The 70889-nt window shown below is 38.8% G+C and overlaps 7 protein-coding genes across 8 annotated transcripts; 2 read left to right on the plus strand and 5 right to left on the minus strand.

Annotated features, from left to right (window-relative positions):
• The first annotated feature begins 4133 nt into the window (after nt 1-4133).
• On the plus strand, nt 4134-11214 carry LOC122001918 (zinc finger protein ZAT5-like). The gene is made up of 2 exons (XM_042556911.1): nt 4134-4195; nt 10917-11214. The coding sequence occupies exons 1-2, from the start codon at nt 4134-4136 to the stop codon at nt 11212-11214; spliced, it is 360 nt and encodes a 119-aa protein (XP_042412845.1).
• A 404-nt stretch (nt 11215-11618) lies between these two features.
• LOC122000682 (ras-related protein RABE1c) lies at nt 11619-16089 on the minus strand. Its single transcript, XM_042555100.1, has 9 exons — nt 15933-16089; nt 15669-15816; nt 12912-12984; nt 12704-12804; nt 12525-12590; nt 12345-12442; nt 12192-12254; nt 12022-12114; nt 11619-11945 (listed from the first exon to the last, which is right to left on the minus strand). The coding sequence occupies exons 2-9, from the start codon at nt 15739-15741 to the stop codon at nt 11862-11864; spliced, it is 651 nt and encodes a 216-aa protein (XP_042411034.1). The 5' UTR covers nt 15742-15816; nt 15933-16089; the 3' UTR covers nt 11619-11861.
• A 684-nt stretch (nt 16090-16773) lies between these two features.
• LOC122000681 (syntaxin-52-like) lies at nt 16774-21796 on the minus strand. Of its 2 annotated transcripts, none has more exons than XM_042555098.1 (8): nt 21674-21796; nt 21268-21458; nt 20561-20793; nt 18247-18348; nt 18010-18113; nt 17831-17931; nt 17704-17748; nt 16774-17053 (listed from the first exon to the last, which is right to left on the minus strand). In XM_042555098.1, the coding sequence occupies exons 2-8, from the start codon at nt 21280-21282 to the stop codon at nt 16922-16924; spliced, it is 732 nt and encodes a 243-aa protein (XP_042411032.1). In that variant the 5' UTR covers nt 21283-21458; nt 21674-21796; the 3' UTR covers nt 16774-16921. The 2 variants fall into 2 exon arrangements, with proteins under 2 accessions (XP_042411032.1, XP_042411033.1); XM_042555099.1 differs by having other exon boundaries at nt 21643-21776.
• A 3150-nt stretch (nt 21797-24946) lies between these two features.
• Nucleotides 24947-30073, minus strand: LOC122000683 (ubiquitin-conjugating enzyme E2 13-like). Its single transcript, XM_042555101.1, has 6 exons — nt 29888-30073; nt 29674-29776; nt 28545-28642; nt 28377-28477; nt 27284-27361; nt 24947-25271 (listed from the first exon to the last, which is right to left on the minus strand). The coding sequence occupies exons 1-6, from the start codon at nt 29934-29936 to the stop codon at nt 25194-25196; spliced, it is 507 nt and encodes a 168-aa protein (XP_042411035.1). The 5' UTR covers nt 29937-30073; the 3' UTR covers nt 24947-25193.
• An 18093-nt stretch (nt 30074-48166) lies between these two features.
• On the plus strand, nt 48167-49853 carry LOC122000685 (dof zinc finger protein DOF2.4-like). Its single transcript, XM_042555102.1, has 2 exons — nt 48167-48427; nt 48585-49853. Exons 1-2 carry the CDS (start codon nt 48377-48379, stop codon nt 49632-49634), a joined length of 1101 nt encoding a protein of 366 aa, XP_042411036.1. The 5' UTR covers nt 48167-48376; the 3' UTR covers nt 49635-49853.
• A 7100-nt stretch (nt 49854-56953) lies between these two features.
• LOC122001921 (cyclin-dependent protein kinase inhibitor SMR12-like) lies at nt 56954-57325 on the minus strand. The gene has a single exon (XM_042556912.1). It carries the CDS (start codon nt 57323-57325, stop codon nt 56954-56956), a length of 372 nt encoding a protein of 123 aa, XP_042412846.1.
• A 317-nt stretch (nt 57326-57642) lies between these two features.
• On the minus strand, nt 57643-59985 carry LOC122000686 (probable protein phosphatase 2C 4). Its single transcript, XM_042555103.1, has 4 exons — nt 58558-59985; nt 58364-58477; nt 58024-58288; nt 57643-57930 (listed from the first exon to the last, which is right to left on the minus strand). Exons 1-4 carry the CDS (start codon nt 59863-59865, stop codon nt 57815-57817), a joined length of 1803 nt encoding a protein of 600 aa, XP_042411037.1. The 5' UTR covers nt 59866-59985; the 3' UTR covers nt 57643-57814.
• Nucleotides 59986-70889: the final 10904 nt, after the last annotated feature.

Raw genomic sequence — 70889 nt, forward strand, 5'->3', positions numbered from 1 at the left:
TGAGAAAGTATCATGGATCGTTATATGAGTGTCATATACTTTCTCATGTGGCTATTAGTATGACTATTAGTCCTTAGACCTGAAGTCACCATGGATCCCTACATAAGGAGTTATGTACTTTGGTTTTGTCAAACGTCACCCATAACTGGGTGGACTATAAAGGTGATTACTGGGTATGTAACGAATTATGCAGAGGGATGTGAGTGATGTAGATGAGATCTATCCCTCCTATATGACGGGAGTGACATCGATATTCTTGATAGAGTAAGACCACGAAGTGTATAGCCATACCCAAATGAGTCAATATGAGATATTGAGCTCATTTGATTGAGTGAGTCTACTTGGAGTTCAAGATTTAGATTGGTCAGAGGATGACACGGTCTATGCCTCACATTGATCAATCTAGATGTCTAGGATAGAAGGACACTTGTCATATATTGTGAGGAGTCACAATTAGTAGTCACAAGGTGATGTTGGATCTCAACATTTCTTGTAACTTGGGTAGCAATGATGTATTGCTAGATGCCGCTCATTGCTTATGTTTCTAAAGGAGTTTAGAAACATTGCCAACGTTACAAGAACCTATTGGGTCACACACAAAGAACAAGTGGATGAAGATTAGGTTCATATGATGAACAAATTGGATTAGGTTCATATGATGCACCAAAGATTGGATTCAAATTAGACTTATTGAGTTAGACTCGATTAGATTCAATTGTTGAATGAGTCTAATTTAAATTTGATTCATTGAGTCAATTTATATTAATGAATTGAGATTCATTAAATTGAAATTGACTTGAATCAAAGGTTGGATTTAACTCAACAAGGAAGAAATTGGTCAATTTTGACTTGACCAAATGGAAGTTGAAACATCAAGTTTGACTTGATGTATTATCACATCATAAGGATGACTCATCCTTGCCACATCACCTCCACCTCATGAGGCATGCCACCTCATGGGGGTTACACCCTCCCCTTGGTTTTAATGTGGCCGGCCACATTAATGAGGGGGTTACATTGTGTGGCCGGCCACACATTAGTGAGGTGGGGGTTTTGATTTGGTTGTAATTATGTGTGCATTCATTCTCTCATCTTCTTCCTTGCTTCTCCCCTCTCTTGGCTAGATGTTGCCGTGACTTTCATGGTGAGGAGAAGGTGGTTGAGTGAGTTAATCCAAGAAGTCCAAGAAGAAAGGTAATATTTTTAGAGGAGTGTATTGTATTCTCTTCTTTGTTTTCCTTTCTTTTTCCATTCCCATCCGAGAGCCCTAGAGAGAGTGCTAGCACACTTGGGGTCTTTCTTCTCCATCCTTGAGTGCTAGAGAGTACTCCTTGTTCGTGTGGATATCACTAGAGAAGTATCTATCTTGATACTTTGGAGATCCGACACGTACCTTGGACAAGCGGGATTTTGCGAGGGCACGCATCGAAGGTAAAATGTTTTCTTTGTAGATCTACTGTAGATCGTAGTTAATAACTCGTACTCGTGTTTTCGAAATTTTTCCTTGCACGGATCCTACGGCTTTGGGTGATTCGGGGTTTCCGCGACGCGAAAAACGGTTTTCGCGGCCCGAAAAACGGTTTTCGCGGCCCGGAAAACCCAACAGTCCGAACGCTGAATCAATGGATGCTGGGCACATGGCGCTCTCCGAACTGCTGACGTGGATCTTCGCCCGGTCGTACGGACCTCCGGCGAACCTGCAAGGAAGTCGGGCCGAGAAGGGGTTCCCGGCGACGACCCTCCGACGCTCAAGTCAGGCAAGTGGACAATAAAGAAGTGGCTCCGAATATCGTAGAATGCGTACCTCCGGTGAAGTGTGAGGCCCTTTATATAGAGATGGGAAGGGGTTCATGCACACATACCGAGGCAAATACGTGTCCTCAGTCATACCTCAATATGGGCTTGTCAGAAAAGTTTACCTGACCCCTTACTGCTACAGTCCGAGCACGTCTCTGATGGGACAGCGGACCCCTCTGTCATAAGATCCTGCGTATGGCTTGCTCATCGAATATATCCGCTGTCAGAAGATGTTCCCTTGTCCTTTTGTCTCCTTACTCCATGCCTAGTGTCCGGTTGGTCGGCAGTCCCCTTGCGTCCGGCCGGTCATATGTGCTGGTCCACTTGGGAGATTCCTGGTAGTGTGCTCTGTGGAGACTGTTCGCAGTATTGCTACTTTATGCCTTCGGCCGAGCGGGTCACCCGCTCGGCCATATGACCCTGTTCAACATGAGCACCGGAACCCCGACTCCTCGCCGGGTGCCTTTGACTCCTATGAGACCCCGGTCGGCCGGCCGGTCTCCCCTTTCCGGTCGACCGTTCGACCTTTTGACTCCCACGTGGCGTTGACTTCCCTTAGAGGGGGGGGGGTCCCTGTTCTTACCTCCGGATCAACAATGGAGAGCTTGATATTCACCTCCCCAATCAGAATGAAAAGAAAGTATTTTACGATTAAAATATCGTTCAACTTAATTTTGAAATTTACAGAATATATCTAATAAATTAGATTTTCTTTTCATAGGATAGAGCCAAGTATATTTACTAAAATGATCAATAAAGGTAACATAATATTGAAAACCTTGGTTAGATAAAACAGGTGCAGGGTCTCAAATATCAGAATGAATTAATTCAAGTGGGAAATTAGAAACATAATCGGATGAATAGAAAGGTAACTTATGACTTTTAGATTCCATGCAGACTCTACATGAATAAGATGGAGAGGAGGTAATGGAAGTAGGTAAACCATACTTATTGACGATTGACTGGACAATATGAAGAGAAGGATGACCAAGTCGAGAATGCCAAGCTGGTTTATTTGTGCATTCACCAACAAAAGTTTTGATTGAAGAACTTTGAAGATAGTAGAGACCATTTTTGATTCTCCCATGAAACACAATAGCATTTGTTCCTTTATCTTTTATAAGATAATGATTATGATGAAACTCAAAAATGATATTGTTATCAAGACAGAACTGACGGGTAGAAAGTAAATTTTTAGTGATAGATGGAACATGAAAGACATTGCGCATGTGAAAAGTTCGATTAGATAAATGAATATATGTGTTTCCAAGATTAGCAATTTGCAAACCTGAGTCATCGCCTACTTGAACCGTATTTGAGCCATAATATGACATTACGTCTGTAAGGATATTATAATCCGATGTGACATGATGAGTTGCTCCAGTGTCAATATACCAATCAGTAGATGAAAACTCTGGGGTTTTACCGCAAGTAGGCACAGATGAGAGAGCTTTAGGATATGCTTGTGAAATAGACGGTTGTCTTGAGGCTGTAGAACCACCAATGAAATTTAAGGCAAATCTTTTAGGGCATAGATTTCCCGGATGACCAATGATGTGACAAATTTGACATTTTACCCGAGAGCAATCAAGTCTTTTAGGGCATAGATTTCCAGTATGACCAATGATGTGACAAATTTGACATCGGACTGAATTTTGTTTTTAGTCCCCTTGATAGTGTTGAGTATTTGACATCTAAAGTAAAATAACTTACCTTGTAGAGAGACTGATCGCCGGAAAGGGGGCCTTTCGCCCGGAGAAACTCTCCTTGGAGAAAATAGAAGCCTTGGCTGGAGCAACCACTTGTTGTCGACGTCGAGGTTTGGCCAGCGTTCGGTGGACAGTGGTGGTAGCACAAAAGGAGAAGCCCTTTTGTCGTCTTATTTTGCGGTTTCCAAAAAAAAAAAAAACTCCTCTTTTGTCTTGGCCGGCGACGGAAAAAGGAAGGGAAGAGGATTTGTGAGGGAGAGAGAAGAGAAACAGGAGAGAGGAAAAAAAAGATTAATTAAAAGAAAAATAATAATAATAAGATAATGAAAATAAAAACGTGATAATGTAAGCGATGAAAGGAGGCAGACACGGTTATGGTGGGAGAATTAAGAGAAAGAGAAGAAAGGAGGCAGACCGTAAGATCACCCCTAGCGATCAATTGTGACAAAGGTGAATGTGCTCGTCCCCAGTGTTCCCGTCAGCCCCCAACATCTCTTTGTTCCTGAAAAATTCTATCATTATGTTGCAGTTCAAGGAACAGTAAGAAGGAAGATAAGCTCCAACTTCTTTCTTTGAGCACACATTTTTTTTTTTTTTTTCTTGTCACTGCACAAGGTCAAAGCCGTCATGCATGCGGTTGTGCGCCGCCTGCCAGCCGTACGAGGCCGTTGTGGCGGGCTGTTCGCAAGGTAACGACTATCAGACAAGGTCGTGATCGCCATGCATGAGGGTGGGGATACCAGATGCTTTCGAAAGGTCCTACAGATTTTAGATTTTGTTTTTCTTTTCATATTAATTGTTGTATTTTATTTCTAATAATATTCTATATGCCCTTGATTTGATGAACTAAATAAATCTCTTCATTTTGAAAAGGAGTATATTTTACCAAATTGTATAGCTTCCATGAAAAAAATCCACGAAAAAAATTAATAAATAATCATTTTTGTAGAAAAAAGAAATAAGAACTTTGGCAGACCTGGATCAGCCCTTAGAGTAGACCAGACACTCCCATTCGTTACATCATTGAATTTATAGCCTCCACGCAGAATCACACTCCACATATATCACATGCGAATTAAAGTTTCCTCTTCAATGAGATCCTTAAGTTTGAGCTAGGGCTTGGGCTTCTGACGTCATCAGATGCACGGTGATCTGAAAAATTAGCATATCAATTATAGAGTTAAGCAAGCACAAGGATACATATACAGGGTAACTTTGCTGCAGACCATATAGTGAGTCTGTGCGTGACAGTGGTTCTGATGTCTATAATGAATCAAGACGCCTGAATTCATGTAGTAACTTTTTTTTTTTAATTTTAAGATATATTATATATATATTTAGGATTGAAGATTTTAGGATTTAGAAGTTGAGTTGAGTTATAATGAGTATGAGTCAATATAATTTTTTCTTAGGGTTCCAACTTCCTTCTTAGATTATAGTATTTAAGATTAAAAATTTTAGATACTCATGGGTTATATCATATGTATTTAGGATTTAAAATTTTAGAATTTAAGGGTTGAGTTATAATAGATTTAAGCTAATAAGATTTTCCCTCTATGGTTCAAGCTTCCCTCTTGGAAATAGTGTTTAAGATTAAAAATTTTAGATATTCATGGAGTATAGTGTTCCTCTTTAAGAAAATATTGACTTGAAAAAAAAGAAAAAATTGAATCTAGGCGCCTGGATTACTATAGCGTGCACGTGCGTGCAACATATAGTTCGTAGTAGAGCAGCTCTCTCTCTCTCTTTCAATATATATATATATATATATATATATAAAGGGTTGTAAATAAATCAAACGTTCATGAACAAATTTAGTATTTGACTTGGTAAGAGTTTGTTTATGTTTGTACAATATACACAAGTTAGAATAGCTCGTTAAACTAAATAAACAAACTTGAACACATATTCAGCTCATTAATGTTCGTGAACAATGTTGTGAACAACGCTCGTGAATAATGTTCATGAACAACGTTAGTGAGCAATGTTCGTGAACAATGTTCACAAACCATGTTCATTAATAAAACTCTTATCAATATGCTAAACAAATAAATAAAATAAAATAAACAGATAAGTTTAAATTATCAAGTTCAATAATTAATTAAACAAGTAAAAGTTTCAAACAATCAAAATAGTTTGAATTGAGAGCTTGATAACATCTAATGAACCAAGCTCGAACCAAGCTTAAGCCAAACTTGAATTGAGAGCTTAATAATATCTAAACGAACTAAGCTCAAGCCAAGTTTCAGACAAACTCAAGCTCATAAAAAGCAAACCAAGCCAAGCTTGAACAATTATTTCAAAGGTTTTGTTCATTTTAAGCTCAGCTTGGTTACCTTATCAAATAAGCTTAAACACCCCAAATCTCGGTTCAACTCGTTTACAACCCTACATATGTATAGACCAATAGATGTAGAAAATTATATATATATATATATATATATAGATGGTCGGCTAAAGGGGATGAATAGCCTTGCACAAAAATAAAAGAAACAAAAAACTCTTCTCGAACTTTATAACTTTATTAAACTAACACTTACATAAAAAGTAATTAACAAACTGATTAGAAAAAAAGAAGGGGCACAGAGAGGTTACTTGGTTTGCAATCAGATGATTGTTAATCCAAGGCAATTACATCTTGTTGGAATGTATACTAAAAGTCTAGTTTTTTGTATAAATATTTACTTAGAAATAAGAATCATATTGGTCAAATATCTACATTTATAAGTTAAGTGTAGTTGTTCGATTAATTTATATTGTAGATAACATGGTGTGTGGTGTCACACATAGAAGATCATGTTATCAATTCCTTATAAATTATAAACAGTAGCTCACGATTGAGATGGAAATGAACTAGCCATTGGAATAGTCGTAGTGTAATTAGGTATTAGTTTATCTTGACTGATAAATTACACTAGTACACTTTGAGTGTATTGAGCAGGATCATTTAAGGTAAGTTCTTTTTATACTGACTTAATAAAAGAACAAGACCTTAGTTATTATGGAAGTGTGTGCTCTTAATCCTAATATAATAACAAGTATATATATTTAGTATTTATTTCTTTGACTTATCAAAGGGTGAGATTTAGCTCGATAAATCAATAGGTCCGATAAGTTGGGAAATGATATTACTTATAGTGTGTGTTGTTGATTATAGAAGGAAACTGTATCCTAATAATCTAGGTTGATAATGTCCCCAAGAGGAGCTCATAAGGATTGTCATGTTAAACCCTACAGGTGGACTTAGTCCGACACGATAATAAGGTTGAGTGGTACTACTCTTGGCTAAGATATTAATTAAAGTGAGTTGTCAGTAACTCAATTAATTAATGAGCATCCGACATCTTAAACATAGGGAGATTAACACACTCATAATAAGAAGGAGCCAAAAAGTAATTTGGGATTAGTGCGGTAGTTTAATAATAATTCTTTAGTAGTATGAATTATTATTGAAATTAAGTTAGGTGTTCGGGGCGAACACGGGAAGCTTAATTTCATCGGGAGACCAAAACCAGTTCCTCCTCTCGGTCCGTATCGTAGCCTCTTGTATATAGAGAATTATATCCACCTATACCCACCTTCCTACCTATCCTAATGGGGCCGACCAAGCTAGCTTGGAGCCCAAGCTAGGGCCGGCCAAGACCAATAGGATGAGCCAAGTAGGTGGCCGGCCAATGCTTGGAGCCCAAGCATAAGTGGCTGACCCTAATCAAATTTAAAGGGTTTTAATTTTTTTTAAAAAAATTTATGTGGATTCCATGATTTTAAAAGAGAGTTTAAAATTTAAATCTTTCCTTTTTATAGCTTTTTGCAAAAGATTAAGAAAAGATATGATATCTTTCCTTATTTGTAGATTGAAAGGAAGATTTTAATTTTGAGAAAACTTTCTTTTTTTGTAACCATGTTTATGATTTAAAAAGAGTTTTAAAATTATAAATTTTTCCTTTTATAAGTTTCTACAAAGGATTAAGAAAAGATTTGATATCTTTCCTTATTCGTAGATTGAAAGGAGATTTTAATTTTAAAGATAACTTTCCTTTTGAAAATCATCCACATGTTTAAAAGAAAGATTTTAATTTATAAAATTTCCTTTTATAACCAACTATGAAGGGAAAAATTAATAGAGAAATTTTTATTTAAAATTTCCGGAAACAAATTAGGAAGTTTTAATTCTTGTGTTATTAAAACTTTCCTTGTTTGGAGCTGAGGTGGCCGACCATTATAATTAAGAAAAGGAAATTGGTTTTAATCAATTAAATTTTCCTTTTCATGGCAAAGAAAATAAGGAAGGTTTTATTTAAATTTTCCTTATTTGCCAAGACCAAGGATTATAAAAGAAGGGGTAGGGGTGCCTTCATGGGGAGAACTCTATTCTATTCTCCTCCTCTCTTCCTTGGTGTGGCCAGCCCTTCTTGTTCTCTCTTCTTCTTTTTCTTTCTTCTCCTTGGCCGAACCTCTTCATCCTTGGGAGCTTGGAAGGTGGTCGGATCTTGCTTAGAGAAGAAGTAGAGAAAGGAGGCTTTGTTTCTAGTATCCCTTGGAGCTTGGTGGTGGTGGTCGAACCTCACACTCTTGGAGTTTTTGGTGGTGGCCGAAACTAGCTTGGAGAAGAAGGAGCTTGGGTGGTTCTCGTCTCGGTAGATCGTCGCCCACACGACGTCCGAGATAAGAAGAGGAATACGATAGAAGATCAAGAGGTCATTGTATACAAAGAAAGGTATAACTAGTAATTATTTTCCACATCATGCTAGTTTTTCTTTGTATGAACTCCAAACACAAGAGGCATATGATTCTAGATTTTCGGATTAGATATTCGAAGTTATGTTTTTTTTTTATTTTTTCAATCTTGTGATTCGATTGTTCTTTTTGGTTAAACCTAATGTTATTTTAGGAAATTAAATATTAAATTTCATTAAGAGGCTTTGTCGAGGCAGTGGTGGATGCTCTTATACCCAAGAAGGTCATGTGCCTCACCATGTTTGACCTGGGAGCCAATTTCTAAATAAATATTTAATTGAATTTGTAACATAGGTAGATTTGAATCAATAGTGTTAAGTTCCGCTTGCGATCTAAGTCTAAACTATTAAGAATAAATAAGTTAAATTTGGAATCAATAATGTTAAGTTCCGTTTGCGATTCCGAATTTAATTTCTAAAGAACACAATAGGTTATTAGGAAAGGTTCGACACTTGTACAAAATTTTTGTACAATGAAACCGGTACGATCTTCCTGGGACCAACCAACACATCTCATTATTAAAGTCTCCTTCAGGTGGAAAAGTCTCTTACAACATTGACAGCTCATATAGTAGTAGAATAGATAAAGGAATTGATTACAAGTGAGCTACTGGGATCAGGTTATATTTATAGCTCTGATCAGGGCGCCTAGAAGAGTTCTAGGCGCATAGAGGGGGATAAAATTTTATCCCCATCGCAACAGATCGCGCCACATCGTGTTTCGATAAAGTTTCTGGTCTACGTGCCCGGAAGGGTTCTGGGGCTCGGACCGGGTCGACACAGCCCCCCTGGGCGAGGCGCCCAGGGGGGCGCCTAGGTGATCCAGGCTCCCAGACCCAAAAGTCAACCCCTAGTTGACTTTTGGATCTGGATATTCCTCTCTAGTTCCTCTTGCTTTGGTCTGAGTCTTCCGCTCTAGCTCCGCTCGCTTGGGTGATTTCGGTCATCCGGAATAGGGCTCACTCGAACCTATTTTCCAGCCTTCTCGAGCAACCTTCCTCTCCGGCTTCTCGTCCCTCGGAAATGTCGTGAGCCTCCTTCTCGTCCGCAGCACCTCGTTCCTCGAACGCACTGAGCCTGTCAACTTTCTCCCATGTCGTTCTTCTCGCTAGTTGTGTCTGTCGCTCGACTTTCTGTACTCCTAAGTTCCTACACACTTAGACACAAGGGTTAAAACACAACAGAACTTGACTTGATTGATCATATGATCATATCAAAACTACCACGGAGTACTTACACCTTATATGGGTGATCGTGGGTGATAGCAGACGTGGTGAGTTGACGCGTCCCTCTCTTCTACAATACTACATGCAATCTCTCTCCTATAATTTTTGTATGCATGACGTGGTGCTGTTTTTTTTCAAAACAACACCACGTTGAAAAAAAAAAAAATACCAACATGGCATTTTTTTAAACAGCACCACATAGTGTTGTTTTTAAAAAAAAACAGCATCACGTAGTGTTGTTTTAAAAAAACAACACTACGCGACACTAGTTTCATAAAAGCATTACCACTTTGAAAAAAAACACCAACATAACGCTGTTTTTTTTTTTAAAACAGCACCACGTGGTGTTGTTCTTTTTTTTTTAAACAGCATTACGTGACGTTGTTTTCATAAAAACAGCATTACGTTGAAAAAACAACACCACGCACGTAGTACTATTTTTTTAAAACAACACTACGTGGTGTTGTTTTAAATAAAATAATGTTATGTTGGTGCTATTTTCATAAAAACAGTATCATGTAGTGATGTTTTAAAATAAAATAGCACCATGTGGTGTTGGTACTTTTTTTTCAACGTGGTATTGTTTTCACGTAGTGATAAATAAAATAACACTATGTGGTATTATTTTTTTTAACGTGATGATGTTTTTATAAAAACAGCGTCACGTAGTGTTGTTTTTTTTTAAAAAAAATAGCACTACGTGTGTGGTGCTATTTTTTCAATGAGGCGTTGTTTTTATGAAAACAACATCATATAGTGTCGTTTAAAAAAAAAACAGTACTACGTGGCCACATGGTGTTATTTTTTTTTCAACGTGGTGTTATGGCGCTGTTTTAAAAAAAACAACATCACATTGGTGTTATTTTTTTAACATGATGTTTTTTTTTAAATAGTACTACATAGTATTTTTTTTTTTTTTTTCAAACCAGCATATGTCATACATGCATAATTATAGGAGAGAAATTACATGTAGAATTGCATAAGAAGAGGGATGTGTCAGCTCACCATGTCTGCTATCACTCACAATCGCTTATATATAAGTGTGCAGGCTAATATTGTTTTGTGTGTGTATATATATAACTTTTAAATCGTAAAAGTAAATTCATAAATGACATGACCGTAAGCTTAAACAAAATTTAAAAAAAAAAAAAAAAAAAAAAAAACTTGAGATGCACAATCGCGCACTCCGACCACTCAGACGCCTACGAGGCTACGAGTGTCCCGCATGAGGCATCGCTCAGGAGATCACTCCTAAAAATGTCGGGTTAATAACCTATTCATTGAAAGTATTTTTTTAATTTATTCTGAAAATACTTTTGAATTTATTCTGGTTATGGATATAAAACTTTTGATGGATATGGATACTATTACTAAGTGCCAACTAAAAATAACTAAAGAATACATGAAGAGCATCCAGATGGCCAATGTTTTGATGTTTCTCTCTCAAGGCGGCGCCGGCGCGCCATCGTCGACATCGTCGTTGGTGCGGGGTGTTCGAGTGCAAAACGCGCGTGCAGCTGGCGGTTCCCCTCCTTCCAAGCGCTCGGCGGCCACCTCGCTAGCCTAAAGAAGCCGCGCTTGTCGGAGGCCGGCGGCCACCCCCACAGCCAAGATACCGCCGCCGCCTCTGCAAGCAAGCTGAGGGTGCATGAGTGCTCCATCTGCCGCTTCGAGTTCAACATCAGCCGGGCCTTGGGCGGCCATATGAGGCGGCATCACGGCGGAGAAGAATGCCGGCGACGTTGATCACCGGAGATGTTGCAGGACTTGAACCTGTCGCCATTGGAGAATGATCCCAAGCTCGAGTTTTGATTGGAAATTAATTCTTTCTGTAATGGATAAAACGATTCCTATAGACTAATTAAATTAATTATTTAATTAACTTTTTTTTGTTCCTAATTTAATTCTGGAAGAATATGGAAATTTATTCCACCAAAGGATTAATTTTTCCCCCCGTTTTCTTATTTTAAAAAATCATTAAATTCAACAATTATACTAGTGCCTATAATTAAAAACAAGCAAACTTTTCATTTAATTTTATAGAAAATTCTAAGATTTGCTAACTAAGCTTGGTGGAAATTGATCTTTAAAACTAGCTTGTAGATGCCATTCTCTCAGAAATAACAGGAAACTGATAAAACCATGCAGACTGATACCGTTTCACAAATCTATTAGAACAGGAATTGCAGGTTTGCGATCCCAAAGGGGGAAAAAGAATTGTCAGATAAGTTCACCAGTCAATTGCCCAATGTAGCAAAACAAGAAACAAGGATTGAAATTACAAGTACCCACCATGTGTCCATTATATTGATGATAAGCATCACTGTCCTGTAACATGCAAATTAGTTTATCTACTACATTCAAATTCATGAGCACTGGAACAATTGCTTCTCTCAAGACCCGCAGCATGCAGATCTCGTTGCCGCAGAGCCCTCAGCAGCTCCCTGGTCTGGTTTGTTGATCTTAATGGTCCGATCCTGCTCACGAATAACAACTGATTATAATCTTTGTTAAGTATACAGCACTAATTTAAACAGGAGAATTCCCTTCTACCTCAGCTTTGCTATCAGTTTCAGAAAGTCTTTGCTTAATGTCTCTCGCTATTGAAAAGAAAACCTGTTCTACATTCAGATTTGTCTTGGCACTCTGCAGAGCACAAACACCAAATTGCTAATGGAATGTAGAAGCTCAAATAAAATGGATGGATAAGCATTGCAACTTACAGTTTCAAAAAATTGTATTCCGTATTCATCAGCAAGTGCTTGTCCCTTGGCAGTCGGTACAGCCTGTGTGAACCACAAATTCAAATAGACTCATTCGAGGGAAGCCTAAGTAACTATGATAATTGGGAGGAAGCTTAGATTAAAGGAACGTACTCGTTTGCTTTCATCCATATCAGCCTTGTTGCCAACAAGAATCTTGTTCACATTGTCAGAAGCATGTTGTTCAATATTTCGGATCCAATTCCTTATGTCTGTAATCACAAGCACACGAGAAATCAGGGAAAGGAAACAACCTAAATAATTAGATATAAAAATCAAGTGTAAGGTGATTACTGTTAAAAGATGACTCATCAGTGACATCATAAACAAGCAGGATACCCATGGCACCTCGATAATAAGCTGGGAAAAGGGAAAAAAAAATGTAAACTCCAGAAAAAGCTTTAATATTTTTAAAGGTCACAAGAAATACCCTCAGAACAAAAACTCCCTAGGGAAAAACAATATAAATCTACCAGTTGTTATAGTTCGAAAGCGCTCTTGACCAGCTGTATCCCAAATTTGAAGTTTAATTCGCTTGCCATCCAATTCTATAGTTCTTATTTTAAAATCGATACTGCACAAAACATGGGCATCATAATAAACAAGTTGCAGAAGTTGGGGATTTGTAATGTAATCAAGTTAAAAACAGAAGGGCCTAATAGAGTTTCAAGCAGAACCCACCCAATTGTAGTAATGAAACTTGTTGTGAAGGAACCATCAGAGAACCGCAAGAGAAGACAACTCTTCCCGACACCTATAGACGAAAATCTATCATCAAAATAATGGCAACTCAATAACAAAGAAAATTGTGAATATGTGAGACTAATATTTATACAAACTAGGTCAGATTGTATTTTACTATATATGAATATATGAATCTTTGCATGAAAAAGTTGCATAAATAGATTAAACCTAATAGACTTGTATACAAGGATAACACAACTCTATACAGGAGTCATATGTTTCCAATCTTCAGAGTAACAGAACTAATAAGTCAATTTTGAAGAATTACATAGAGCTGAATTTTTCAAAAAACAATAAACAAGGAAAAGAGGGATGTAAAGACCATAAAGCCACAAAAAGACTCAACAAAATCTGACGCGAAGTAATTTTTTAAAAAAAGTTTTCAACAAGATTTCTACAAGGATGTTTCCATGAAGTCAAAAGCCTCAATCTCATAGATTTCCTTAAAGAAATAGACCCTAATGTTCATTTCCTCGATAAAATGCACATTGTTTCAAAATGCATCCACTCAGGTTGCATAGCTTATACAGTGAGGACCGCCTGCATAAGGATCAGTGGAGCCCAACTAATACTTAGTTTGCTAAGATCTAAGTCATATTGAAGTTATATAAATTAGATTAAACCAGTTTTGCAAACAGAAAATGAAGAAGCAAATATGAAGTTCTTAGCTTGATTGGTAATGGGTTGTGATGGTTGGTTAACATGTGTGCCCTGTGTTTATTGCATAGCAAATATTTACATACATTGTGGATAACTTAGGATGATAAATTAATCATTGTTGTAAATTTTATGAGCCATGGTTGCTTAAGTTGATTAAATTTATGTATTATATCATAGATGCAAACTCATACATTTTTGCGCATAAGGCATGGAATATTATTGTGATATAACTACATATTATTTTTCAAAGGAAAATGTACAGCATATGCGCTGTGCAGTAGCTTGAATGCATAGCTCCTGGATACTTTTTTTTTTTAAAACCTTGAAAATACAATGAAAGTTAAAGCTAAGAATATTGTAAAATACTCCAAGCATAATACCGACAGCAATGGCCACTATGGTTAGCCAAACGGAGAACACAAGTTACATGTTAAGGGAAAGAGAATAAGAAAACCTAGATCCTAATCAAACATCAATCCAACAGGATGTTAAACCTAGGCTAGTAAGTCAATGCTCCCCTACAAGCAAATAAGCATGGCATAAACTGAGTTCTATATGTGATGAAAGAAGTCAATTCAGTAGATCCATTTAATGTTCTGCATTATCAGACCTGCTTTCCCTTGACTCTACTTTCATTCTTATGGAATAATTTCCATTCACCAGATAATGGATTAGAGAATGGTAAAATATCATAGACTTCCTTAAATAAGAATTAGTAAATATATTATGAGGCAAATCCTTGCATGAATCCTAATTCACAATGAGAAATGAATAATGTCACGGATTACAGAAACTGAAAAGTTGTGATAATAATACCATACCTGTCACCAATATGTTGCTAAGTCTAAACATGACAAGAAGTATATAACCCAGGTAGTCAAATAACATGTCTGAAGAGTTAAAATATCATGGAAGTGTAATTGGATTATTTTGAAAGTACTAAGTTTAAGGAAAAATTGTCCCCCTCAATTCGATGATCTCACCACAGACAAGAAACCAGCAAATAAAATTTTGATATGCGCACAAAAGGAACAAAGCATGATGAGCCATGCAGAATAAAAGAAACATCGACTCTGGAGTCTTTTTCTTTTTCTGAAACAACAAGAAAGAAAAGTTTGTTATTGTTTTGGCAAGAGAATAACTAAAATTTATGTATGCCATTGTTTCTTTTCTCTTATTTATCTTCAAGCAAATTGGCCATCGACGACTCATCTCTCATTCCGATACATGCACGAGTTGCCTCAAAGTGGAATTAATACTGTTACCATACAAATTTGCAGTTTGTCCTCAGAGTCCGAGATCTTCTGCCTTAGGAAACCCATAAATTATTATAAAAGCCTTGGCTTTTAGGTTCCATTAATGGAGAAATAGAATAAGAACCAACTAGCAATAAAATTGGAAAACGAGTCATAATGGTCCCTTAAATTGTTTACAATAAGATATCAAGGACATACTATGCGTTACAACTTAGGAATTCCCAGTTAGAAACACAAAACCATAGCATACAGTCGCTGACACAGTCACAGACTGCGTAAGACATAAATAACATGTCCAAACTAGCCAAAAAAAAAATTAGAATGCGAACAATACCAGCCCTTTATAACCGCTTAAATTGTATGCTACTAGAAATCGGTGATCTTCCCAGAAAATCAACCATCCACGGAATAAAAAGGCAAAAGGACTAATACTTCCTTAAGAAATATCAGAAGAAAAGTCACTGCATTTTAAGGGAATATGATACATCAAATGGTTGGCTTTGGATTCGCGAAGAATCAAACTCATGAGATCAAATAAACTTAGCTCCAATATTACATTTTACAAAGTAGCATTTTTGTTCCAAATAGCAACCCTCCGATAGGTCTAAAAAAAAGTCTTCATGCAAATTCATCTCCTCCGTGCCGAAATACCATGTCTCATATCGTCCAAATAAAAAATAAAAAGGAAAGAAAGACCGAACATTCCAGATGCAATCAGATATAAAACCCACAAAAGTGACCAAATCAGTCTCTGTACGAGGGGAATGGGAGCCCTTACCACTGTCTCCGATCAGTAGAAGCTTGATCAAGTAATCGTAGTCGGCCCGTGCCCTAGCAGGTGGAGCAGCCATCGCAGCAACCAAAGATCAAGGAGTCAACAATCCCCTCTTAACTCGCCGCCACCGCAGATCCCCCTTCCCTCCCTCCTGTAGAAGAAAATCAGACTCCCAATCGATAAGGCGATACAAGCGCGGAAAACTACTGGAGCAACAGAATGGCTAATGGCGAAAAAGAGAGGAGGAAGAAAAAAGAAGGAGATTACGAGACCCCTCGAGGCTCGATCAGAAAAGAGGAGGAAGAAGACTTCCAGATCTCGAGATGTAGAGAAATGGAAGAGAAGGAGGCGAGGAGGCGTGTCGCTCTTGTGCCGTGTGGTCGTCCGTCGAAATAGGAGGAGAAACGGAGCGAAGAGGGAAAGAATGCGACGAGAGAGAGAAGATTATTATTTATTATTGCGCAAAAATAATGGATTTTTTTTTATTGTCGTCAAATCAATTGAGGCAAAAAGCGAATACACTCGTCCTAGCGCCCCCATCAACCGATCCCAAGACTAACACAGAGGAGCCAAGGCCAATACAGAGGAGATAAATCATGAACGGCTACTAGCCTTTGGAATAATGACTACCACATAAGGGAAATATTTACCAAGGCCAACACAAAAGAGATATTTACCAAGGTCAACACAAAAGAGATAAATCACAGACGACTACTAGCCTTTGGAATAATGACTAATACATAAGGAAAATATTTACCTTAACTTTATCGAGATTCGAACTTCAGATCTCATTATGATAACACCTTATGCGCAGTGCGCTAACTACTAGACACATCCGAGGAAACTATTGTCGTCAAATCAAGTTCATATTGCAGGATCGTGGGGGTAAAAATGATTTATCGATCTGTATAAGTTGAATGAAAGAGATGAATAATATTTACTCTAATATAATAATTCATACGCTTCCCTAAATCTTAGATCAATTCTCAACTGATATTATCTTTATCTTATAGTGAGATCTATGAATATACCTTTATAATTTATCTTTCTATACTTATCGACGATACTAGACTACTTGAAAAGAGCACAAACGAGAAACAAAAATCTCTGATAGTTGTTTATAATGGACTTAGATGATATATAGACCACTAGAAGGCAGTGTGCCATGACGATTAAAGATTAGGCTACATGAACCTTTCTGCTGTAAATATATATGATACAAATGCTGGTGACGAGTAATACCGTTTGATCCCAAGTTACAAGAATTTGATAAGAGTATAAACTAGGACGATCAAGATCACGATCGTCACGACTGAGAGAAGAAACCACCTGCAGGAACAGCTACCTTTTGTGCGTTTGTTGAGGATTGACAACGTCTTCTGCACCCTCTGCATGAAGCCGGTAAATAGTTGAGCAACTTTTATGAACAAGTATGGTGGATCAGCAGTTAGTTAAATTGGATAATACTACTTGGCGAGTAACATGGGCGTAGAAACAAGGAAAGAAAAATGGAGCATGGACGTTCCCAGAACAAAATGAGGAGATTCTTGCAAGAAGCACATTAGCGGTAAGTTAAGAATAAAAGGTTCACTAGATCCAGAGGAAGAAGTTCAGTGAATAATCAAAGTCTCGAACCCAAAGAAAGCATCTTTACACCATCTAATTTGGAGGATTCATAACTTCCCAAAAAAAAATCCTATTGCTTGGGAACTGAGGAAATCCAAACCCCTCGGAAGATGATAGGCACACAAACCAAGGATCAAATCGATTCCATAATTCACCAAAGTTATCCAGAATTTAAGTCAGCATATCCAGGTTGGCACATTTATCTCCATGCTTACTAATATACCCATTATCATATGACCTCAAATATGACACTCAAACTCAAAATTAAGTTATTAGTTGTAATGTGTAAGCTTGAATTAAATCAAAATACCACTCTCATTTGAGAAAGCAACTCAAATAAGAAATATCAAATCTGTTGAAGAAGGAAATATTTAGGAAATTGATTCAAACAAGAAAATGATATTATACTAACCTGTAGCGTCGAATCTGTTATCTCAACATGGTCGTCCAAATCATCCTGCAACAGGAAAAAAAAAACAGTAAATATTAGAAAAAGTCCTTGGAAATAAGATGTTATTGCAGGCAATGGTATCACATACAATTAGTCTTGTATGCAGATCTAATTCTTCATTAATAGACAATGCAATATGTTTGGTATTTAACAATGTCTCTCCCAACTTTTCAAGCCCCTCATCTTGCTCTGTGAAAAAACATAAAATATTATAAAGGTTAACGAGAACAAATTACTGAAGACCTAAGAGGAAGTATAGAAAAAAACCTTTCATGGTCTGCCTCTGTAAGCTAACGATACCCTGATTATCCAATGCAGGAGTTATGCTTATAACTTCTACAGACCTTTTGTTGTGTCCTAATAATTCTTCCCTATCAACATAACAGTAATTGGCATGCCAAAGTGATGAGAAACAATCACAAGTAGCACATTTGTTAAAAAAAAAACAAGATGTAAAAAAATGATATTGAAAAGGTAATCACAAATTCAGAGAGTTAATCAAACCTGTTAGCGAAGTTTGGCATGTCTATTGTACTTGACATCTGGTTTGCTTTAGATTTAAGATTTGACAGTAAATCATGGTGTTTATTTAACTCAAAGTCCTTACTGCAATAAAAAGGTAATTAAAACATGTTGAAAAAGGCTACTCAAATTCAAATTAATTCTGAAGCAACAAGCACACATTTCATGTAGCAGGAAAGAATTCTCAGGTAATATGGTAAAATGAGAGACAAAACAGAGATTTCACACAAAATTACAAAGCAACACAACACCTCATTGAATTGAATGCAGTCCATGCTAAAGCAAAGAAATTATATTGGGTAATAGAGTTAGTTGTCCCTATCATTCTACTAAATTTCCGAACTCGTCATCCTCCCCTAGAAGTGAAAAAATGACTACCACAAGTTGAACTGATGAATAGGGTTGGTTCAGTACGGCATACCGAACCCTAAACCGTATACAGTACCAAAAAGTTCAGTATTAAAAAATGACATAAATTGTATACCCTTTATACTAAAAGTTCAATATCGGTATGGTATATACCGAACCAAAATACTAAATCTCATACCAATACCGAAAAATTCAGTATGGTATTATACCATTCTGAAGTTTTCAATATGCCAATAATATCGGTATGGTTCATATATTTTGGTACGGTATGTGAGGTACACCAATTTTAGATATTTTTCCCCCACCCCTACTGATAATGCAAGCAGGCGTTGCCACTCGAGTATTTGCATGGTTATGATTTGAAGTGTAGAAGGATACATGCAGGACAGGAGACAGGTTTTGGCAAAGTAGAGAAAATAGGTCGGATAAGAAAGAGGAGGAAGACATATGAGGACAGGGCACAGAAGAAGATTGGTGAATGATGAGAAGAGAAAGGGTAAAAAGGTGTTTAATTGGTTGGAGAAGAAACACTAAAGAAATGTGGCAGATTCTTGCAATGTCGGTGTACCAAGTAGTCCATGGAGGAGAGCAGGATAGAAGAGGCAGCATGTTTCAGTTGACAACCTACCAACTAGCAGCCTATAGAGGCTTTTTATATGTGTGATGGTGGTAACTAACTGGTGGTCTACTGATCCATTCATATAATCATATGTAGGGATGGTGAAGCCTATGTGGTGAGGCAGGAAACTTTCCATGCGAGGTGAAAATAAACCAATTCTAATAGATGCCTAGATAAAACATGGAATAGCAATTGTAGAAGGAGAGAATTAAGAAGAAAAAGAAATAAAAGAAGAGGAGACAGAAAATTTATCAAGTAGAGACTCATTCGTATCCTTGATTTCTACCTTCACAGATTGGCATAGCTCAAAAACTGCTTGATCTAGCCATATATAATTCTCTAGCCACCCTCAAACCACTTAAAATGCTCAAGACTAGATCAGGTTGCTGATTGAGAGGATCGCTAGATTTTAGTAGCATTCAGCGCAATAGGACTATTGACACTGACATGAAATAAAACAAGTTTTAAATGGGAAAGAGAGATGGTTGAAACAAACTTAGAATTACTTCATCCAAGCCTGTGAAACATCAGACTTCAATATCAAAACTGATCCAAGCAAACTGTTGAACAAAGTGAATGATAGATAGAGTCAACAAGAGCTACTAGCTCAATTCTTTTCTTATTTCTATATCAATACACAAAAAATATAAGTCCAAAGAAAGGCATAGTAAACTGCTTGCTTACTATCTTGCTATTCAGCACTAACAAAACTAAAACGTGAGTAATCCAAATATTCAAGACTGTCAACCAAGCTAGTTAGTCATCAAGTTCATGGTTTAGTTAAGATACTGGTCACAAGCATGTGATTTGTCAATTTTCTGATTAGCATGATCATGATTGAACAGTTTTTAACTCCCAATAAAGTATTAGGAGATATGAGAATTTTAGTCATGGATTTTGGTGGCAACAATTGATCGATCAATATCACATCTATCAGTTTAAGCTCTCCTCAAGTCCCAGGTTAGCTACCGGGTTCCTATGACAAGTTATCTGGTACAGATTCATGTACAGGAGGCATGCATGACTTCATCTGCCATATACAAAGATTTTGGTTTAGATTTGCCATAGTGTGCCTATGAAAAGCTATCTTCACATATAGCATTTTTTTTGTTCAGATTTGCCATAGATAGAATTTTGTGCATGCGTATGAGTGTGCAGTATTGAACATGCTCAATGATCTGCTAGTGAAAAGCAATATCCTAATACTACAAGAAAATAGATGAGAAACCAACCAAATTACATAAGAGGCAAGGTACAAATATTAAGCGTAGGCATTAACAAAATTCTGATGGAAATGCAGAGACATACATTGACTGGTCACTAAGATACTTTGGAAGAAGAGACTCCAAGCTCTCAAGCCTATTCTTAAGAATTGTTCTCTTTCTCCTTATTGTACTTAAATGACGTTGGGTGTCTGGACCAGATGGAGGCAAAGATCCCATCTCAGAAACCATTTCAGCAATATCATCAAAGAGCTTTGAAGCTTCATTAAAATCCCTTGTCCAGGGATCAAAAGAAGTTGTCATTGCCACAGATAAACCCTATAAGATATACACTTTCCATTATGACAATGACAAAGATATGAAGCAGATATAGAAATATTGATACACGGAGGAGTTGAATGAGAACAAGCTATTAGTTTGATAATAAAAGCATGCAAAATTCTTGATGGTCAAATAGACTTATTTCTCTTGCAGGAGAAAAATGAATTAATCAGAGGTAACATCGACTTTCTGAAGTACATAAATTATTCAAGCAATTTTTGTCAGCATAAATCTAACAACAGTGCAAAAATCATGAGTGCCAAACTGCCAATTCAACTAGATTATGTAAGCAGAAGTTCACAAGATCATTGTTAGAAGTTACTCAAGGGAAAATCATGTTCACACTTTCAATATCCTTTTAACATTGGCCATTAAATAAGAAAGGAAGAACGTTCGTTAACTACTCTTTTTTGGTTAATTGCTTTCACAGAGTGCACCAAACACGAACTAAAAAATTCGCAGAGCATGTACCTGTTTCACCGACATTCTCCTCTATCCTCTCAAGAGAATACTTATAAGCCCTATTATATAAGGTCAAAAATCGCAGCTTTCTCCAATTTTACATCAAAACAACCCTGAACAACGAGAATAGCAGTACGATACTACTTATGGATCGCCGCCGCGGAAAACTTGCCCAGCGGAGAGCCTGCAATCCGACCTTCCTGAACCATAGAAAGGAGAAAACTGATGGATATGAAAGTAAATCGAAGAAGACATAGCATAGCAATCACACCAAAGAACTTTCATCCAGCACATAGAATCCGTAGCAAGACGTAAAAGAAACTCAACAAACTCCCAGAAAGAAAAAAAATAAAAAAAGAGAATTGATGAACAAAAAGAGGAAACCTATTGATCTGTGAGGAGACGATAAAGATACCTCCTCTTGATCTCTGCCTAGCTTCCCCCAATTCGTAGATGGAAATGTTTGCTACGGGGGCAGGACTTCGTAGCGTGCTGGAGATTGGAAAGGGCCGGCCGCCTATTGGTTTTGTTTATTAGTAGTTGGTTTTTAAGTACCGACAGCGACAGGCAACAAAGCTGCCACATCCGTTCATCACGAGGAAAGTAATTTAATTACGGTAAAAAAAATGCTTCATTTTACCAGACTAGTCAACACTAATATTACAATTTTAATTGAAACTACCTTAATATTAAATTAAGAGGATACTTAGTCGTTAGTAAAATTACTATAATCAATTGAATAAAAAAAGTAATTTTGAAAAAAACATGAAATGAAATGATTTTAAAATAATTTTTTAGCATAAAACTCAAAAACCTTTTAATTTTTAACCAATTGTTTTTAGTCATCAGTATGGTTTTTGTTTTTATCAATGCATCGAGTCCACGACATGTTTTCTAGAGAAGATAAAACTAAAATAAACATCGATAATAAGAAAAAAAATATATAGAAAATAAAAAGCCAAAGAAATCTAAAAAAAACAGAGAAACAATTATTAAAAAAAAGAAATAGAATAATAATTGGACAAAAGAACAAAGCCATATAAATTTATGGAAACGTTTGTAACAAAATCCTCAGGGGATATGCAGTACATGATCATGTCTGAAATATGTGAAGATGAATATTAGTTTCGATGAATGATGATGATATCTGATGAAGACGAACTCTGAAGATCTGAAGAAATTCCTCAACGTTCTTGCGCACAGTAAGACGAGTCAATAAAGCGTTAGTGACCTAAGACCAGAGTGGGGATCCCTGGCTAGGTCCTCCGACGTTCAAGTCAGTTCCTCTCACATATGGAAGAAGAAGAACAGTAACTAAAGTGAAATAGAGTTTAGATATTAGAACTTGCGTGTCTTATCAACGGAAAGAATCCCCCTTTTTATACTACCTCACGTGACCTCCGTAGTCGTGAGATGGTCCCCGGTTAGTTAGAGTTTGTTAGGAGATGAAGTCATCTTCTATACTTCGTGCAATAATCATTTAAGGAATCTTTTCTGTACACCAAATGTACTCATTTTGTCGTTTATGACTTATATTTATAATGGGGGCATGTCATTATGATTGAAGAAGTTTCTAGAAGATATTTCTCGCCAAATATTCTGTTAAACATGTCTTGCCCGATCATTCAAACCAGCCGTATATACTGTTAAGAATGCATTTTGTTGAATATGTCTCGGCCAGTTGTTCAAGTCAGTCGTATATACTGTTGAGAATGTTTTCTGTTAAATATGTCTCGACCGGTCGCTCAAGCCGGTCATATATACTGTTGAAATGCTTTCTGTTAAATATGCCTCGGCTGGTAATTCAAGTCGGTCGTATATACTGTTAAGAATGTTTTCTGTTAAATATGTCTCGGTCGGTCGTTCAAGTCGGCTGTATATATTGTTGAGAATGCTTTCTGTTAAATATGTCTCGATCGGTCATTCAAACCAGCTGTATATTAGGAACGTGTCATAAGGCGAAGTGACTTTATGCTCGGGTGGGTTCTGCAGCTCGGTCGAATATATACGAGCACGTGGGTGCTCGTTCGGCCTACGGTCGGCCGATAATAGGTTAGAAGTCACACCAAAGGTTTAAGTGCCTTTATTCTCGGGCGGACTTTGCCCAGCAAAGCATATATGGGCGTGCGCGCGCTTGCTCGGCCTGTGGTCGGCCGATAATATGCTGAAAATAATATGTAAGGCTAAATCTTTGCTCGACCGAGCATATATGAGCGCATGGACGCTCGCTCGGCCTACAATCGACCGACAATATGCTGAGAATCTTATATAAGGCTAAATGCCTTTATACTCAAGCGGACTTTGCATCCCGATCGAACATATATGAGCACGTGGGTGCTCGTTCGGCCTGCTGTCGACCGACAATATGCTGAGAGTTATATATAAGGCAAAATACCTTTACGCTCGGGCGGGCTTTGCAACCCAGTCGAACATATATGAGCATGTGGGTGCTTGCTCGCCCTGCGGTCGACCGATGATATGCTGAAAGCTATATATAAGGCAAAATGTTTTTACGCTCGAGCGGGCTTTGCAGCCCGATCGAGCATATATGAGCACGTGGGTGCTCTCTCGGCCTGGGGTCGGCTGGTGATATGCTGAGAGTTATATATAAGATAAAATACCTTTACGCTCGGACGGGCTTTGCATCCCAGTCGAGCATATATGAGCACGTGGGTGCTCGCTCGACCTGTGATTGACCGATGATATGCTAAAAGCTATATATAAGGCAAAATATCTTTAAGCTCGGGCAGGTTTTACAGCCCGATCAAGCATATATGAGCATGTGGGTGCTCGCTCGGCCTGCGATCGGTTGATGATATGCTGAGAGTTATATATAAGGCAAAATACCTTTACACTCGGACGAACTTTGAAGCCCAGTCGAGCATATATGAGCACGTGGGTGCTCGCTCGGTCTGCAGTCGGCCGGTGATATGCTGAAAGCTATATATAAGGCAAAATATCTTTACGCTCGGACGGACTTTGCAGCCCGATCGAGTATATATGAGTACGTGGGTGTTCGCTCGGCCTGCGGTTGGCCAATGATATGCTGAGAGCTATATATAAAGGCAAAATGTCTTTATGCTCGGGCGAGCTTTGCAGTCCGATCGAACATATATGAGCACGTGGATGCTCGCTCAACTTACGATCGACCGGTAATATGCTGAAAGCTATATATAAGGCAAAATGTCTTTACGCTCGGACGGACTTTGTAACTCGATCAAGCATATATGAACATGTGGGTGCTCACTCGGCCTACGGTCAACCGGTGATATGCTGAGAGCTATATATAAGACAAAATACCTTTACACTCGAACTGACTTTATAATCCGATCGAACATATATGAGCACGTGGATGCTCGCTCGATCTTTATTCGACCGACTATATACCTTTCCTATCTCTCTGGACTTAAACCCCTCCTTCCCTCGTTCGGCCAATCTATCATATCCCGTGTCAATATACAGCAAGGATCAATAATAGTAAGGATTTGAATCTCACACGAAACATTTTCGAATGCCTACGAAGTTGGAACCACGAGTGACACTAAGTAGGATCCCCTTGAGAAGTACTTAGATTTACTTAAAAGTTGGTTCGTGAGGCTAGATTGTCTACCTTCAAAATTAATTGGACCCAACGTCCATATACCTGAATTAATACAAAAAAAATGGAAACTGTCGTAACACCATCACATCATAAAAATGGATAGATAACATGACAATGCCATACAAATTCATGAAACCAGTTCAAGACTCAACACACTGACATTAACAAGAGCCACCTCTCGTCATATCTTCGAGGCCATTACCTCTAGAGAATGCCTGGGCTAGTCGTCAAACTCTCTGATCAGACTTTGCTAAACAGTTCAAATATGTTGACAACATAAATGATAGCTTGCTTACAGGAACTTGAACCCCTTTTAGTTGACTGCTTGCCAAACTCACATCATTTCTTGAGATCTTCGAACAATGCGGCCAACCTTCTTCTTGAACATGTCCCTGTTTTCCCTCCATTCCTTCTGCAATTTAAAAAGCCAAATTTAGCAAATCATATCATACAAAGACAGACTGAAAAAGGTGAGTCAGTGATTGAATAAGCAAAAGCACACCAACAAAAAAAAGAATAATTTATCAAGTCATGTACGGGATGTTAGTATGTTACTGAGATTAGAAAGAAGTGGACAATGAATAATTGAGCTACTAACGAATCAACATGGGATTGATATTAGTCTGGTTGTCAAAAACAGTTATTGTACTGAGATAAATAATACTGCAGAGTGAGATATGTTTATAAACAACTTAGGAATCTATCTTAGAAAATTATAATTTGACTAATTGAGAATTAGCTAATTAATAGATATATTATCTAACATATATAGATAATATGATAATTAATATATACAGAATACTCCCCTACAAGTTGGAGTTATAAAATTAATCATACCCAACTTGTTACAAAGAAAATCAATCCGAACCTTATTTAAAGCTCTCGTGAAGATGTCGCTGAGTTGTCCTACATCTTCACATATCCAGTAGAAATCAAATTTTGTTAAATTTTCTCACGAACTAAATGAAAATCAATTTCAATATGCTTAGTTCGCTCATGAAAAACAGGATTCGATGCAATATAGCTCAAATACACACCCAATATATAAAATTACAATATAGCTCAGATACACACCTAATATATAAAATTCGTCCCTTGCCTTTCCCCAAGAGACAATCCAAGAATAGCTTCATCAATATTATGTTAGGATGGAGCATAGCTATGAAACCCAAACCGGATCAGTCAGTTGGACCCAAAAAAAAAAAAAAATACAAAACTGAATCCCTCTGGGTTAGTTCAGGGATAGAGTGTAAAGAAAACTAGAAAAAAAACTTCTCATCCAACTGGCCAATTTTCACAAAACCATAAGGACCAAGCACTTCTCATAGCAGCTGTTTTACGGTTCGAACTATGCAAAATGGTCATTCACATTTTCAATCTGGGATGGTACATATTTTTACCTACCCTAATAGTATATAGTCCCAAAAAACCCAAACAGAGATTTTGTTTGTTTTATATGGAACAAATTAGCTATGTTTTAAATTAAAAGAACTTTGCTGAGAACAGAGAAGGTCAATGATTCACAATTGGACAAGTTTATTTCGACTTCTCCAACCAATTAGCATTATCAAGTTGATACTTTGGTTAATTCACACTTTGAACAATTGAACCACCACCTCATCTAGCGAACCAATTACCCGGAGCGCATCTAATTCAGTATAGATATGGGATGGAGCTTCTATGACTAATATTTGCTTGTCGTTGTTGGGTGATAACATGTGTTCTATAAGAGGTAGTGACAACATTGAACGTGAATCCAAAGCCTGCCAAAGACTAATGGACACTGTTAGAAAGAATGAAAGGAATCCTATCACAACTATGCTAAGATAGGAATGAATCACACATCAACCAATTCCATGTGAAACCAGCCCAAAACATACAAATATAAAGGGAATATACATATGGATTAAAAAGGGAGATGACAAAGCCATGATGTGAAATGTATTCTAGTAGTGAAAAAGTGGACCTGCAAGAAATACAGTGAAATGGATTGAATTTTCATGGATTTAGTCATGTGTGATCCTATCCAATTTCAGTCTCATTCTAGTGAGTCTTTAGACATGTTGTCTTTCCAGGCTTTTCCAATGAACTTTCAGCCAACATCAGAGTTTTTCAATTCCTTGGCAAAAGACATATCGATTATTACAGATCCTGAGTTGAATCAGCCGATTTTTGCAGACTGAGATAACTGTGCATATGGAAACATCCCCCTTGAGGCAGTGTATATAAATGAAGTATGCATGATGCTTGGGAAAAAAAAATCCAACACAGCTATTGTAGGCAAGTGTGCAATGCAATTCATACTCAACATAAATGTCACTGAAAGTGATATTGATTTCATAGAAGCTTTTGAATGAAAATACATCTAAAACTTGAAAACTTTTTTGGCTAAAAAACATGGTTAAATTTTATTGTTTAACTTACAGCAGCTTCAACATTTGCTGGAGATTCATCATTAGGACTTGAAAGCATTGAAATAATACTCAGAACTATACTCTCAACCTGAAGGTAAGAAAGAACTGTAATTACTTACTATGTTGATGCATATCCAATATTGCAAGTAAAATACGGACAGATACAGAAATGTTCACCAAATACAATTAGCAATATTCTGCGAAGAATTAGCTGCTGCATTAAAAGTTAAGATTATAAAAAATAATTATGGATATGATATGTAACAAAATCATTGCATAGTCCATGTGGTATGAATGCTTTAGCATTAAATATGCTCAAGTAGAAAATCTTCTCAAAGATTCATCAAAAAATCTAAACCTAGTACACAATAGGAAAATGAATTTCTAATAATCACAAAAAGTTGTGGATTTACTATGATATAGAGTTGTGCTAATAGTCAAGCCTTTAAAAAGTGTATCCAAACAATATGTGATGAAACCATTACATTATTCACACATACAATATAGAGCAGATGCATAAGAGGTAATTATAACAAATTATTAAACATTTTACTCAAACAATTTGTTAATATTTCCTGGAAACTTGCGCCTAGTAAATAATTTGAAACATACAAATAAGGTACATAAGAGGTTCAAGTCAACATTAACTGTGCCACATCTTTTTTTTAAAGAATTTTTTCTTTTAATTTCTGCAAGTTTACTGCCTTGGTGTGAGTCGTTGTTATGTAAATATCAAGGATTAATGACTAACAGCATCAAAATCAATCATTGCATGCAATATTAAACAATGTAAATTGTGTGCATTTGACTAAGACCAAATATGAACTAAGACAGAATTACTAGCTAGGTCAATGATAAAAAAGAGTCATCAGCTGAAAAGTTTTAGGCAACCTATGTGAATGTTCCTCTTGTTTAAGTTCACAAAAAATAAATCAGCAGGATGTATTACTCGAAATAACAGCAATTTTTTATGTGATCAAAATAAATATCAACCATATGCATATAGAAGATAGTCAATTTCATTTGCATGAATATCCAAGAAATATAAAATGTAACCTAAAATATATATATGGATAGAAACAGATCTATGGAAAAGATCATACTGTGTGTATTGGGGTCCATCGCTCACTTGGGAGTTCATAACCATTTGGATCTTCACCAGGTGGATGAAGAATTGATATGCAAACACGCCCATCCGGATAAACTGCAAATACATTCATTGCTAAAACACATAGTTGGAGGAAATGACACAATTTTGATAAAATGCTAACCATTTGGGTGCCACATTTCTGAAGTAAACCGCACTGATGGGGGACTGTTGGGATAGTTGGGTGGGAAGCTCATAATTGCATTGAAGAAACCACTATCACTGCGATGAGATTTATTCATAAGAATGAATATCACTCAAGATTTATCAATATTCTAAGAAATTTTTTTCACATGACTTTATGTAGTAGATTTGATTGCCATAACTATTTTCCCACAGGAATGTCAAAAGACAGGATTTTTATATGTGAAAAATAGTGATACAGGCAGAAAATAAGCTACCCCGCTGAGTTCCATCTTTTTAAGCTAAGAATACCAAAGTCCAATCAAATCAGCATTTATATACATGAAAATAGTGACACAAGCAGGAAAGTTTATTTGTGCCATCCATTGAATCAACGAATACCAGAGTCCAATCAATCATGTAACTTTTGCTTGAATATTTCTTATCCCGCATTGTTAGTACCCCCGATGAGGTCATCAACAACAATTTTATATTATACAAAGAAAGAAACCATGTTTCCAACAGAACTGAGATTCACAGGCTTTCTAGATCCATTCAAATCAAACTACAAGAAGTTCCAACTGGGAACAAAATCCTTCAAGTGTGTCTAGAGTCTAGATTCTAAGCATCACAAAAAGTTCATAAGATTTTTGTAGTGAAAAGAAGCTTTCGAAAGCTATCTTCCTCAGTCTAACAGTTGTTTCTTTCCCCACAGAGAGCATGCCCCCATTTCTTATTGGGGCTTTACAATGGTTTATACAAGCACTTCAAGTGTGGCAAATGCTATTTTCTATTGGAGATTGAATATTGAATTGCAAACTTGCGTTTTGGCACTCTCTGAAACATACAATCTCAAAGAAATGCATTAGAATAATATATAATTGTTAGTTTGATCAAGATTCTACAAATGGAACTTCTCAAGTATTCTCTCAGCGAAAACTATATCAATTTCATAAAAGCGTACATTTTTCATGAGTTGAAACCATTCTTGATTTTTTTTTTCAAAGAAAAAAAAAACAACGACGGACCAAACAAGGGGCGTAACAAAGCAAACCGATCCGATCGCAGATAAATGCTCCATAAAGGAAAACAAGCACTGGAATCACCCAATTCAAGTGTCAATGACTCACTATAGCGTATCAGGCGGCCCGATGATGGTCACGTTCCACTCGAAGACATTGCTATCGTCCACCAACCCAGCAGAGAATCCATCCACCGGATTCTTCATCAGATCTGATCCACGAACCACAAAAAAGAATAACAAACCAAGAATAATCGGGCAACAAGCCCTCGGCCGAAACCCTAGGCACGACCAATCTATGAAAGCAGCGAATCGTCCTATACCCCTGAGCTGCTTCTGTAACAGGAGGCACGCCGGGCTCGACGCCGCCATCGACCACCGCCGCTCCTCCAATCCCGTGCGTTCGGCGGCACGGCTGGTGAGAGGGCGAAGTGGTCGGGAAAAGAAAACGGATGCGAACGCGACGATGCCGCAATATATAGGGCAGCCGACACGGTGGAAAATGTTGGAAACTACTCAGCTCTTTCTTTTTTATCATTCACTCTGGCGTGCGTACCTTCGATCAGAGATAGTAAACCAAACCAAACCGAGCGCGAGCTGTGCATGCCCAGTACAACTCAATTCCATCCGGATTGGCCGAGTCACACGTGCTGGCGCGAGCATGGTACACATAACACAGTAAGCTTCGTCGCTGCACAAATCTCTGACAGGCCCAACGGGCCCAATCCACACCATAACACCCCGGAGGCGTCTAAAATTATGAAATTCTAAAAATACATACTTAATATTTAAATTTCCTAAAAAATACAGTTATTTTTTATCTTTCTTTGTTTCATCCATCATTGCGATCTATATTCATAAAACCAATATCAGTGGTATTAGTTTTCAAAATAAAACAGGGATTTATGCCATGTGATGCTATTTTTCAAAATCAACCCTAAAAAAATCATTTTTAATGACAGAAATTTTCGTCACTATTCAGTTACTATATGTCCGTAACTATGGAATAACGATAAAGTAATGGAATAATGACTGCTGTAAAAAATTATTTTTAAGCGATTTTTTCTGGCGAAATATGATATCCATCGAAATTTACGATAGGACTTCATTTTCATCAAAGACAATAATAATGGGATTGAAAACCCATTGTTAATACTAACAATGGAACATACAGTTCCATCGTTAACCAATGATAAAATTATTATTTCCGTCGTTATATTAACTATGGATTTTATGATGAGAAAATTATTCTGTCATTGTACCGGACGGAAAACATGATTCCATCGTTGATTATCATAATTAATTACGATGTAATATCACTAATTTTATGATGGAATAGTGTTAAATAAAAATAGAATGATGTTTTCCATTGGTAATTATCGATAGAATGATGTTTTCTATTGATAGTTATCATACCAAATCATTGTTCTATATCGATATTTAACAACGATTGAATTATGGTTTAATTTCTATCGTTAAATACTGATAAAATCATAATTCTGTCGCTAAATATTTAAAAAATATATTAAAAAAATCAAATTTTAAAATTATCTTGTTTATATTTTTCTATATCAAAATAAATTATCACAAATGATGACGATATAAACACAATCCATACACAAATTAATCCAATAGACAATCACAATCTATACAAACAATTATAATCATACAAACCTTCACAATCAATATACAAACAAACTAATTCCATAAACAACATTCATAATCTAAAATATGTTATTTAAACATCCACAATAAAATATCCAAAATCCAATAGATATACAAAAAAAAATCTAAATACCATGATAGAAATCCAAAGTATCCAAATCAACAATAAACATCCGTATTACAATCCTATGAGATAGTAATATCAAATTCTATCAAAAGTAAAAATTTGGTAGATTATTATTAGAATCATGCGCCCCGTAAAAATGTAATAAATTTATAACTAATTTTACATATAAAAAGAGTACATGGATCATATTTTGGATATCAATGATGATGACAAATATATCAATCATAGGGATAAAATCTTCCTAAAAAATGTAATATAATTAGAAATAACCAAATTATAATATCAAAATTGAATAAATATAATTTGCATGATTACGTGTGATAAAGAAAAAAACTAAGTTATAGTTACGTTGAACAGATCTCAGAATGAGCTAATCAACAATTCCTATGGATCTTGAATTTCCTGTGACTCAAGACAATGTTGTAATTTGATCTATTAAGCAATAACTACTCGCATCTCGACCAAGGCAACATCATCTCTCGCCGTCTAAGCAGCCATCATTTGCTCTAGTATGAACAGTCGATCCTTAGTTCTTGATTTTTTTTTTTTTATCTTAACGATTGCACCTCAGTAGAAGAAGCAGAATTAGGACAAGCCCTAGGAGTCCTTAAACGATCATAGACCACTTTAGCCTAGGAGTCAAGGCGGTAGAGAGTGAAGTTATTTGTCCTTCCATCGTTAACATCATAATAAATGTCATTTATAGTCTAGGTGGATAGAGGTTGTGACCCCCCCCCCCCTTTTTTAATGGTGATTGTGATGCTTTGGTCACTCTATTTGTCATTTGCTCTTGTGTGAAAAATATATATAATTAATATCTAATACGCAATTATTAAAGATAATCATTGTTAACGGTTAAATGTAATAAAGTTAATATTTTTATGTTTATGGCCCAGGATCGAGGATCGACAAATATGACATTTTTTTTTCTTGTGATCTTGTTAAATGCATCATGGTTTTGAGCAGTGATGGTGTTCGACATTTCTATGATCTAGCAAGGCTTCATTCGACAGACAGACAATCATTCATGAGATCTTCTTCTCTTCGTAGGGTATTTAAGATAGAAAACTTGAACTGCTTGTACCGTAAAAATGAAAGGTTCAAATTTGTTAAATTTTTTGCTTGCATTAAACTCAACTAAATTGTAATTTGCATATATTCGGGTACTTCTTTTTGTGGTCGGATCATACCATGAACATTTGAATAACACATAACTTTTTATAGGTAATGCAGAATATTCAACCTCTATGATTTCGTCAAGTCTACTATAGTAATCAAACTCAGTGTTACTATTGTTGATAGATCTTTTAACGTACATATCAAAATTATAGGTTAATCTCCATGAATCTCATTGTGCCACGTGGATTTTGAAGTCGTTAATATAGTAACCAAAGTACACCATTATTTTATGGATGGGTCTTGATGCAATATTCATTATCCTTTCATCTTGCATATTTGATATTTTATGTTTTTTCACCTATAAAAATAATTATGATATAAATTAGGATAGGACTTAATACACATGAACAATTTTTTTAAAAAAATTATGTAACTTATATAGATTTAAAATCATAATACAAATTTGACCTCTAACTTTTCATGCACTTCACTTACACTCATTGATGGATTCTATAATTGTAGTTGTTATTTATACAAGTTGTCATGGAAGATAGTTTTAAGATAATTGGGATAACAAATAAAAAAAGGGGATAAATATTTGATTAGAAAAGTCAACTTACTTTATATAGAATTTGACTTCATCGCATTTAAGAATATGTATATTCTTATAGTATGGTATTTTTGTACTATCTAGAAACATATGCATCCACTGGCTTACCAGAAAACTTGAAAATAGAAAGCATCTCTGGATCTATCGATTGAGTATCATCAAAATTTCTAGAACACTTGTGATGGTTGATTTTCACATTATCAGTAAAATAATATGAGTAGAAAGAAAATTTTTCTTCTACCAGATAAATATTACATATTGACCCCTCAACTCTTAATTTATTATGAACATTATTCTTTAATTTTCTAAAAAATCATTCATTTTATACATCAATCTACACTGTACAAGACCAACTATTCGTGTCTCGTAAGATAAATGTACTAGTAGATGTTCCATTAAATAAAAAAATTGGGAGACAATATATGCTCCTACTTATATAGTATGAGAGGAATGTTTATTTTTAGGTTTAGCTGAACCATATCGACCGTCATAATACACCTTTTGTCAAATCTCTGTAAAATAGAATTGCATAAATGTTTGCCTAACATTATTAGGAAATAAGTCACGGAAAGTTATTAAATAAGTCTTTGCATGAACATGTGACAATCATGACTCTTCATTCTAAACATCTTTAACATGTTCATATTCATATATTGAGCCATATTTGAGATGCACTCATATAGGAATTTAATTTCTTTCAACCAACTATATAAAACTTGTTTATCATCTTTGCCCAATGTATAACAAACCTTTAGAAATTTATTGGTTGTTTGATTCTGATGTAACATTGGTCTACTAACTAGTTCTTTTAATTCTTTACATAATTTATCAGTGTTTTTAGTTTTTCCAAGCACATTCATCACACTATTAAAATATTATCAAAGAATTTTTTTTGAATATGTATCACATTTAAATTATATCAAATAAGTAGATACTTCAATATGGCGGGGGTCAAATTAGGGTTCCAAGGGAATGAACAGGAAGACGTATCAACTGATCAAATACGATTATCATTCGAGTTCTAGGGGATGGGAGAGCTCTCTCCTCAACCATCTCGTGTCCCCTGCTCCAGGCTGTTAGAAGGTCTTTAGGGACTCGATTTTGGTTTATGAGGTAACTCTCCTTATCTGAATCCTGAGCTTTATTTTTCTTTCTTTCCCCCTTGAGGAGCGCTTCTGGCCTCCTCGATGATTTCAAGCTCAAAAATTAAATCTAGTATTGGATGAAGTGGATGGTCGATGAGCTTGACGACCTCAAGCGGTGAGGCATATTCTCCGATGAAGAGATTATTTGCCAGCATAGGGACTTTGAGCATCGCCTCAAGTGCCACTCCCCATAAAAGCAGGATTTTATAGCATATATTGAGTACAAGAAGCAACTTGACTCCCTCTATAGTCTCCAAAAGCGACAAGCTCGCTGACAAAGGTATTTTCTAAAAGAACAAGAAGAAGAAATCAAAGATATGGAAGAGGTCCTTGTTTGACATCGCAGGGGTCCTAATGATATTAGATATATACTGGATGGGACATCACGATGAGGTAAGGGGCGATTTGTATCTCTGGTTTAAATACCTCGAGTTTTGTAGAGACAAAAGACATGGATGGATGAAGCAGGTACAAAGATAAAGTTTTTCGAGTTTGTAGTCCCTCTTCTTTGTTTTTTATTTGTCTTTGAATTTGTTTGATTATGAGAGAATGATGCTTAAGTTGCATTCCTAGTCTGCACCAAAATTTCCTTGTATAAGTTGTTGGAACATTAATGAGTTATGGTAATTCTCTTTTTGAACTATATTTTTTATTTAATGATGTGACGATGGAGGGAAGCCTACCTGGCACAGGGTCAATTGCCACGGTGGAGGTCAAAGTCAAGGTGGTCAACACCCAAGCGTCAAAGGGCCGAACGGAGGATAATTACAGCAGCCGGTTGGGACAGTCAAGCCCCGACCAAAAGGATATGGGTCCGAGCTGACCCCCACTCAGGCTCGGGATGATATGCAAGACAGCTGATGCTCGATACGGAGCACATGGGACCTGGACAAGGATGCAACGGAGTCCCGACCAAGCGACTACCCCGCTCGACCAAGCAATAGGACCTGGCCAGGGACGCGAAGGAGTCCCGACTAAGCGGCCGCTCAACCCCGCAACGGGACCACTGAGTATCTCTCAACATCCTTTTAGGAGATAGTGCGCTGACACGAGACATGGTCGACAGGCGGATCATGTAGCGGAAGCTTCTACTGTTATGTCAGGGATATACATGCCTATTAAGGTATAGTGTCAAGGACACTTTCCTGACAAGGCCTTTTCATGGGAGATATGAGAGAGTGTGCCCATACCTTGAGAAGTGTGCATACTGCCCACCAAGGCTCTATATAAAGGGAGATCCTTCACCGACGGAGGTACACGTTAGTATTGAATTCTACTGTTGTTATTGTTGCTTTACTTCTCCACATTTTCCAGTGACTGACTTGAGCGCCGGAGGACCAACACCAGGGATCCCTTCCCTAGCCTAACACTGACGTCGTTTGTTTTGTAAAGTGGAGCGAAGTTCACATCCGGTCAGCGAAGTCGCCACCTCCCAACTTTCCAGCTTCACGATTTCAGACAGGATCATTTTGGCACCATCTGTGGGAATGCAACCTGTATCCGAATGGGAAGATGGAAGATGTTGATGCTTCACAACGGTGGCGTTGGCGCAAGAGGAACTCGACATATTGATACAAACCCGAGCGTCAAAGATAATGGAGGAATAACAACAACAAGCGTTGGCCGAGCATCAACAGGAGCTAGCCGAGCGCCAGGAGCAGGAGCCCGCAACAGTGGATCTTCACTTCAAAGGAGGTGGTCTGTTTATTAAGTCAAGCCAACTGTGATGCCTGCTCGACGCTCTTGCTTTTCTCCGCTTCAAGCTGCTCAGAGCTCTTATTCAGATCGGCTCTTAACTGAGCCATCTCAGCATTCATCTGCTCCAGTTGCACCTGAGAAGCAAATGATTGGGCGCTCAGAGCACGAAGTGTTAGGATGTATACTAAAAGTCTAAGCTTTTGATATAAACATTTATCTAGAAATAAAAATCACATTGGTCAAATATCTACATTTATGATAAATGTAGTTGTTCAATTAATTTATATTGTAGATAACATGGTGTGTGGTGTCACACACAGAGGATCATGTTATCAGTACCTTATAAATTATAAACAGTAGCTCACGATCAAGATGGAAAGGAACAAACCATTGGAAGATCGTAGTGTAATTAGGTATTAGTTTGTCTTAACTATATAATTACACTAGTACACTTAGAGTGTATTGAGTAGGACCATTAGAGGTCGTCTCTTTTATACTGACTTTATAAAGGGACAAAGACCTCAGTTATTATGGAAATGTGTGCTCTTAATCCTAATATAATAACAAACACATATATTTGATATTTATTTCTTTAATTTATCAATGGGTGAGATTTAGTTCGATAAATCAATAAGCCCGATAAGTTGGGAAATGATATCACTTATAGTGTGTGTTGATTATAGAAGGAAACTATAACCTAGTGATCTAGGTTGATAATGTCCCTAAGAGGAGCTCATAAGGATTGTCATGTTAAACCCTATAGGTGGACTTAGTCCGACATGACGATAAGGTTGAGTGGTACTACTCTTGGACTAAGATATTAATTAAGTGAGTTGTCAGTAATTCATTTAATTAGTGGACATTCGACATCTTAAACACAGGGAGACTAACACACTCATAATAAGAAGGAGCCCAAAATGTAATTTGAGATTGGTGCGGTAGTTCAATAATAGTTATTTAGTGGAATGAATTATTATTGATGAAATTAAGTTGTGTGTTCGAGGCGAACACGGGATGCTTAATTTCATCGGGAGACCAAAACCAATTCCTTCTCTCGGTCCCTATCGTAGCCTCTTGTATATAGAGATTTATATCCACCACATACCTACTTTCTTACCCATCCAATGGGGCCGGCCAAGCTAGCTTGGAACCCAAGCTAGGGCCGGCCAAGACCAAGTGGATGAGCCAAGTTGGTGGTCGACCAAAGCTTGGGTCCCAAGGTTAGGTGGTCGGCCACTAGAATATTAAAAAAGATTTTTAAAATTATTTCTTATGTGGATATCATGTTTTAAAAGAGAGTTTAAAAATTAAAAATTTCCTTTTATAGCTTTCTACAAAAGATTAAGAGAAGAGATTAATCTCTTTCCTTATTTGTAGATTAAAAGGATGGTTTTAATTTTTTGGTAAAAACTTTCCTTATTTGTAAATCATCTACATGTTTAAAAGAGAGTTTAAAATTTGAAATCTTTCCTTATTTGTTGATTAAAAGGTGGATTTTAAATTTTAAGAAAACTTTCCTTTTTAACCATGTTCATGATTTAAAAGAGAGTTTAAAAATTAAATATTCTCTTTTATAAGTTTTTACAAAAGATTAAGAAAAGATTTGATATCTTTCCTTATTTTAGATTAAAAGAGATTTTAATTTTTAGAGATAACTTTCTTTTTATCCACATGTTTAAAAGAAAGATTTTAATTTATAAAATTTCCTTTTTACTAACCATGAAGGGATTAAAATTATTGGAGAAATTTTTATAAATTTCTGGAGACAAATTAGGAAGTTTTAATTAATTAAAACTCTCCTTGTTTATAGCTTGTGGTGGCCGGCCATATGAATTGAGAAAAGAAAATTGATTTTTAATTAATTAAATTTTTTTTTTCAATGCAAAAGAATTAAGGAAGTTTTTATTAAAATTTCCTTCTTTGCCAAGACCAAGGATTATAAAAGAGGGGGTAGAGGTGCCTTCATGGGTGAACGACTCTATTCTATTTTCTCCCTCTTTTCTTCCTTGGTGTGGCCGACCCTTCTCCTTTTCTCTCTTCCTCTTGTGTGGCCGAAATCCTTTATCTCTTGGAGCTTTGAGGAGGTAGCCGGATTTAGCTTAAGGAAGAAGGAGAGAAAGCTTGCATCCCTTGGAGCTTGGTTGGTGAAAAAAATTCTTCATCCTTTAGAAGATATGCTTGGCCGAAACTTGAAGGAAGGAAGAAGAAGGTGCCTTGGTGGTTCTCGTCTCGGAAGATCGTTGGTCACACAACGTCCGGGATTAGAAGAGAAATACGGTAGAAGACCTAGAGGTTTTTGTTTGCAAAAGAAAAGGTATACTAGTATTTAATTTCCGCATCATACTAGTTTTTTTTCTTTGTAAAAATACCAAATACAAGAGGCATGCGATTCTAGTATTTCGAATTAGTTTTCGATGTTGTGTTCTTTTGTTTTTCTTTTCCTTGTGATTTGATTGTTCCTTTTGGTTGACCTAAAGTTATTTAAAGAAATTAAATATTAGCTTTCCTTAAAAGGTTTTGTCTAGGCAGTGGTGGTTGTTCCCATATCCAAGAAGGTTATGTGCCTCGTCATGCAGTCCTGGAAGCCAATTTTGAAAATTAATATTTAATGGAATTAATAACCTAGGTGATTTGGATTGAACCTGTTAAGTTCCGCAGGAGATCCAAGTCTAAACCTAAAAGAACAAATAAATTAAACTTAGGATCAAATATGTTAAGTTCCGCAAGCAATCCAAGTTTAATTTAAAAGAACACATGGTAGCTAGGAAAAGGTTCAGACCTTTGTACAAAATTTTTGTACAGTGGAACCGATAGGTTTTCCGAGTAGCAACCAACACGAAACTACTGGACTTCATGCTCTAAATAAGCAAGCCTGTGACACATGGCTAGAATTTCCACCCAGTACTGTAGATGATAGCATTATATAAGCCAAGTGGATAGAAAAAAAGGAAGAAAAAGGTATACATACCCTAGTAGACATCTAGGTGTGACTATTAGCCAGTTCCCCCAGAGTTATAATTGTCGCACGAGCTCGGGAATCAGCCCATATCTGTGTAAGCGACCCTTGGATTCTTATTTGATGCTCAAGGATAAGGGACATTGGGTCATCCAGATTACGGTATTCATCAGTTGGCAAGTGGATGATTGCCGTTATTGATCTATGGCCGTTCGGACCAGAAGTTGCCCTGCCCGTGTGCTGTGAGGCGACTGGCCGGATGCAGGACACTTGCGTCACCGGCAAAGGTGAGGGCATGAAGGCGATAAGTGGCATGCAGATCGTCCCTTAAGGCAGCCCGGACAGCGAATGTGTTCAGTCGAAAGATAGGGACGCAGGGAGTTCTCCGATTCCCTACTTGAGAGGTGGAAGAGAAGTCTCACCCCGCTCGGATGAGGGTTGAGAAACGACCGTTGTGGGGGTCTGCAAGGCCGAAGTTGCAGATTGAGAGGTCCCCTCCGCTCGGCGTCTCTTGCGTTGCTGAAGGGGCTCATCGGAGGTGGACGACTCTGAGGCGACCGATATAGGGACCATTGATGGTCGAACAGACGGAAGCTCCATTGTTGCAGCCACTACATCGCTCGCGGCTGTCCGGCTCCCCCCAACTCCGCTCCCCAACACTTAAGTTCCCTCCTCACTGAACAGATCCTTGTTGGAGGCGACCGGCTGCAAATCGCGGCTCTCTAACTCGGCTACGATGGCAGCGTTGATGTCTGCGTCTGTAAGCTTGTACTTGCCGGCCAGCCAAGCTCGCAACATGATTCGAGCTGTACAAAAGGAAGAAAAATCAGTTAGATTCAAAGGTTAGGAGAAAGAAAGAGCATACCGAGGCTGGACAGAAGATTTGTGCAGATCGAGTTCAGGCCGAACACGTAGAGGACGCCTTCCAGCAGCAACTTGTGGATATAGTACTTCTAGCCGGCCAAGCTTGAAGCTGCGTGGAGGTAGTCTGATCGACTCTTGTTTTTCTTGAGCTTCGGAGGGTTCGGTACTTTTAACTGCCAGCTGGTCGGAAAGTCCGGTCATTCGGGAAAGCGAACAAAAAAGAAGCTAAGTAGTCCTTTCAATACTTCCGGAAAGTCTGACCGTTCGAGAAAGTCTCCAGCTCAGACAATTTAGGATAATAGAAATAGTGGAAGAGCCGAGAAGTAAGAGAAATGTCGTGCAGGTGGAATAGGACGATGACCCCGTACAGCAACAGAAAGAAGTTCGTCACTCATTGATGGAGATAAATGCGAAAATATCTACAAATGGTAGAAAAGAAAGGGTAGATCGAGAACTGCAGACCGACGGTAAATTGGTCCCTAAAGAAGTACAAAAAAATGACGGTGGTTTGGTGATCTAATAGTCGGAGGGAATTTCGTAAGAGGCTCTTAAACGCTCAGCGTCGCTGCTATCAAACCTGGACTCGATGGAGGTATACCAGAGCCCAAGAACGGTCGCGGAGGGGGGGGGGGGGGGGGGGGGGGGGGGGGGTAGTGAGGAGCTCGCCATCGAAAAACAAAAAGATTGAAGTGCGACGAAAAGATCCGATTGAAAGGGGAGGAAGCTTACTGAAAGATCGTCGGAGAGATAGAAGGAACAAAAGGTCACCGGAGAACTTGAGGACGAAGGTGTGCAAAGTAAGGGGGAAGGCGACGCATGCGAGGTTTATAAACCTCGCGGCCGACCACCCTAAGCCGTCCGATCCAGAGTTACGAAAACTAGGAGAAGATCCATCCGTTGAATTTTAAAAGTCGTCTGTCATGTCGCTAGCGAATATTTGTCTGTCACGTCAAACGTGCAGTGGTAGAAAGAAGGACAAGTGGTGCTCAGCCACCGGACGACATTAATGAGGCTTAATTAAAAATCATAGTCGTGTGCTCGGCCAAAATGATCAGGGAAAGTCTCCAGCTCAGACAATTTAGGATAATAGAAATAATGGAAGAACCGAGAAGTAAGAGGAATGTCGTGCAGGTGGAATAGGATGATGACCCCATACAACAACAGAAAGAAGTTCGTCACTCATTGATGAAGATAAATGTGAAAATATTTACAAATGGTAGAAAAGAAAGGTAGATCGAGAACTGCAGATCGACGGTAAATTGGTCCCTAAAGAAGTACAAAAAAAATGACGATGGTTTGGCGATCTGATAGTCGGAGGGAATTTCGTAAGAGACTCTTAAACGCTCAGCGTCGCTGCTATCAAACCTGGACTCGATGGAGGTATACCAGAGCCCAAGAACAACCGCGAGGGGGGGGGGGGCGGGGGGTAGTGAGGAGCTCGCCATCAAAAAACAAAAAGATTGAAGTGCGACGACAAGATCCGATTGAAAGGGGAGGAAGCTTACTGAACCGTCGGAGAGATAGAAGGAACAAAAGGTCACCGGAGAACTCGAGGACGAAGGTGTGCAAAGTAAGGGGGAAGGCGACGCATGCGAGGTTTATAAACCTCGCGGCCGACCACCCTAAGCCGTCCGATCCAGAGTTACGAAAACTAGGAGAAGATCCATCCGTTGAATTTGAAAAGTCGTCTGTCATGTCGCTAGCGAATATTTGTCTGTCACGTCAAACGTGCAGTGGTAGAAAGAAGGACAAGTGGTGCTCAGCCACCGAACGACATTAATGAGGCTTAATTAAAATTTATAGTCGTGTGCTCGACCAAAATGATCAGGGATTTGTACGGTCCCTGAGAAATCTGGATGATGTCATGGCGCTCGGTCGAAGAGTGCAGGAAAAAGATTTTTTCCCAAGTGTTGCTACACCTTACCTGAGCGGCAGGAATAAGCGGGCATCACAGCCGAACGATGAAACCTCAATTTTGTTTAAAGAGCTTAATCTGAGCGGTGTTTACCTACCAGTCTGACAAGGCATAGCTGAACGGCATAGGCATGGGAATCTTCAAGGGCTACACTGGTCCAATCAGTCGGACTTGCAGCCTCCTTCGACTAGACTTGAGGGGGAGATTTGTGTGCGGCGACGAAGGGAAGCCTACTTGGCACAGGGTCAACTACCATGGTAGAGGTCAAAGTCAAGGTGGTCAACACCTAAACATCAAAGGGTCGAACAGAGGATAATTGCAGCGGTCGATCGGGACAGTCAGGCTTCGACCGGAAGGATACGGGTCTAAGCTTACCCCCACTCAGGCTCGAGAAGATACGCAAGATAGCCGACACTCGATACGAAGTGGCAGGACGTCGCACGGGACCTGGCCAAGGACGCAGAGGAGTCCCGACAGAGCGGCTACCCCTCTCGGATAAGTAATGGGACCTAGCAAGGGACGCAGCGGAGTCCTGACTGAGCGGCTACCCTGCTCGACCTCGCAATGAGACCACTGCAGTATCTCTTGACATCCTTTTGGGAGATAGTGCTGCTGACACGAGGCATGATCGACATGCGGATCATACTGTCGAAGCTTCTACTGTTATGTCAAGAATATGCATGTCCTGTTAAGGTATAGTGTTAGGGGTACTTTCCTGAAAAGAGCCTTTCATGGGACATATAGGAGAGCATGCTCATCCCTCGAGAAGCGCACACACCACCCACCAGGGTTCTATATAAAGGGGGGTTCTTCACCAGCGGAGGTACACGTTACTATTGAATTCTACTGTTATTACTGTTGCTCTGCTTCTTCACATTTTCTGGTGACTGACTTGAGCGTCGGAGGGCCAACGCTGGGGATCCCTTCCCTGGTCCGGCACTGACGCCGTTTGTTTTACAGAGCGGAGCGAAATCCACATCTGGTCAGTGAAGTCGCCACCTTCCAGCTTTCTAGCTTTACGATTCCGGACAAAATTAATTAATTTATAGTTTAGAATGATATGCTAACTTGTTGTCTTCAACTTAAATAAAGAAATAACTCTACTATGTCTTATTTTATCTAAAAATGATATACTTTTGCATGAAAGAAATCATGATACTAAGTAATTTGTTACTAAGTGATTTTAAAGTCATATACATTTTTATAGTAAAGTCATATACATTTTCTCTTACTAAGTGAATTATTATTTTATTTAAGTGTGGTGTTGATCATTATATGTGGTATTATAATTATTTAAATTTTGATTTTATAATTGTGTGTATATTGTATTATAATTGTGTGTGGTATATGCATGCATGTGGTATTATAATTGTATGGTGCTGATAATTGTATGCGATTAACATTACTCTTAACTACAGCATGTGGCGTGCGTTGAGAATGCTTTTAATCTTAATGCGCACTGTGAATGCTTTTAACCGCAACGTACAACGTGCGTTGTGAATGCTCTTAATCGCAGCGCGCGCCGTATACTGTGAATGCTCTCAACCGCAACGTATTGTGAATGCTCTCAACCGTAACGTACGACGCGCGCTACGAATACTCTTAGCCATAATGCGTGCCACACGCTGCAAATGCTCTTAATTGCAGTGTGTGCCACGTGCTATTGATGTTTTATGATTTCAACAGTTGTGTAACGTGCAATGCACGTTGTGGATAGCATAATTGCGCACTGCAAAAAGTCAAATTTGTTGTAGTAGTATGCTAATTTATCAATCATGCTCTATCCCGATCGATAACATTGAGTATGTTGAAAAATCACTAATAGTCCATAATAAGGCAACATGTAGTGTAAAACTATTTTTACTTGCAACACCATAAGTCACCGACCATATATTCTATAATTCATTTAGCTCGGCTATCAGAGGTTACAATAAAATATTTATCTTCTCTTTGGGATTGGTTAGACCAGAAATAAGCACAGTAAAGAACATGAATTCATCTTTCATGCATATCTATAGTGGTAAGTTGTATGATGTTAATATTGTTGTCATGATTGACCAAATAACTGAACTTCATCTGTATAAAATCTCAATCTCACATTACGTGGTTCTATTCCAAAGGAGAAAATATAGTATCAACATGTTTTCATGCAAGGGAGTCACAAGGATGACACATTATATCTCCTTTGTGCACATGCTCATGATACTATCTCATATGATAAGCTGTTGTAGTAGATGCATACAAGCGTTAAAGTCTATCGGTTAACGAGAAGTAATATATAACTTTCCATGCAATATTTTTCTTCTTCTTCCCTAGTATGTGACTACGATGCTCATAACAAGTGTGAGTACAGATTCTGCATTTAATTAGTTTAGTCTTCATTTCAAAATATCATGCAATTATTTATACAACAAATAATTTTCCAGTAAACTTAAACTCCTATCGAATTTCTTTGTATGGTAAAAACTATCAATCATTATTTCATCAGCAACAAGCAACTTTGACATCAATTAACACATGTCATCATAATATCTTTCTAAAAAATAATATTCTTCAATCATGTTCAATAATCATGCAATAGTTGATAGTTGGGAATCACCAGAAGGAATATCTTCTTACACTTCTTTTCATTAGTCTTTAATATTTTATATAGTTGATGATATTCAGATGTTGATATTCCATCTATTTTGGAATAATCAACTGTATTCATTATATCGTAAACCATTGATTGTCTTATAATATCATTAGTTGATGATTCCTTAACAACAGTTGTGTTAGATGACAAATCAACAGAAGACCTAATTTATTCATATAAATAAGGTTCTATATGACAGTATTAGTTGTAGTAATTTGGAACAAAATCACTTCTACGTATATGTATTTTCATGGTATCCTCAACATGAAAATCTTTATTTTTACATTTGCAATTATTATATGGACACCGTAATTCGTCAACATTTATATATTCTGAATAATTCTTAACAAAATTTATAAACTATTCAAACTTAAGTAATCTCTCATAAATATATTTTCTAATTTATTGTGCATCTAAACTTCTTTCCTATACGATGTTAGTTAATGAGAATACACAAAAAAAAAAAAAAAAAGCCTAAGGGTGGCTTTTCACTGTCTTAAATGTAACGCATGGCACTATTATTGCAAACTTGATCTTTCACTTTTTGATTGCTTTTAACTCGAGTCTTTGTCGAATTACCGTGTGATCTCTCCCTACAAGTTTCGTTACAGGACAAATTAAAGAGGAAAGGAGAGTGAAGATATGAAAGTGCATGCATGGAGCGAGTTTTGATGAGCCCAGCCACCTCAAAGTAGTTGCAACAGGTGCTGGTGCAGACTCTCTGTCTTTAGGTCACGTTGTTAAGTTAAAGTGACATCAGGGACAAAACCTAATGGAATTTCAAGGTTTGTTTTATTCCATTCCTTTGGCTTTAGCCTTTAGCTAACAAAAAAATAAAAAATGCAGACAGTAAGAGAGTAAGCTTGGCTGTATATCGCAGACCTGCAATTGACTTGCCGGATGGCCTTGTTTGTTTTTTTTGTTTTATTTAATCGTAAGATGTCCTCGTATCACATTATATTGTTTGTTAATGTTGGAAAATATTCCATTTCGAAGATTATTATCGAAGTTCCTATACCAGGTAAATTTACTGAATTTAGATTATATAAAAGTTAAATTCAACCTTATTTTTTTAGATGACTTAACTGATAATTTAAATTATTCCCTCGACAGATTAAGCTGAGCTCTAAAGTTGTTAGAGCTTAGTGGAACTTTGCTGGGTGACAGTTGAATGCTTTCCTAGGGCAAGTGGAAAGTTGAACAACGAATCTAATTCAGGAAGTCGAGTGTCGTCCCAGCACCAAGTGGACTTCCCGAGTCCGAGTCAGAAGCCAAGTTTCGCCTGACCACCGAATGCCAAGTCGTCGGATTGCCGAATGCCAAGTATCGACTTGGCTGAGTCACCGAGTCAATCGAGATGTTGAGCTGCTGAGTACTCCCCATGGGAAGTTGAATGATGCCGAGTGGGCGTCGAGTCTTGTGGAGTCGGAATTTCATGTCACCCAACTGCCGAGTTTGAATGAGTCGCCCAGTAGGGAAAAAAAACGCTGAGCTTTGTGTTTGATGTAGTTTCCTTTAACTAAATTCATCCCCTCCAATTTCCAAAGATAATTCGAGGTTACGACATACGTCTATTTTCCAGAATAAAATGGAGAAATCATGATTATGCACAGGTTGTTTGTGGTAAACTGAGAAAATAATTGATTGCTATCACATGAAGAATGCTGATCAAAATAAACAACAATTGAGGAAAAAATAATATGACAAAGGTGGAAGAACTTTTTTTGTTATTACTTTTGCTCCTCCAAGATCATGACCTCTTTATATAGAAACTCCTTGCATTCATCGCACTGAATGTTATACTTGAGCAACGAACAAAAGGATGATTCAGGTGGCAAATATTAATTGAATTACTTGGACAAATTTTGACTTGACTAATCTGGCATTCGAGAGTCTCTCTTATGCATACCTTGATAACTTCAATACTTGTGATTTTATATAAACAACTATTATACTTTAAACTCTCAACATGAGACTAAATTTCTTATTTATAACGGAGTCTCTTCCATCCATCTTTTTTTTCCCATTCACATTTTCCCAACAGTTTAATAAAATAATAATATCCTAAGTGTTCCTCTTTGAGGATAAATGAAGTATCTTATCTACTATTATTTGGTAAGACATTTTTCATATACAATGATACGGTGCGTGATCGTGGGGTCGGAGAGATGACGTGGTCGGAAGTCAAGACTGTGATATGGTCAAAAGTCAAGCACTCGTAGCGGTCAGAAGTCAAACTTGCGTGGCGGTTAGAAATTAGGCATACGTGGTGGTCAAAAGTCTGACTCACGTGGAGGTCAAGAATCCGACCTACGTGTAAATCAAAGGGCCCGATTACAGGAGGGGCTAGGCCAGACGCAAGTGGGGGTCCGGGGCTAGGCCTACGTGTCAAGCAGGAACTCGAAGGCCGGGATACAGGATACAGGTCAGGACTTATAGCCCTGCGGCACAAGATATCCGGATCTAAGCGTACAGGTCAGGATATGCCAGCTAAGGATACAGGTTAGGACTTACAGTCCTCCAGCACAAGACACGTGGACAAAAGCGTACAGGTCGGGATGTGTCAGCCAAGGATACAGGTCAGGACTTACAGTCCTACAGCACAAGACAGACACATGGACTAAAGCCAGGACTTATAGCCCTGCGGCACAAGATATCTGGATCTAAGCATACAGGTCGGGATGTGCCAGCCAAGGATACAGGTCAGGACTTACAGTCCTCCAGCACAAGACACATGGACAAAAGCGTACAGGTCGGGGTTGGCCAGTATGAAGACCCAGTCCAGGGTTAACAGATCTAGGCAAGCATACACTACAGGACAAGCAAGTCAGGGAATCGTAACCACCCGTCAGAGAATAATCACAGCATGTCAGGGAATATGCTAACGGTCTAGGGCTCGTTACCCCCAGATTCCTTCTTCGACCTATAAAAAGATGTCCCGTGTCAATCACCGTCAGACAAGGACTGACATCCGACATTCCCTGACACTTGTCAGACTCCAGAAACGTCCACAACAGTATAAAAAGGGAGGCTTCGTCCTTACGCAGGTACGCTTAGTCATTTCATACGCGTCTTCTACTTTTAGTCTTTTCTCTATGTTTCTGGGGAAAAAGTACCTGATTTGAGCGTCAGAGGACCTGACCTGGGGACTTTTTCCCTGGTTTCTGGTCTCTAACAACTCGTGGGGCTCGTCTGAGTGTGCGCAGAGTCTCTGCTTCATTGTCTCCTTCACCACCCCCGTCATCCGCTCGTGTGAGCTCTCCCGAAGGATGCCAGATCGACCCGGCTTCGCAACAACTTTTCGTCAAGACCAACGACTTCTCGGCTCGTCTTCATCCGACTCAGCTTCCGGACGGGATCATACAACTTGTATAATTTAATCAACCCTTCCTTGATAATGTTGCTTGCTGATATTATGAATATAATTCCATGTCAAATTCATCAACACGGACTTGCGTTGATACTACATAGTATTTTATGCATTGACATCTCTCCTGTTTTTTTTTTCTTTTTTTTTTTTGTTTTGTTTTGTTTTTTATCACAAACCAGACGACCGAGAAAAAAAAACACTTCAGAACTGAAATTAAATGAGCGTTTCAAAAGCTTAATTAGATACGAGGAATTAGGCCTCCACCATATCTACGTATCTATCTACTTGTATAGAGTACAATAAACAACGAACGCAATGTTGGATCAGAATAAATATACATAAAGAGACAGATCATCTCCAAGGTTATATTAATGGACTCATGATCAATCAAACTCCTCATCTAAATCATCATTCCATTAGGTCTTCCACATTCTTTTCTTTTTTTTCATTATTCCTAACAGTAGTACTAACTCTCCTGGTATGCATATATTCACTGAGATCCTTACAGGCTAAGAAAGAAACCCTACAATATGTAATATAAAAGGTGCAACTAAAGCGACGATCATCGATCTTAATTTCTCCCTCTCTACCCTCCACCTCCGGCCTCCTGGGGGGAATTTCTTGCTTCCCACCATCTTCATCTTTCGTCTTCAAAAGGAAAGAAAAACTTATTGGAAAGAAAGAAAGAAAGAAGAAGAAGAAGCAAACATGGTTTTTCCCTCAGTTCCGGTGTATCTTGATCCACACAACTGGAATCAGGTGAGTGGTATTGGCAACTTCTTCTTTCTTTTGAGCTTCTTCGTCAAAAAAAAGAGAGAACATGATAATATTCACATCTTTTTCCTTATCCCTCTTGAATATTCCCCTTTCTTCTATAATTGCTTTAACTTGATATCTCTTTTCATTCCGTGCTCAGCCGCAACAATCTTTTCCGATCCCAGTAGCCGGAGGCGGAGGAGCCGGTTGCGGTGAGGTTGCTCCACTCATCCACGGGCTAGCCGCGGTGACAAGGCCACCGGACGCTGCCGGCATGGCCGCCTCCTCCGCCGCTCCGGGCACTGCAGGAAGACCGATATCCATGTCGGAGCGGGCCAGGCTGGCGAAGATCCCGCAACCGGAGCAGCCGCTCAAGTGCCCGCGCTGCGATTCTCCTAACACCAAGTTCTGCTACTACAACAACTACTCGCTTTCGCAGCCGCGCCACTTCTGCAAGACCTGCCGCCGCTACTGGACCCGCGGCGGCGCCCTCCGCAGCGTCCCCGTCGGCGGCGGATTCCGCCGCAACAAGCGGAGCAATAAGTCCGCGGGTGGGAGCTCCTCCAAGTCGACCGAGGACCGCCAGGCCGGCGTCGGCGCGTCGTCCTCGTCCTCCACCGCCACAGGCGGTGGTACCGCCGGCGGCGGCATCTCTCCTGGCATACCCCAACCCGGCCAGTTCCCTTTCCTGGCCTCCATGCCCGCCACTTTGGCCGACTACGGGGCCGCAAATAATCTCGCCCTGAACTTCGGGATTCTGACGATGGATCCCGCGGCGGCGGAGTATCAGGTGGGGGGCAACTCGAGCATCGGACTGGAACAGTGGCGGCTGCCGCAGATCCAGCAGCTCCCCTTCTTGGGAGGAGCCTTAATGGAGCCACCGGTGCAACCGGTCATGTCCGGTCTGTATCATTTCTCCGGAGACGCTAGACAGGTTGTCGACGCAAAGGCTGTCTCAGGCTCTTCACTGATCACGCAACTTTCTTCGGTGAAGATGGAAGATCACAGCGACCGGCTAGGGCTCAACTTGCCAAGGCAATATTTAGGCCTCTCAGGAAACGGTCAATACAATAATTGGACTGGCAGCGGCGCCGGCGGTGAAGACGGCGGCGCTACTAGCGGTAGCAGTTGGGCTATGACGGATCTCTCAGTCTTCAACTCATCCTCCTCGGGTAACAACGTCTTGTCAAGTCACGAGAATCTTGTTTAATTATGATCTCATGTCTTCCCTTCGAGAAGATCGTAGCCAATTAATGGTAGCTAGGTCAGTTTTTATCTCATCTTGGATCCATATATATAGGAATTAATTGTGTTTGTTGTTTTATTTCGTATATTTTTCCTAAATTGATCATGTTTCAATGTGATAGATCAATTAATTAAGTTCATGAACTCATGAAGGTTTGTGTTATATGAGCTTGGCAATGAACTATATAGTGTGCTTCATTTTTAATTAGTAACTATAACGTATAGTACGTGATTAGCTTGCTCGGAGTCCCCTCGGGGTGGTACGATGGTTAAAATATGGGATGTTGTCACATGAGGTCTTGGGGTCGAAACTCGGCGTGACCGAGCATATATAACCTAGCTTCCTCATGTCTTGGTCATTTTCACTAATGGCTAGTAGTCACCCGTGATTTACCTCCTCCGTGTTGACCTAGGGACGGATTGACGGGGGCGCTAGGGGCGAACGAATCACCTTTTGTCACATGATTAGCTTGCTCGGAGAACTATTTAGCTTATATGAGTTTAGTGATTTGCTATGAGATGCACATATGTCATGATTCATAAGTATTCCTATCTTGAAGGTTGAGAAGCAGTACAGAGAAATCAAATTAAAGGGTGCAAAGAGTGGCAGCAGTCAAAATTAAGAACATGGAGATCATGCATCTCTACGTTACCTTTAGATTTCTAGAACTTTGGAGCCTATCCATCTTGACTGACTGTTATAGCAGCATCTTCTTTTGGCCTCTTGTCCCTCCATTTTTTTTTTTTTTTGGTCAGTCCGGTAATATTCTGTGTCAGGTACGTACGTATATGATTAGGCACATAGTTACGTTCTTTCTCCCGTTTTTACGTGTCGATCATACATACTGAACACGGATTTGAGCGAGCGAGAGACAATGAGACAAGCACTTTATTCGGAGCATATGCTGTTAGATTTGGTCGCCGGCGAATGAAGTGAACTCCATGATTGATGCTATCTATATGTCTTCTGAAACTGTTATTGTAGCACACTTGCCCATGTAACTTCCATGCAACTTCCTCACAAAAACCCATGCAGAGAGCTATAGGAATTTGGAACAGCCTAACCGAAGACCATGGCCAAGTTTAAAAAAAAAACAAAAACAAATAAAAGGAAAAGTGGATGGAAATATATATATGATGATGAGTGAAACCTTCTCGCTTTACCTGTCGCCGTCTCAGGGAATCTAGTTTTGCCCTGCTTTCATCAAGTCCAAGGCGGGCAGTGGCTATCGAGAGAATAAAGCAAGCGATTTTTTTTTCTCTCTTTCAAAAAAGTGGTCTTAATTCGTTGGGTTATCCTTAGCAGAATGATAGAGAATGGAAGCTGAAATGGATTGGTAGGTTGATTGATCGAGGGAGGGAGGGAGGGAGAAGAAGCTTGCAGCTTTAACTTTTGGTTAAAGGAGTCTCTCCTGCTGCTAATTAGAATCTTTAATGTTGGGGCCTCCTTCCGGCGGGCGAAGTTAACAGGAGGGTTAGATTCGAGGCCTTTAATCTCTGTTGCCACCTCAACGTATCGGATTCGAAGATGCTGCAGTGCATGTAAAAAAAAAAATAATTTCAATTAATATCATTGATTATCGATCTCTGGATGATCGATTCAGTCTCATCGATTTTAGTTGGATATCCTATCATGGCACCATGACCCCAGGAGCATGCTGCAGATTGAGCATGTAAGTAACAAGGCAAAGTTGTTATATATAACTGTCATATGTGAACATATTTAATTAATTATTAGTAATCGTGTATCCGTGTTGGGTGAGCTAATCTCGTTATCTCAGGTGGAAAATAATTTTTTTAGTAAGGAAATTGAGATGTAACTGTTTCACTAAAGCTATATGAGTTGGGAGCCCTCGAAGGGTTCAAAGAAGGGGGGCGTACGCCCAACAGAGGATCCCTTGTAGTAACGCCATCTAGAGCGACACCTCCGGGAAAGCTTCTTCCAGACAAATCGAGTGTCAAGTATATGCCATGGGAAATGGCTCGGTGGCATGTAGCTGCTCGAGACTTTGCTCATGAATAAGTAGCATGTCGGTTAATTCTTTTATGCTTACTCATTCACTTTTGGTTGTTATGGCAACCACTATAGATACATACTTGGATCTAAGTCCTCCAAGGATGTAAAGCATCATATCGATCTTTGGAACCCGATGTCCAGTGCCTGTGAGATCATCTGAGATAGATTTTATCTTTTGTAAATATTCGGTCATGGATAGCCCGCCCTTCTTCACTAGCTATAGTTGAAGACTGAGTTGCATGAGGTGTGCACCAGATTGTAAAGCTACTATTTTCTCCAACGATGTCCATAAGCGCCTTGAGGTGGTGCAAGGGGGGCCAATAACTTGACCTAAAACTTCCTCTGACAGTGTTGACAGAAGCCAACTGAGAAGACGTTGGTCTTGCTGCTCCCCAATTGCATATTCGGGATTGGCTTTGATCTCCTCTACACCGTTTCATTTCGAGTTACTATCGTCTCGACTAGGATTACATACTCTCATTAGTTGCATATTTGGGTAGTGAACAATGTCATTAGTTGTAGATTTCCAGCCATAGGATCATTGGAATTCTCCTTATGGCTCTAACAAAGACGAATAAATGGATAGAAGGATATTAATTCTTGTCGTACAACCACTATTGTTGACCCATGTAATAGTTTAATGCTAGGATATCGATCGTGAATCCAGCAGCTACTATAACAGACTTTCCTTAATAAAAAACTAATTTAATATCATACTTGATCTTAGTCAAAAAATCAAGAAAAAGTATGTTTTTTAATATTACCAACTCAAGGTATTTATAGAAGCTTCTATGCTCACAGTGTTACCACTGCCGCAGCTAAGTCTCGAACTATAGGCCAAGAAAAGTATGCTTTGTGGTATTACCAACCCAAGGTGTTTATAGAAGTTTGTTCGCTCACAGTGTGGCGCAGCTGAATCTCGAACTCTAAATTCCTGATTGATTAATAAGAGAAATTCTCAATACACCCCAACTAAATCTCGAACTATAGGGCCGAGAAAAATATGCTTTCTAATATTACCGACCCAAGGTGTTTATAGAAGTTTCTTTACTCGCAGTGTTGTCAATTATAAGATGTGGGACTAAAGAGAACTCTAGATTTCTAATTGATTAACGAAAAAAATTCTTAATAATACGCCGCAGCTGAGTCTCGAACTCTAGATCCTTGATTGATTAATGAGAAAAATTATCAATAATACATTACAGCTAAGTTTCGAACTATAGATCACTGATTGATTAATGAAAAAAAATTCAATAATACACCGCGACTGAGTTTTGAACTTTAGATCCTGATTGATATGTTTGTGTAAATATTAATAAACCTTAAAATCATTTTCGAATGTGCAAAATAAATATATTAATATAATTTTATTTTGAACTTCATTAAAATTAATTATTAAAAAGGATATGATACGGTGCATAATGGTAGGATCTGATTGTCAGAGGTCAAGGGGATGTGGTAGTCAGAAGTCAAGGGGATGTAACAGTTAGAAGTCAAGGGGACGTGATAGTCAGAAGTCAAGGGGACGTGTCAGTCAGGAGTCAAGGGGGTGTGGCAGTCAACATACGGAGTAGGACCACACGGAGCCATTCGACGTATAAAGCCAGGGCGGGGTTTATCGGTCAGGAAACCAGGTCTGCGGCAGAACGAGTGATTAGAGCGAAGCCTGACCTGGCTTTACCGGTCGGGTTTCCTCTAGCTAGATCGCATAAACAGACTTTGTTGGGACCGATGTGCCCGCTACAGGGGGGTGAATAGCGGCTCACCCAAATCGTTCGCTTCCTACGTTGTTAGTTTGCGCAGCGGAATAATACAAAAATAAACAAGCTAAACAAAATACAAGACAAGAAAGAATGCAAACCAAGCTACACGATCATTTACGTGGTTCGGAGATAAAGCTCCTACTCCACGGCGTGTCTGTAAGGTGGACGATCCCTATCCGTCGGTGGATTACTCCCCGGAAGACCTCCGGCTAGCTCAAACTCCTTGTGGGTGGAGAAACCTCACCACAAACTCACCAAGACCTCTTGGACACAAGGAAAACTCTTGAGCACTTGTAGACTACTAATTAGACCTTAACCAAGTCTAATTTCGTCACCTTGGCTGGCCATACCAAGCTCCTTCTTATAGATCTTGGAATAAATCAGAACCTGATTTGCCCGTTACCAGTCGACTGATCCTTGCACCAGTCGACTGGTGCCAGCCCAACGGCTATCTCAACGGCTCTGCTACAGTACACCAGTCGACTGCTGCAGTCACCAGTTGACTGCTACAGTAACGCTACAGTGCTGCTACAGTAACGCTACAGTACTGCTATAGTAAACCCTAATTCTAGGATTTTACCTCGAGTACATTCACTCAGCACTCGTTCTCGCCCGACCAACCTAGACCTAGCCTTCTAGCCTCCTCCATCAGCCTTGCGTCCCTCGGATGCCTCCCCATCCTTCACGTCTTGCCTTCTGGAGCTTCCATCGGCCTTGTCATTGTTGTCGGGTCTTCCTTTGCCAAGAGGTCGCGCCTCCGGGACTTCATCCATTGCCAAGTCACACTTGGACTTACGTTGCCAAGACTACATGCTTGGACTTACACCGCCAAGACTCATCCTTGGACTTTCCTCCTTTTCCAAGATCACACTTGGACTTACGTTGCCAAGACTACATGCTTGGACTTACACGGCCAAGACTCACCCTTGGACTTTCTTTGTTGTACCTGTATCCTGCACACTCACAATGCATATCAAATACAATAATAAACCTAACTTAAACCTTTGCCCAAACATCAAAACTTAGGGCACCTAGATTGCTCCAACAGACTTGTCCTTCTCGGTCGGGTCTGAATCAGGATAGCAGGGAGAAAGGCACTCTGGTCGTGTCCCTCCGTCCATCCAGTCTGTTCCTCAGCACTTAGCATACTGACCCGGGTTGCCTCAATCACTCCCAGGCGGGACAGGAGGTGATACACGACAATAGGTCAGAGAATCTTACCCACCTGTCAGAGAATAACTACTTCATGTCAAGGAATATTTCAACGGTTAGGGTCATCTGCAAATAGAACATTCCCTCAGTCTATAGGAGAAGGCCACGTGTCCTCCACCACTCGACAAATCCTGACACCGGACACCCTCTGACAGGGGTCAGTGTTCAGAAGATACACACTGTCATATAAAAAGGGGCGTCCTCTCCCTTACGCAGGAAAGCTCACTCGCACACTTGTCTACTTTTCTTCTTCCTTCGTACACTATTATTTTGGGGAAAAAAGTACCTGACTTGAGCGTCGGAGGGCCTACTCCAGGAATTTTTTTCTTGATTTTTGATCTTTAATATTCCGCGTGCTTGTCTAAGTGTGCGCAAAGTTCTAGTACCACCGGCTCAGGCCCAGAAGTCCTTCAGAGCCACGTGGAGGTCTGTTATCTGAAATCCGCACAACCGCAGCATCACAGTCTTTCCTCCGTCAACACCAGGGACACCTCATCCAACTTTCATCCTATTTAAATTTCGAACAAGATCAAGATATATTCTTAATAAAATAATAAAATATATCAGATAATATAGAAATAAATCACAGTCAATTACTCTCTCCATCATATACAGAGTGATAGATATCGATAGACAGTGAGTAAAGTAGCTGCAATTGTTAACGACCATAAGTACTTGTTGCCACAGGCCAAGAAAGCTTAATGTTCCATTTTAAAACGATTTGTCTAAAGCTATAAAGGAGTATGCATGCCAAAATATTCATTTTAAACTCAAAAGGAATTATTGAATTAGAATATTCTTTAAGAGACTTCTACGTACGCGCCTGTGATATTATTTTATTCGAGATAGTTGCTTCTGATCAATCCATTTCAAATTTAAAAAGTAACTTTTTTTGTATTTAATTTACTTTTGCAGAATCAATGATATACTTTTATCTATTCAAAATAATTTAAATTTGGTATTTACAAAAGGTTAACAACGTGTTAAATTCTAGTTTCCCAAACTAGAGATATTTAATTAAATTAAGAATAAGTGAAACTTAAATGTGCACAAAAGACAAAACTTTTTGTTTTTTGTTTTAAATTCATGATGGCCAGTGATACCAAAACTCGTTAGGGTATATATATATATAATTTTAATTATGTAATTATTAAATAATTAATTAATCATATACTTAAAATTATAAAAAATAAAATATAATCTAGATATTTTTAAAATTATTTAGTTCAACTTAAATAATATAACGAAAGTTTATTTGTGTAAAGATTTTAATATATAATATGATTTAATATTTTATTATGTTATTCTTTATTACAAAAATAATTATGCATATTATTTTTATTTCTTTTTAAATTATTATTATTATTATTACTTTACATATTTCTTTTTTTACGTTTTTTTTACATTTTTTTTGTTTTTTTAATTTACGTTTTCCTTTTTCTTTTTCTTTTTCTTTTTTTCTTTTACGTTTTTGAGTTCGTTTTTCTTTTTTTTCCATTTAGTTTACGTTTTTGTTTTATTTGGTTCGTCTTTCCATCTGTTTTTTGTTTGAAGTTCGTTTTTCGTTTTTTTCACGTTTTTTTTAAATTTAATTTAGTTTACGTTTTTCCTTTTATTATTATGTTTTTTAGTTTACGTTTTTCTCTTTTATTATTATTATTATTTTAAGTTTACTTTTTTTTTTACTTTAAAATGAATTTTTAGTTATAAAAAATTTTAGGGGTATTTTTAGTTTAAAAAACTCCGTTAATTTTGGAATAAAAAAAATCTTTTTTTTTTTCCGAGATTTTTTTTATTCCGGTTTGTATGTCTTTTTTTATTGATGTATCAGGCGTGAATAGAATTATCAATTATCTAAATTAAATAAAATTTTCATCAATAAAATTAAATAAATAACTAAGATTATTAAAAATAATCCTCATCAAACGCACTCTCAAACTCATACATCAGATACATACTACGTTTTATAAAAAGTTAAAAAAAACTCTTCAATAGAATAATGACAATAAAAATAAAAAATATTAATATAATATGAGTCATATATTATAAAACAACTGTCACATTTTAGTACAAATAAGAATATAAATGATTCAAAAACCAGGTCGGGCCTCTCTCTAGGCTTGGGCGAAAAATGTCTCTTTTGGGCCTTATTCCAAAGTACCAATTCTCATTGCACTTGCAATTAAGCAACAAACTTCAGTCTATCAATCCAAAATCGAATTCACAAGCAAAAAAGATATTTAAACAAAAAAATCGCAAACGCCGATTTCTCTTGCATTTATGTATATGTATTCATAAAGTAGTATGAGTTCCAGTCCACTGGATGTTCTTAGACTTCTTGGCCACCGGACTCGAATTATCGCCGAAGATCTCATTCTCTTGTTTCGCCTCCACTTGGCTTCTTCTCTTCTTCTTCCTCTTCGACCGCAGCGAGGATGGAGGCTTCCTTGGCGCCGGAGGACACCGAAGAGGCAGCGGAATTCTATGCCTCGGAGAAGTCGGCGTGCTGTAGCCATCCCGAGTTTTCTCGTCGTCGTTGCCGGCAGCAACGCTTTGCTTTTGTTTGAACTCGAGATCTAACTCTGGCCCCGCTGCTACATTCAGCCGCTCCCCAAGCACCTCCTCTTTGTTTGTACTCTCTTCGATCCCTCCTCTTGGATCCATCGATTTGCTCTTCTCCTGGAACCTGTGCTATAGGATTTAAGATTTTGGCTGCTTCACATGCATGCTTTTGATCAGAAATGAAGTGGGTTGGAGCTTTAGAAGGCAAAAACTAGGATTAAAAAAGCTCAATGGAGACTCGGTTGCATCATTGCAGCTCATGCCTTCCTCCCCCTTCCGTCATCATTATGCTTCCAGCTCAAGCTATCATCATCTCTGGCAGCTGCGAGTAGAATGCTTTTAGAATTGTTTAATTTAGTCTCTGCATAGTTTTCTGTTCGATTAAGGAACGCAAGACACAAATCATGAGTGGAGCATTCTTGCGAGACTAAGTTTCAGTAATAGCTGATAAATTCCATGTCTAATCCGTGACCAGAATACATGGACCAATTGGTCATAGTGCTCGAATAAAGAATGAATCTGATTGAATCAGATCAAAAGAACATATCCTATACATGGATCAAGAATCCACTCTCAATTTTGTATTTACAATCACACATACGATCTCCATACACGTCCTTCCAAGGAGATAACTACGATGGAAATATCATCATGATACCGTCGTCGATCGCCTTGTGGAATTTCAAGCAACTCATGGAAGTCCATACCTGGAAGAAAAAAAAAACAGAGAGACTGGTTTGAGCAAACTAATGTGAATGAACATAAAGCATTGAGTTAAATTGTCAGTAATGCGTCTTTACCGGCTTCCTTAGCAGCTCGGCAGAGAACCTCTTCGACAAGGTGTTGAGCGGGATCGCCATCAGGTGTCGTTGCGAGGAAGGCCTCGACTCGAGCAACCGCCTCTTCATTGGTGAAATACTGGTGAAGTCCATCAGAAGACAGTATCAGAAACTTGTCCTTGGGGTCGAGCTTGTGGTGATACAGAAATGGCATGCAGGTGATGTATGGCGACGTTCCGACGTAGTTTATTCTGAACATCTCTAGAAGGGCATCGTTCCATTTTGGCTGAGAAGAGGGATCCCAAGTATCAAAGCATAAGTAAGAGGAGTTCATGAATAGAACGCCAAGAAGCAGTCATACCTGTTTCAGGAAACCGGCGCCGAAAGCTCTTGTGACCTTCAGTGAGCCCTTCACGCGTTGGTTGGAGATTGCAGACGCATCATCGGAATGTTCGTCCTTAATTCTTTGAACTTCCTGAATATGTGCCATTGCCAAGATGTATAACATAAAAAATTTCTTCTTCTTAGTAGGTAGCATTACAATTTAAATGGTACCTTTGCAACTGAAGTGGTATGATCTGAAGTAAGCTGCAAAGCTGATAAGCTGGGCATTTGATCAAATAGAGCTTCTTCGTTAATGCTTTCGAGATCTTGTCCTGCCTTGCCTTGTCCAGCCTTCCTTGCTAAAATGGCGCGGCTGTCGCCCACGTTCATCAGGTACACGTCGTCCCCATTCATCAGCATCACGAGCACGCAGGAGCCCATGAGGGCTAGCTCGGGATTCTCCGGCACCAACTTGTCGGCGATGTCCAAGAAGGACTCCTCCGTGCTCCTTAGAGCTCGGTAGAGAGCCTTCAGCACTCGCGAGTGGTGGACTGTGCTCGATCGTCCGTTTTCGTGTTTCAGTCTCTCGTCGAGCTCGGATCTTTCTCTCTCAAACTCGCGCCTCGATCGCCGACGGTGCTCCTCCCACTTCCACCCCGCGCCTCTCGTCTTGCTTCTGCTATGACGGCCTCGATTGAGTCGGTCAGCAGGAGCAGGGGCGAGCAGATCGTTGATGCGGTCGTGGCTAAGTGAGTCTTCTCTGTCCTCCGGAAGCAGGACCTTGAGTTCTCGATGTACAGCCGAATAGAGATTGGAGAGGAGGTAATCGGTGGCGTCGGGGCCATTGAAGCCGTCGTAAATGCCGACGAAGAGCCAATCATGGTCGTCTGAGACGACCACGTGGACGCGATCCTCTCCTGCTTTCCCCTGCGCCCACTGGAGATTGCAGTCGGAGGATTTCTGGGAATCCGGCTCAACGGCGCCGACCAAAGCGGAATCTTTGAGCCCCTTCACCGGCGCGGCGTTCGATTCGCTCGTAGGGATGACCTTGCTGAGCAGGCGGAAGAGCGAGCGCGCCGACCGACCCCTCGAATGGGCTCGCCAGAGATGGCCGGAAAAGGACGAGGGCTTCTCGAGCGGGGCAGAGAAGAGGGATGCCCGGTGGTCGAGCGGCCCTGACAAGAAGCCCCTCTCCAGTGGGCCAGAATCGAACCCTTTATCTGCGGGGGAAGCGAAGCGCGGGACGGGGTGGAGGGCGACGAAGGAGAAGGAAGTGGAGCTCTCGAAGGCGGATGCCGCGGTAGATCCGGCGGCGTCCAGGAGGGCGGTCGAAAGCGCGGTGGAGGCGTTGGCGCTCACAGCGACGCCGGAAATTGATCGGAAGGATGCGGATCCCTCCACGTCGGCGGCATCCGGCCGGACGTAGCGGAAGGAGTGGCCGAGTCCCTCGTCGCAGGGGTCCCAAGTGACAGTAGCGGCTCCGTGGCGGTGCGCACCGACGAAGCAGCTCACGGCGAGCCTGCCAAGCCCGTTGCCCATGGAGCGATCGAGATCGAAGGCTCAGAGGAAGGAAGAGGAATCGCGCAGAGACGGGGGGGAGGAAATTGAGAATTGTTAAAGGAACGTCGTAGGGCATCTGCCTACTGGAGGAAATGGAGAGATTTTTCAGAGCTGAGTTGACTTATTTACGCGATTTGGGTGGTTGAAAGAAAATTAAAATTTAGAATTGAAATCTTGGAAAAGTCTCGGAAATAGCTCGATGCATGCGTTGACTTCGAAGCCATAGTCGCAGCATTCATTCTTGGAATAATTAAATTTATTAAGATTGAAAATAAGCAGGAGACTAATAACACGGTCCACATTGTCTGCTTCCACACTGGCGTTCATTCGTGTTAAACCTTAGAAGTCAAAGCCTGGAGTCCGATCAGATCGGGGTGGCGTGCCGGCGACGGCTGCTGGAGTTCGGGCTCCGCCCTCCATCTCCAGACAAGAACACGATTTTTCCACGCGTCAGAATTCGGCACGTCATCCATCCCCTTAACTCTTCACACGTGGAACTCTGTTTATGGAACCGATGGCACTTCGTGTCTGTACGTTCGATACGAAGCAGATTTAAAGATGCCGGCCATCCTTCCGCTTCTTGTCTGTAATTTAGATCCGAACAGATGAAATCCGGCCATTGGGTGATTCGGCCAATCTGATTTAGGTCAATCATTTAAAAATAAAAATTTTAAAAAAAAATTAAAAATAAAAATCGTTTGGTGATTCGGCCCTATATAAAAGCGAATTAAATAAAAAATATTTAGTTATTTTTTGCTTTTGTTAATTCATGGAAATTGCAACGATCAAGTTTGAATAGTATAAGTTGTGTTAATTCAACGTGGGTCATGATTCACCTGTACTCGTAAAACAAACTTGCAATAATTTCGATCGTTGACAATTTCAAAAGGCCATGTAAGTTGACAAATAAGAACCGATGGTAGAAGTCACTCAGTCAGACAAAGCCTCATGGGGTACTCGGAATTGAGCAGTGGAGACGTTTTTGCTAAGAGGCGGTTAGTAGACGGAAAAAAAAACACAAAAATACAAAGAAGAAGAAGTCAACACTCATATCTTTATCATGGATATTTCTTACGGTATATTTGGGAGGAGGTGAGAGAGAAGAGTAAGTAAAGGGGATGAATTATTAATTTATCCTTATTTAGAAGGGAGGTGAGGGGAGGGAGAGGAAATTTTTATTTTTTTTACCGGTCGAATGAACTATTTCCTTACACATTAAATCAGCGTGCAAGGAAGTTACTCTCCTTTCCTTCCGTTCTCTTTTCATTAATGAACATTTGCTTATTCTATCTAAACAAAACAAAAGGTTACTCGTACATGTATTAGTTATTGATTTGATTGATAATGTTGAAGGACAACTCGTAGGTAAATGGGCATCGAGGTTCACTGAATCGTCGGTCACTTAGGCACGTGGTCTTGTAGAGCGCTCCGATGAAGCCTAGGAAAGAAGCACCAAGGAAAGCAGATTAGAATAACGACCAAAGAGTTTCCCAGCGTAGCAACTTCGACGCTTAAGTAAGTCTCAAATAGAGAAGAAAGACATAGAAGATTAAATGAATTGAGATTAGGGTTTTGTGTCTATGTGTGGATATTTATGCTCGACAGAACGGCTTGCCTTTTATAGGGATGTGATTGATTCTCACGTTCCCCACGTATCCTCGGATCGGATTTTCGCATTCATTACCCATATTCTGAGAAATGAATAATTGTCGTTACCCATTTATTTCGGGATAAATGACTATGTTTCCCGCTTTCTTCGGCAAGTGACAATTTATTGTTTTGGTTTCCAACAATTGGAGTCGTTTTGGCCCAACCGAGGGCATTTGGGGCAGCCAAGGAGTCAGGGCCGCTTGGAGCCCGAGTCAAAGAGTTGGGACCATCTGGAGCGAAGTCGAAGAGTCAGGGCCTACTTGGATCTTGTTGGATCGATAGGCATGTGAGAGGGGAGTTGAATCACGTGATTTTCAAAAACTCATCTTTTCTTTTTAAAATTTAAAGTATGCAACGGAAAAAGAAATAAGAAAGTGAGAACAAAGAACACAAGAAAAGACAGTCAGTTTACTTGATTCGGAGTTTTCTACGACTCCTACTCCAAGACCCAGGTCCCGCGGACTTATCGATGGATAATTCACTAAAAGCCTCTTTCGGTACCTTCGGAAGAGGGAATCGAATACAAGAATAAGGATAGTGTAACAACCTACACTTCCCTTTTAAAGCAGTAGAATTAAAAGTACAACACTAATAAAAAGTTGCTAACAAATTGGAGAGATAGGTGTGTTGCTGTCGGTTTGCCGGAGAAGACTCAGACGTCCCAGAAGCGTAGCTCGAAGACAGATATACTTTCTAGAGTAGCAGCAGGGAGCAAGAGCAGTCGGAGGCCCAATCGAATGCCTAGTAGCTCGTATATGTGTTCTGTTTTGAAGCCTTCTCGAGACCCACTTATATAAGACATGGAAAGTGCCTTCCATAGTAGTTGAAGGTACCTTTAACCCGGTACATTTGATCCCGAACAGCCTGGCACTTATCCGCGGCGAAGTTAAAATTTCATCCTGCTGAAGGCGCCTTCCATAGGCATGGAAGGTGCCTTCTATGAACAGTACAAAGGCGAGCCTTCGGTGCTTGAAGGCGCCTTTGGACACTGTTTATCCGAAGGCAAATTTGCTCCTCTTTTTTTTTTTTTGCAAAACAATGTTAGTCCAAATAACCTACAAAACAGGACACTGGCAATCAATAGTAAAGAGTAGTAATTAGTTCTTGTCCTCCTAGGACCAGGAACTAGTCAGGGTCTCAGTTTAGGGATCACAAATGGACCTAAAATGGACCGACGCATACTGCCCCCTCAATCGGGATACGTCCTCACTTAGTCACTCTCCTCCCTTGACTTACCTATACTTACCACTTTGTCAGACATTCGGTCAGTCCGTCGACCTGTCTAGACTACATGCTAGCTATCTGGTCGGCCTGTTGACATAGCTGGTCATCTCGCCAAATATCCGATCAACCCCTTGACCTATCTGACTTCGTATCAGCTATCCGGTTGGTCCGTTGACCTAGTTGAATTTTCTGCCAGATATTCGGTCAGCCCATCGACCTATCTGGACTTCTCCTGCACACTTAATCAAGTGGTTACATCACAACAAAACCGAACTAACTTACTTGTCATTTATCAAAACCTGAGTCAGTCCGTCGACCGGTCTAGACTACATGCTAGCTATCTGGTCGGCCTGTTGACATAGCTGGTCTTCTCGCCAAATATCCGATCAACCCCTTGACCTATCTGACTTCGTATCAGCTATCCGGTTGGCCCGTTGACCTAGCTGAATTTTCTGCCAGATATTCGGTTAGCCCATCGACCTATCTGGACTTCTCTTGCACACTTAATCAAGTTGTTAGATCACAACAAAACCGAACTAACTTACTTGTCATTTATCAAAACCTGAGTTAGACCATTAGTACAAACTGCACCAATAATCTCCCCCTTTTTGATGCAATGACAATCTAGGTTAAGTTAGGAAAAAAAGGGCAAAGCAAGTACAATAAATGATTTTAAGAGAAGCAAGAATTGAGACAATTGGTTTTATTCTCTTGATCATTTTTAAAGTTAAGTTATTTTAATTTTTTTTTATTTTCTAACTTAAACCCTAACCCTCCCCCTTTGACATTCATCAAAAAACATGAGTAAATAAATGCTAAGTAAAAAGATAATGAATTTTTGGCAATAAAGAAATTTCATGATTATCGGAGGAGTTTAAAGAATCTTATAATAGGTTCAAAAGAGTTTCCTAAGTACGATAATTAAGAAAGATAACTTTTTGCAGGAATTTAATAATAGATTTTGAGAGTTAACTCTTACAAAGATACTTTTCAAAATATATTAATTGTTCAAAATACTTTAGACAGGAATTTTGAACTTAGAAAATATTTTTAAGATGTTTTAAACATGAAAAGTTTTTAGGAAAATTTAAAATAAGTTCTGCAAGAATGAAACATTTCCAAGGTGGCCAAAAACGTCTTGCAAAGTTAGTTTAAAGTAGTTTTTAAAAATTGAAATATTTTTCAAATTAATTTTTCACAACATATAATTTGAAAAAATATTAGAATTTTTCAAAACATGTGATTTTTTAAACTGTATTAAGAATGATTCTCAAAATGAATGCTTTTGTAGCAAATTATTTGCAAAGTAATTGAAAAAACTTTCTAATGAAGGTTTTTAAGGTAATAAAAAATTCTTCAAAGTAATTTTTCTAACATTTTAAAAGTAACTATTACACAGAATAACTTTTCAAAAATATTCTAAAAATATTTTTCAAGTTTTTAAGGTAAAAAATAAAAAAAAAAGAGATATGGTTTTGAAAATAGACTTTTTTCAGATGGTGTATTTTCAAAATATTTTTCAAGGCAATTGTTCAAAGATTTCTAAGTAAATTTTTCAAAATTTTCACCGTAAGTTTGAAGAGAATTTTTCTAAGAAAGATTGTCAAAATAATTTTAAAGAAAAAATTTCTAAGTAAGATTTTCAAAATAGTTTTTAAGGAAAATTTTTCTAATAAAAAATTTTAAAAGAAATTTTTTTTCCCAATAATAATTCTTAGGCGTACATTTTCCAACAAAGATTAGTAAATGTTTTTAAAAGGATTTTAGGTAAGAAATATTTTCAATATATATATATATATATATATATATATATATATATATATATAGTTTGTTTTTATAGTATCGATTCAAAATAATTTTCTAACTATTCAAAAGAAGGTTTGATTATTCAAAGACTTTCAAAGTTATGTATTTTTTTTAAAAAATAATTTTTGAAAAATATTCTTAAGTTGTCCAAACAAATCCTCCCCCTTAAGTTAACACTCCCCCTTAAATCGTACTAGGGTTTAGGTATGTTAAATTTCAAGGCAAATGTGACAAAATGAATAATTAATATATTATGATTATCTTTGCTAGCTATAAGAAGTTCTACCTGTTAGGATCCTTCGTACGGAGGCTAGAGAGGGGGGAGTGAATAGCCGACCCCAAATCGTCGTTTCTTTCTACAAAACGTGTTAGCGCAGCTGAAAATAAACACAGAAACGAAAGGGAAAGAAGACAAACCTCAAACAAACCGATGTAACGAGGTTCGGAGATAAACTCCTACTCCTCGGCGTGTCCGTAAGGTGGACGAAGCCTATCAATCCGTCGGTGGATGAGTCCCCGGAGAACCGGCTAATAGATGCTCCTTGTGGGTGGAGAAACCTCGCCACAATACTTGTAACAACAAGAAAGGAGTACAAGGAAAGCAAGAAGCGAATACAAACAACAATATGAATGCAACACTTGCTTGCCTTCTCTGTCGACCGGAGGCGATGAAGCAGTAACTTCACAACCCAACTGCAGCAGCTGATCGACGACTGGAAGCTCACGCGAAGCTTCGGAAGCGAGCTCAACAAAGCTCAGAACCTCAGAGCACAGGAGCAGAAGCTTCAATCCTCGGAAGAAGAAGAAGAAGAAAATGTAGAAGCTCTCAGCCTCCTTTTATACCTGCGGAGAAAGAAGCACAGAAGAAATCTAGCCGCTTGCGGCGCCGTGCTCGATGCGTGGACCGATCAGAACTCTTGATCGATCCACGCCGATCAGGAACTTCTGATCGGTCCGGGACCGATCAGCCGATCGGTCCCCAGACCGATCAGCCCCTCTTACGCCTCGCTCCTGTTCGGCTTCTAATCGACTCCTGATCGCTCACCAGACCGATCAGTTATCACACAGTATGCTACTAATGTGTTACAGATCGGTCACCAGACCGATCAGAATATTCGCGGTATCACTGGATCGATCACCAGATCGATCCAGCTCATGGTTTTCGCCCAAACCAAGTCCAAACCAACATCCGGTCAATCTTGACCTGTTGGTACATTGCGCCTAGCATCCAGTCACTCCCTTGACCTACTAGGACTCCCCGCTAAGTGTCAGGTCAATCCCTTTGACCCACTTAGACTTTTCTCTCCGTACCAAGTATCCGGTCAATCTTATGACCTACTTGGACTTCCCATCACTAGATGTCCGATCACCCTTGATCCATCTGGATTTTCCCTTGCCCGGCTTCACTCACCAGGACTTTCACCTAGCTTCACTCACTAGGGTTTTCACCTGGCTTCACTCACCAGGATTTCCAATCTGCCTGGCTTCACTCACCAGGATTTCCCAACTGCCTGACTTCACTCACCAGGACTTTTCCAACTGCCTGGCTTCACTCACCAGGACTTTCCCGTCTGCCTGGCTTCACTCACCAGGACTTCCCACATCCGGTCCAGAGAACGAGCTCCCGAGCCCTCTCTGACACCAGTCCGGAGAACGAGCTTCCGAGCCCTCTCCGACTTCCCATGTGCCAAGCTTCCATACTTGGACTTCTCCGTGCCAAGTCTCCATACTTGGAATTTTCCCGTGCCAAGTCTCCATACTTGGACTTTTCCCGTGCCAAGCTCCCTGCTTGGATTTTTCCGAGTCAGGTCAACTCACCTTGGGTCAACCAGGTCAACCTTGACCGCGGGTTACACCCACACTCTCCCAAACTTGTATCCTTGTCAAACATCAAGGTACAAACATTGTCAAACATAACTCGTCAAACATCAAAACACAACTCGAGTCAAGTCAACTCGAGTCTGGTCAACCAGGTCAACCTTGACCTAAGGTTGCACCAACACTACCTACATGTTTAGAGGATTTACAGTTCCTAACACTAATGTTCATCAAATATATTATTTTACACTTTATTATGATTGTTGACTTAAGTTTGATTAATTATTAATTAATTATTATAAAAATAATTACCTTAGGTGTATTAAGTTTAAGTTTCAGGTTAAATGAAATAATTTGTTACTAATCCAATAACAATTAATCATTATTAATGATCTATTGATTATCTTCTGCTCGACTCAATTCAATACTTATTTGATTAAAACAATTTACAACTTACATTTCATATTAACTGATTGAGTTAGTTGACTAGTGAAATTATTAGTTTTAATTATAAGTGTTGATTAAGTTTAACTTAAATAAATTATTGATTAAAGTTGAGTTAGGTATAACTAAGTTGTAAGTCTGAGTTAAATTTATTAAAGTTATTAATCAGAGTTAGGTAATGTTAAGACTCAACTTGAGTCCATATTTAACAAATTATGATTTAATTAAAGTAAAGTTAAGATTGAAATTAAAGTTGATTAAGTTAAATTCGGACTGACAAGAGGGGAGGGGTGAATTGTTTGAAAAAGAAAAAAAAATACCCTCCTCGTTTTTTCAACTTTAAAAATGCAGCAACAATAAAATAACAGAACTAAAGAAGACTCAGCAGTTGACTTGGTTACAACCTGTGTGGTTGTTAATCCAAGGCGATTGAACAACTCACTAAAAATCTCCTTCTTTGAAGGCGGAGAATCCTTTTACACACTGAAAGCTCTAAGAGTTGTTAGAAAGTTAGTACAAGAGTTGATTTATTATTTCCTAACTCCAGAAGTCTTTTTATAACTTTGGAAATTCTATCTAAAGGCTTGAGGGCGCCTCCCAAGGGGTGGAAGGCGCCTCTAAAGCAAGATGAGTGGATAAACTTTTATCCACTCGCAAACGGTCAAGTTGACTGGTTTGAGAGTGCCCTCAATGGCATTGAGGGTACCTCCAAGGCATGGAGGGTGCCTCCAAGACATGAAAGGCGCCCTCTCGCCTGAAGAAGGCGGAGGCACCCTCAACACTATATTAAGGGCGCCTCTAGCTTGCTTTTCCAGCTCCTTTAGACCTTCGAAAGTTCCGATTGCTTGGGTGATTGCGGCTAATCAAAATAGGGCTCACCCGAACCCAATTTCCAACCTTCTCCTTGAGCATGCTTTCATTCTAGCTTCTCGTCGCTCAAACGTCGCGTACGTTCTTCTCGTCCACCGGTGTACTCTTCCACAACTCTTTCGTCTCTCTGACGCACCGAGCATGTCGGCTCTCTTCCCGTGCCGTCCTTCTCGCCAGTTGCGTTTTCCACTCGACTTCCTGCATTCGTAAGCTCCTGCACACTTAGACAGGGATTAAAACAAAACAGGACCCAACCTAACTTGGTTGATTACATCAAAATAACCACGGGGTCCAACAAAATTAAGGTTAAGTTTTAATTAACTTTTTAATATAAAGTTAAATTTAAAGTGAATTAGAGTAAAGTTAATGTTTTAATTAAAGTAAAGTTAAGTTTAGATTAATATTTTGAGTTTTTAATTCAATTAAATTTTAATTAATTATTTAATATAGTTTAAAGTTTAAGTTAATTAAATTTTAATTGATTTAATTATTTGTTAAATAAGGTTTAAGCTTTAAATTATGTGACTAAGGTTTTTTTTTTATTTTAAAAATAATTTTAAAATGATTTAAAAAATATTTTTTAAATAATTATTAAATGATTTTAAAATAATTTCAAAAATAATTTTAAACTAATTTTAAGAGGATTTTTTAACATGATTTTTAAAAAGATTTTTTTAACTGATTTTAGAATAATTTTCAAAATGATTTTTACATAATTTATAAAAGGATTTTTAAACTGATTTTAAAATAATTTTCAAAAGGATTTTTTAAAATAATTGTTAAAAGGATTTTTTTAAAAAATTTTAAAATAATTTTAAAAATATTTTTTAAAATAATTTTTAAAGATTTTTTAAAAATAAATTTTTAAACTAATTAAAGGATAAGTAAAGGGAATGAAATGAGATATTTATTTTTGTTTAGAAAGGAGGTGAGAGGAGGGAGGGGAACTTTTATTTTTCTTTATCCGTCAAATGAACTATTTCCTTATACCTTAAATCGGGGTGTAAGGAAGTTACCCTCCTTTCCTTCTGTTCTCTTTCCATTAATGAATATTTACTTACTCCATCTAAACAAAGGGTTACTCATACATATATTAGTTATTGATTTGACTGATAATGTTGAAGGACAACTCGTCGGTAAATGGCGTCAAGGTTTACTGAATCGTCGGTCACTTAGGCACGTGGTCTTGCAGAGCGCTCCGGTGAAGCCTAGGAAAGAAGCACCAAGGAAAGCATATTAGAATAACGGCCAAAGAGTTCTCAGCTACTTCGACGCTTAAGTAAATCTCAGATAGAGGAAAAAGATATAGAAAATTAATTGAGATTAGGGTTTTGTGTCTATGTGTGCGTACTTATGTTTGTCAGAACAGGTTGCCTTTTATAGGGATGTGATTGATTCTCACGTTCCCCGCGTATTCTCGGATTTTCGCATTCGTTACCCATATTCTGAGAAATAAATAATTGTTGTTACCCATTTATTTCGGGATAAATGACTACGTTTCCTGCTTTCTTTGGCAAGTGCCAATTTATTGTTTTGATTTCCAGCAATTGAAGTCGTTTTGGTCCAACCGGGGGCATTTGGGGCAGCCAAGGAGTCAGGGTCGCTTGGAGCCCGAGTCAGAGAGTTGGGACCATCTGGAGCGAAGTCGAAGAGTCAGGGCCTGCTTGGATCTTGTTGGATCGATAGACACTTGAGAAGGGGGTTGAATAACGTGGTTTTCAAAAACTCATCTTTTCTTTTTAAAATTTAAAGTACGCAGCGGAAAAAGAAATAAAAAAGCGAGAACAAAGAACACAAGAAAACACAGTCGGTTTACTTGATTCGGAGCTTTCTGCGACTCCTACTGCAAGACCCAGGCCCCGCGGACCTATCGATAGATAATCCACTAAAAGCCTCTTCCGGTACCTCCGGAAGAGGAAATCGAATACAAGAATAAGGATAGTGTAACAATCTACACTTCCCTTTGAAAGCAGTAGAATTAAGAGTACAACACTAATAAAAGGTTACCAACAAATTGGAGAGATAGGTGTGTTGCTGTTGGTTTGCTGGAGAAGATTCGTACGTCCTAAAAGCGTAGCTCGAAGACAGATAGACTTTCTAGAGTAGCAGCAGGGAGCAGGAGCAGTCGAAGGCCCAATCGAATGTGTAGTAGCTCGTATATGTGTTCTGTTTTGAAGCCTTCTCGAGACCCACTTATATAAGGCATGGAAGACGCCTTCCATAGTAGTTGAAGGCACCTTTAACCCGACAAATTTGATCCCGAACAGCCCGACACTTATCCGCGACGAAGTCAAAATTTCATCCTGCTGAAGGCGTCTTCCATAGCCATGGAAGGTGCCTTCTATGAACAGTACGAATGCGCCTTCACTGCTTGAAGGCGCCTTCACTATTTGAAGGTGCCTTCGGTGTTTGAAGGAGCCTTTGGACACTATTTATCCGAAGGTAAATTTGTTACTTTTTTTTTTGTAAAACAATGTTAGTCCAAATAACCTGCAAAACAGGACACTAACAATCAATAATAAAGAGTAGTAATTGGTTTCTGTCCTCCTAGGACCAGGAACTAGTCATAGTCTCAGTTTAAGGATCACAAATGGACTTAAACTAGACCGACACCTACTGTCCCCTCAATCGGGATGCACCCTCACTTAATCACTCTCTTCCCTTGACTTACATATACTTACCAATTTGTCAGACATCCGGTCAGTCTGTCGACCTGTCTGGACTACATGCTATCTATCCGGTCGGCCTGTTGACATAGTTGGTCTTCTCGCCAGATATTCGATCAACCTACTGACCTATCTGACTTTGTACCAGCTATCCGATCGGCCCGTTGACCTAGTTGGATTTTCTGCCAGATATCCAGTCAGTCCGTCGACCTATCTGGACTTCTCCTACACACTTAATCAAGTTGTTAAATCACAACAAAACCTAACTAACTTACTTGCCATTTATCAAAATCAGAGTTAGACCGTTAATGCAAACTGTACCAACAATCTTCCCCTTTTTTATGCAATGACAATCTAAGTTAAGTTAGGGGGAAAAAATTCAAAGCAAGTACAATAAATGATTTTAAGAGAAACAAAAATTGAGACAATTGGTTTTGTTCTCTTGATCATTTTTAGAGTTAAGTTATTTTTTATTTTTTTTATTTTCTAACTTAAACCCTAACCCTCCCCCTATGATATTCATAA

This window comes from Zingiber officinale, chromosome 7A (genome assembly GCF_018446385.1).
Source record: "Zingiber officinale cultivar Zhangliang chromosome 7A, Zo_v1.1, whole genome shotgun sequence".
NCBI classification, from domain to species: domain Eukaryota; kingdom Viridiplantae; phylum Streptophyta; class Magnoliopsida; order Zingiberales; family Zingiberaceae; genus Zingiber; species Zingiber officinale.

Bases quoted from the DNA above. Each gene is read 5' to 3' on its own strand.
- LOC122000681 (XM_042555098.1), bottom strand. The intron at 18,114-18,246 runs GTTTGATTAACT...TTATGTTGATAG, and splicing joins ATGCCAAACTTCGCTAACAG to GGAAGAATTATTAGGACACA. The intron at 17,932-18,009 runs GTTTTTTTCTAT...GTTTTTTCACAG, and splicing joins ACAGAGGCAGACCATGAAAG to AGCAAGATGAGGGGCTTGAA.
- LOC122000683 (XM_042555101.1), bottom strand. From the start codon at position 29,936: ATGGCGGCGTCGAGCCCGGCGTGCCTCCTGTTACAGAAGCAGCTCAGG. The intron at 28,643-29,673 runs GTGAGTCATTGA...ATCTCATCGCAG, and splicing joins GGGCCGCCTGATACGCTATA to TGATAGTGGTTTCTTCAATG. The intron at 25,272-27,283 runs GTAAGTTAAACA...TTTAAATTGCAG, and splicing joins CAGCAAATGTTGAAGCTGCT to AAGGAATGGAGGGAAAACAG.
- LOC122000685 (XM_042555102.1), top strand. From the start codon at position 48,377: ATGGTTTTTCCCTCAGTTCCGGTGTATCTTGATCCACACAACTGGAAT. The intron at 48,428-48,584 runs GTGAGTGGTATT...TTCCGTGCTCAG, and splicing joins ATCCACACAACTGGAATCAG to CCGCAACAATCTTTTCCGAT.
- LOC122000686 (XM_042555103.1), bottom strand. From the start codon at position 59,865: ATGGGCAACGGGCTTGGCAGGCTCGCCGTGAGCTGCTTCGTCGGTGCG. The intron at 58,478-58,557 runs GTACCATTTAAA...GCACATATTCAG, and splicing joins ATACCACTTCAGTTGCAAAG to GAAGTTCAAAGAATTAAGGA. The intron at 57,931-58,023 runs GTAAAGACGCAT...TTTTTCTTCCAG, and splicing joins CCGAGCTGCTAAGGAAGCCG to GTATGGACTTCCATGAGTTG.
- LOC122001921 (XM_042556912.1), bottom strand. From the start codon at position 57,325: ATGGATCCAAGAGGAGGGATCGAAGAGAGTACAAACAAAGAGGAGGTG.
- LOC122000682 (XM_042555100.1), bottom strand. From the start codon at position 15,741: ATGGCTGCTCCACCTGCTAGGGCACGGGCCGACTACGATTACTTGATC. The intron at 12,805-12,911 runs GTGGGTTCTGCT...TGTTTTGTGCAG, and splicing joins AGTTTCATTACTACAATTGG to TATCGATTTTAAAATAAGAA. The intron at 11,946-12,021 runs GTAGAAGGGAAT...ATTCGTGAGCAG, and splicing joins AAACTGATAGCAAAGCTGAG to GATCGGACCATTAAGATCAA.
- LOC122001918 (XM_042556911.1), top strand. From the start codon at position 4,134: ATGCATGCGGTTGTGCGCCGCCTGCCAGCCGTACGAGGCCGTTGTGGC. The intron at 4,196-10,916 runs GTAACGACTATC...TTCTCTCTCAAG, and splicing joins TGTGGCGGGCTGTTCGCAAG to GCGGCGCCGGCGCGCCATCG.